Raw genomic sequence first — 72089 nt, 5'->3', positions numbered from 1 at the left:
TGCAGAGGTGGGAGGGACGGTGACTTTCTCCCTGCAGCTCACACTCAGACAGTACAGTGCTGCTGTCTTAGAGTGAGCTGTTCAAAAGGACATCCTTGTGTCCATCCAGGCCCTGCACCAGACGGAGGACAGGGAGTCTGAGAGCTGGACTGTCTGGCCTAAAACTGGACCTCTAGCTACCCTAGGGGCAGGCTGCTGTGGAGGTCACAGTTAAGGGGACGATCTGCTATGGAGGTTTGTGTTAATGGGCAGATTGCTGTAAAGGCCACTGTTAAGGGGGTGGACCCCTGTGGAGGTCACAGTCAAGGGGGTGGTGTGCTATGAAAATCACTGTTAAAGGGGAAGGCTGCTGTAAAGGTCAAAGTTAAGGGGGTGGGCTGCTGTGGAGGTCCAATTTTAAGGGACAGGGCACTGTGGGGTAATGGGTCAGCTCAGCTTTAAAGGGGCAGGGCTCTGTGAATGACACTGTTAAAGGAGCGGAGTGCTGTGGAGGTCACAGTTAAGGGGCAGATTGCTTTAGAGGCCACTGGTAAGGGGGCGGGGTGTTGTGGAAATCACTGTTCAGGAAATAGGGTACTGTGGAGGTCACTAATAAAGGGTCGGCCGCTGTGGAGGTCACTGTTAAGGGGGCGGGCCACTGTGGAGGTCACTGTTAAGGGGGTGGGATGCTGTGGAGGTCACAGTTAAGGGGACGATTCGCTATTAAGGTCAGTGTTAAGGGAAGGGGTGCTGTAGAGGTCACCGTTAAGGGGGAGGGTTATTGTGGAAATCACTGTTAACGAGGCAGAGTTCACTAATAAAGGAGTGGCCACTGTGGAGGTCACTGTTAAAGGGAAGGATGCTATGGATGTTACTGTTAAGGGGGCAGGCCGCTGTGGAGGTCACTGTTAAAAGGGCAGGCACTGTGGAGGTCACTGTTAAGGGAGGAGGGGACTGTGGAGGCCACTATTAAAGGGGCAGTGGGGTACTGTGAGGTCACTGTTAAGAGAGTGGGGTACAGTGGAGGTTACTGTTAAAGGAGCGTGGTACTTAAGCAGTCACGTGCAGTTGAGGAAGGCTGGACGGGCCGAAACACGTCCTGTGATATGGATTATATGATGAAATAAAGCATACCTTGAAAACAGAAATAAGTACGCCTGCTGAGATTTATCTGATTTTGGAACTGGGAACGATCCCTTCCCGTGCAAGCGTTTTCACTAAAGAGTGGTGAGCTGTCTAATTTTGATTGAACTGTTAAAGGGGCAGTCACTGTGGAGGTCTCTGTTAAAGGGGCCAGGAATGGTGGAGATCACAGTTAAGGGGAGTGTAACCTATGGTCAGTGTTAAGGGGCGGGTGCTGTAGAGGTCACTTTTAAGGGGGAGAGCCCCTGTGGAGGTTACTGTCAAGGGGGTGGGGTGCTGTGGAACTCACTGTTAAAGGGGCAGGCTGCTGTCAAGGTCAAAGCTAAGGTGGTGGGCTGCTGTGGATGTCCCATTTTAAGGAGGCGGGGCACTGTAGGGGGGGTCAGTGTTAACGGGTGGGGGGCTGTGTATGTCGTTGTTAAGGGGGTGGGGTACTGTAGATGTCTTTTAATAACACACATAAACATTAAATGAAAAAGATGAAATATACTTGTGCGAAGCCGGGTCCTTCTGCTAGTAATAATAATAACAATAATAATGATAATAATAATAAATGACAATTATGATAATAATATTAAATCCTTCCACATTTATGAAAAAAATTACAATATGTATGCATTTGGTATCACGGGCTCTGACAGCATACCTATGAGATCAGCAGCATGAGCACAGCTACCACACACAGCTGTGATATTCATCAACATGGAGACAAAATGGGACAAGGCTCCCATGGCCGTTAATGCTTTTATAGGACGTACTCGAAGTATGTCCTTGTAGGTGCATGTGGATATTACCAAGGATCAGCAAAATTTGCTGGCATCTATTGCTTATAAAAAATTAAAGTGTCAAATTTTAAGTATCTATACGACTGTTAAAATGTAAAAATGCTAATAATAAATATAAAAAATCAATTAGAATCAAAGAAAATATCTGCAATAACATAAACAATTAAGTAAGTTGTGAACAGGGTGGATATAATTTTCTTGCCTGCAGCACAAAAATTTATAAAGTTGAAAAGTATTCTATACTTAGTCCAAAATGTCAATTATAGAAATTATAACTTGCTCTGCATAAAGACTTCACATAGCTCTGTTGATGTAAAAATTATATTGAGGCCAAAAATAGCTGCATGTTGTCTTCAAGTGACTTTGGAAAAAGTCTTGATTTAAAAAAAATCTAAGCAAGTGTTTCTTTCCACCAATTTTGATAAAAAATACCCCCCCTTGGTGTATTGTATATTGGTACATACTGTGGATAACGCTTAAAAAAATGCTGCACTTTTTTTTTTTACACGTGGTAAAAAGAAGCAGAATGCCCTATCATGGGGCAGAATCAGCGCTGAATCTCCCATTGAAATGAATGGGAAGCATTAAAAACAGCTCCATGTAAGTTCATGAGTTTTTTCGCATGTTTTTTTAGCAATGATTTTTCTAAGCGTGTTTTTTTTAAATCAGTCATGTGAACTGGCCCTTACGCTACTCATATAAAGCAGAATGCCCTTTTGGCCCCTCAAAAACTCCAGTGCAAAATGGCAGCTGCAATCCTTGCACACTTCGCAGTTCTCGTCATATGTTGCATTTTCCAATGCATGCCCATAGGAAATGCATTGAATCACTAAGTTTAAACAGGGTGGTGACCGAATTTCTTAAATTTCTTTGTACAAATTGGTAGATTTGGGTCCAAATAAATTTGACCTGAACTGAAGGTGCCCCATTGCTCTGAAGAGTCGTGTATGATACTCTGAGATCTCCTAGGACTGTATACAACATCTTTCAAGCTCTTTAATGCCAAGACAGCATTAGTAATGGCACATTTTCTTAATTAACAAACTTTCCAAAAATTATCCCTTTTTGGTGTCAGGTGCTTTCTTTTCTGTCTACTGATCTGTAAAATAGTGCTGCCATTGTGAATGATTCAACCTAAGCAAATCACAAAAATGTCAATACTTGTCCTGGTATCGTCAACATTGGGTACACAATGGTTCATTTTTAATAATGTTTAATAGATTGCCTAACAAATTTCTTAAAATTACCTAATTCTTGTTTCCCTAATTTTTTTCCTCAGGTCTGATCTTCTGTGCATTTCCATAGAAGAGTTGATAAACGAGCCTACAAAATGCATTCTCTGTTTTATGTGTCAGCTAAAATAAAACCTGTTTAAATATTCACAAATAATGAGTCGTGTGGTTTTTGTTAGTGACATGTTTAGTGCATGACTGCAGTTCAGTGAACACCACTTTTTTTTATTGTAAATTATAAAAATAATTATATTTGGTTTGGACATGAATTGATTTGAAGAGAGAGACAGAGAGACAGGTACGCCTCTAGTATACGAAGTATATGTGCACAGTATTGTGGGCCAAGCAATGCTCTCTCTCTATATATATATATATATATATAATCACAACAAAATTCGGCTTCATGTGAATCTGAACTTTTTGAGAAATTAGGAACAAATCCCCAACCTGTAGAACCTGGAGCAATCCATTTTTATGGTGGAGAACAGATAAGCAAATCGATTCTAAACTAACAGTATTTGACTTGAATTTTAAAAAAAATCTAATTATGAGCAATTTTCTAATCTCTATTGAATTTTAATAGATAAGCAGATCTATTACGCCTTCTTCTCAAATTGGGGTGAATAAGCTGTGTAATTTAACTGTTATTAGAGTGCCATTAGGGGGTGCCATTAGGCCTTGATTCTCAAATTGGGGTGAATAAGCTATTTTTACTGTTATTGGGGTACTCACCTGGTTTCTTAGATAAGCAATCCCATTAGACCTTGATTCTCAAATTTGGGCGAATAAGCTGTCTAATACTACTGTTATTATGGTGTCCACATTGACATTGAATAACTTATTTTACATATACAGCTACTGTTACTGTGCAGTATGTCCAACAAACAGGTGCCAGGGCCCTCTGTGGAAATGGCAGTGGCAAAAATGTTGCTAGGCCAGCAGAAGTAGCAACAGAAGAAGAGGGCTGGTAGCAGCAGCAGCAGCACCAGGCCACAGCTGCCATTGTCACCCAGTGGTGTTTTGACCAGCAATGTAGCAGTCTTTGAATAGTTCACTCGGTCTTCAACATCATCTCAAGTGACATTAGACACCCACAGCCAGGAGTCAGTAGGTTCCTCTGAAACCACACTTAGTTGGCGTAGCCCAGGAACAAGCTCTGTGACTCACCTGTCCTGAACCTGCCTCTTTCTTTTTCTGTTCCTTCTTCTAGGGAAGTATTGTATGCTGCCGGCTCTGCTTCACATTTCAGCAAGGACAAGCTTATTAAAGACAGTCAGCAGCTACTGCCCAGCCCAGATTGCATGTGGGAGCCAGGTGAAGAGGTGGCTTCATCATCCTCATCAGGGGGTGAGGGTGGCAGCTTGTAAGTAATACAGCGGCAGGGTGGTAGTGTGCAGCTGAGCTAGCAGGGTGCCAGTGTGGCTGAGAGTCAGCAGGGTGGCAGCACTGGCAGAGTAGACCGTCTGCCACTCAGGTGCTACCTATCTGGATACAACTACTGGTGCACGGCTTCATAGAGTCAGTGGTACGCTGTCAGCCATACTCGCTGGTGTGGGCATTTTTTTATTAAGTCGCAGGAGGATGTCAGTGTGGCTACCTTGTCCTCAGGCTCCACTGTAGGCACAGTTTAAAGTGGTCCTCCAGCATACCACCTTAGGCAGAACACAGCGGTGTCAAGCTGCTCTTCACCTGGCAAGCCTGGGTGAACAGAATCACACTGGGGAGGAACTGCTCCTCATCATCAACCAAGAAATCAAATGCTGCCAACTAATGATCGGTACCATGGTCACCAAAAACGGGAAGAACATTCTATCAGTGCTGCGTCAAGGAGGGCTAACCCATGCACCCTGCATGGCACACATCTTTAATCTGGTTGTAACCCAGTTCCTGAAGTCTTACACCTAACTGCAAGATGTCTTAAGAATGGCCAGGAAACTGTGCATGCATTTCAGTCACTCTTCCGTGCACAACATGCCACCCTTGAGCTGCAAAGGTAGAATAGTCTTCCCCAACATCGCCTCATATGCAACATTTCCACACGTTGGAACTCCACCCTCCACATGTTGGACCGACTATATGAGCAGAAAAAGGTTGTGAATGATTTCTTGATGATGCAGGTTGACTGGGGTACTCCCCTGTTTAACTTCGATGTTAGCTAGTGGCAGCTCATGCATGATACCTGCCGTTTGCTCAGGCCCTTTGATAAGGCCACCATATTTGTCAGTTGCCAGGACTACAGAATGAATGATGTCATTCCACTCTTTGACCTCTTGAAGCAGATGCTAATAAATCTGTCTGGCTAGGGGACAGAAGACGTGGCACCTACATATCACAGCCACCTGAGTCCTGAGGGGGCTGAATTGGTGGAGGAGAAGGACAAGGAGAAGGAAGAAATTAGCGCCCAGGAAATGTATACAAAAATAGGTGGTTTATCTGCACAAGTGACAGGAGAGGAGCAGGAGAAGCAGGAGTAGCTGGAGGGCGATGAGGAAGAACAGGCAGATAACCCCAACAGACCGTGGAAGTATGCAATGGAGATGGAAGCAGGGAGTTCCTCTGAGTCCCTTGCACAAATAGGCAGATGCATGCTGAGTTGTTTGTGTAGTGACCAGTGATGAGCAGCAGGGGCAATACTCGAATTCGCAATATTTTGCAAATATTTGGGCAAATATTAATCACATTTGAGAATTTGTTATATTTGTTATGTCCAGTCATTATTTTCTTCATTGTGAAAATCGGCAATCGGAAAATTTGCAATAAAAATTTGCCATATGAAAATTTGCGATCAACACTACTCCTAAAGTCAAAGATATTGCAACCTTCTCATTGGCCCACAAGCAAGAAGCACTGAGGGATCATGGGTACTGATGAAAAAAATCTAGAATATTCGTGATTACAAAGATATACCACTATATTCTAGATATTCGCAAATTCTAAAAGTGCCAATAATTGCGATAAAAATTTGCGATTAGAATATTCGCGATCAACACTAGTAGTGACAGCAGCATTATCACAATTTGGCAGAGGGATGACTGCTGGCTCTCCACAATGTTAGACCCTCACTTCTGGGACAAAATTAGGGCCTTTCTTACATCTGCTGAGAGGTATGATAAACTCAACTACTTTAGAAAAATGAAGCAGAACCTGAACCACTGAACTGGACTACTGGGCACAGTCAAACTTAAATTATGGCTGCAACTGGCTGAGTTTGTCCTGGACAAGCTTTTCTGCCCAGCCACTAGTGTATCATCTGAGTGGGTGTCTAGTGCGGGGAAGGGGGGTGAGGGGCATGGTTACCCTAAAGAGAACTCACCTTTCAACACAAATATTGAGAGCTTAACCTTTGCAAAGATGAATCAGGCATGGATCAACCTGGATTTCCACACACCGGTGCCTGGTGCATCAGACTAGATCATTCTGGCAGTAATGTTCTGACTGCAGTTTTCTGCCACACCAGAACATTGTTAAAAATGGCCCATTACTTCTGGCCACATGCTTTAGCCACTACAGTATCCTGATCCTGCCACCCGCCTGATGCCACACACCTGCTGCCTCTGTTACCATCTTCTCCTGCTGCCACCATCTTGTGCTGTTACTGCTACTGATGTTGCCCCCCACCTCCCCACTCTGTGACTAGGCCACTATGTTGACTCGTCATGCTGTTGCCACATTCATCACTCTGTGACTGGGCCACTGTGTTGACTCCTCGTGCTGTTGCCACCCTCACCAGTCTGTGTCCCTGTTTGGCCTTGCTGACATTACAGTTCATTTTACTCTTCTGATCTGTCATAAGAACCGAAAAATGAAAAACACAACGGATCCTGTCTTTGGAGCATCTATAAGGTCTGTATCACACAGTCAATATTTTTCATCAGGATTTGATTATGATTTGGAAGCCAAAAGCAGGAGTTGGTTCAAAACATAGAAGACATGCAAATATTCCATTCAAGTGTCATCTTTGTTTTGGACCCAATCCTGTTTTTGCCTTACCAATAATGATCAATTACTGACCAAATACTGACCATGTGAAGATGGATACTTGAAAGATAGGATCCCATTTTTTGGGGGGTTGTTCTTCTGACGGATCTTAAGAAGGGAAATTTAAACATTGACATCAACATAAACTTACTGCTGACACCCTCCCCATTATGTCATGGAGCCATTACTTATATCAGTAGTTAGCAGAACAGGTTCTTTAGCAATTTATGTGGAAACAGCGTACAATAAGACAACTTTTTCACTCTATAGTAGAATGAGTGGATGACACAATACCTTATCTATCAATCAATGTGGACACTCCACAAACAGTGAAATGAGACTGTTCTTTCACAATTTAGTAGAATCAGTGGCTAAAAGGTTAAATAGCAATCTATGAGACCACTCTTTCACTCTATAGTAGAATCTTGGGCTACTGCATGGTTAAGTACATTATACCTGACGCTAACATTGACCTGTAAAGCTGAGTTCACACTTCAGTTATTTGTTAAGTTAATTCCAGTCACTGTAATGTGAGCCAAACTCAGGAGCCAATCCTACTCACAGATAATGTATCATGAACAGATCTGCACCTGTTCTTTTTTTTGGACTCGTAGCCAACCAAATAAGTGAAGTGTGAACTGAGCCTAATAGTGACACTCTCCGATGCACTCCTCCATATAGTGCATGTGACCTGCCTGTCATACTGACGCATAGTAACTGTTTCACTAGCAGAAAGGACTAGCTATGCATGTTGCTGCAATGCACAGTGATGTACACCGAGATACATTCTCCCTGCAGGCCTGGATAAAGATGATTTAACGCGTTTCATTATGAATTAATTTGCATCAATTTTTTGGGGGAAAAATTTGGTGAAGCGTCCGAATCTATTTTTTTTTAAACTTTCTTCATCTCTAGTTGTAAGCTCTGGAAATAAGCAGAGTATAATGTGATGGAAAAATCAATTAAGCCAGCTAAGGAGGCAATATGGACAATCACAATACATTAGTAAGTGCCTTGTAATAAATTTGTCTACATGATAAATGACATTTGCTGAAGTGAGACAACCGTTTGTAAGCCAATGACGGGCTGCAGTGGTGATGTGTCCCCTATGTGTCACATGGTGAGCTGCACCCAGCTATTGACAGTGGCTATGTGATCTGCGTCAAACCAGATGTTGATGCGGGTAGACTTGTGATCTGCAGCAATGGCGGTGAAGGGCATAACCTGGAATCCAGCAGTGGGGATCAGGAATTATTTCCTCTGCAGGTCTGGCCATGCAGCAACATCTGCCAGAAAGGCCCATGGGGTGAACAATCCCTTTAAGCTGCTGCTGTTAGTCTACCCTGGCCTCCCCAACAAACTTCCCCAACACAAAAATGACTAAACTCCTAAAAACATCAGCACTGTAGCTATTTACTCCCCCCAACTACTAAGAGTTTGCCCCTGACCCCCAAACCACCCTGCTAGTGTAAGTCAGTCAACTAAGGCTTCTTTCTCAATTGCGATGTTAATTCCGGTATTGAGATCCAGCAGAGGATTGATTTTGCACATCAGGATGCATCCGTTCCGTTAGGATGCAGTTGTGTGAAATAATAACGGGAAAAAAACGGATCCGTCACTAAACACATTGAAAGTCAATGGGTGATGGATCCGTTTTTTTAAGCTCCTAAAAAAACTGATGTTTATTTCCATCTTTATGGCCAGACACAAAACCGCAGCTTGCAGAATATCAATACTAAATACAATACAAATGCAAGAGTGAAAGTACCAGAAACCGCAAATGTTGGAATGGTGGACCAGGACCACCAAGGCCTCACTGGAGGCCTGGGCTAGGCTACAGGAACTTTAGCCATGCAGGTCCTGCCTAACGTTGGTACCCAGATCTGGGCAGCCCATCCCCCATTTGGCCGATTGGGCAAAATGTTCTACATTTTTAAAACCAGGTCCTGGGTAACGTTGGTGCTAAGATCTGGGCGGCCGATCTGGTATTTGGCCATTTGGGCAGATCTTCAGTCCGGGCCTGGTTCAGGTCCAAGTGCTGGTTTGATAAATGTAGAATATATATTTTTTTTTTTGACAACTCCTTTAAGTTTATAGTCATTTTTAACAAGTTGAAAACAAGGAATGCCGGGAACTGTGAGGGTGGAAGTAGATAGCTTCTCCTCCTATTTCATTTGCAGTAGAAAACAGTAAGGAAAGCTGTCCAAAACAAATGTAACAGTTTCATTGATGAGACATAGACTATGAAAAAATCTCTGGAAATATGAATTAAATAGTTAGTAAACATGAAAAAAAGAAAACTGCACCAGGTTCCCAGTTTTGGATATTCTATAACCATGGTATTGTGTTAGGAAAAAAACATTCACTCCCAAAATCATAAATAACTAATAAACTGGGATTATAGGTACGGAAACACGAGGTTGTGCTGCAATTTGCTTTATTCTGTTTGTACCGTCAATCTACTGTACTTGCTATCCTAAGTTATAGACTAACAGCGTGATCATGACCCCTCATTCTATAGAAAATCATTGGAGATCAAAGACTCCCATCATCACAGCACATACCTGCCTGTAGACCTCTTTAGTATTCTAATTCTCATTGCCTTGAGGCTATAAATGCTAGAACTGCGTTTGTACAGCATAATCAGAGATCACCGGGCGTCTGTGGGTCGGCCAGAGCTGCCAGTCCATTATATTCATATTGTATTTACTGTGATATTTTATTGCTTCGGTACTTTAATGTTATGATTTTTGCCAACTTTTAAAGGGGTTGTCAAATAGGCAATAGTCATGTATTGCATGGATTTTATTGGGGACCCAAAAGCTAGTAACATAAATTAAACAATGGAAGAAGATGGGGATTCCTATGCTGGGATGCTGGATCTTTTTCAATTTCAATTCATGTCATGGATTTTGTTCTCATTTATTGAAATCCATGATAGTTATGGAAATCAACAAGCATTCTATAGAAAGTAGATGGTCCTAGATAGATAGTCCCTTTGAAGGGCATCTGTCAGCAGATTTGTACCTATGACTAATGATGGAGGAACATCTGCCGGGACGGTTCGCGAACGCGATCAAATGTTCGCAAACCGCAAGTTTGCGGCGGGTCCCATTCATTTTAATGGCAGGCGAACCTGAAAAACCTTCAGCTCATATTTACAGCCAAAAATAATTACTAGAAGTGCACAAATAGTCCCACAACATGGACAGTTACATACCAGATGTATTATTCGAATTTGCGATCTCCATTCATTATTTTTTTCAATGCAAAATATCGGCAATATAATTTTCACGTACGCGCATGCGCAAATGCACTATACAGTACCCAAATGCACTATAAAGAAAGTATATTGGTATATAACACCCCGCTTCAATCTGTTTTTTTGGGGGGGCGACGAATATATCACACCAGTAGAAATTATTTATTCCAATAACGCTTGTGCCTCTATATACCTGCAGTATCGCAGCAGAACCGCACACAACTGCCGCACAATACAAATGCACTATAATATACTTTCTAACATAGAAAGTATATTATAACATTGTACAAGGAAGGCAATCCATTAGAATATACATAAAGATAAAACGTAACCTTTAATAATGTTACTATGAGGGTCCATTCACACGTCCGTAAGTGTTTTGTGGATCTGCAAAACACAGACACCGGCAATGTGCATTCCGCAATTTGTGGACCGCACATCGCTGGCACTATAATAGAAAATGCCTAATCTTGTCTGCAATTGTGGACAAGAATAGGACATGTTCTTTTTTTTGTGAAAACGAAAGCACGGATGCGTAAGTGCGGATCCGCAAATGCGGATCCGCACAGCACATTCCGGCCCTATTGAAAATGAATAGGTCTGCACCCGTTCTGCAAAATGGCGGAACGGATGCGGACCCATTTTGCAGCTGTGTGAATGGAAAAAATATCCCTCAAAATGAAAATAAATTAAATTATTAAAGTTAAGCAAAAAGCATAGATGTGGTAGGCAATAACAAGTGCTCGGCACTAAATCAGGTGCTCGGCGGCATCAAATCAGGAATCATATGTCCTACCACAATCCGAGGGGTTCCAGTGCACATCCATGAATCCCGGAGGGAAAGCAAAAACCATCTATCCCTGGGCTAGATGATGATGTGGTATTGAAGGACAGGGTGGGCAAAGAACTGTCCCTGATATTACCCTACAGGGGGTGCTATTCTGGCCCTGATAAGAGTGACCCCGTCCAGAACCTTACCCTATATAAAAATGGCCCTAGTAAGCCCCTAGCCCCTAGGCCCCTGACTTCCAGGTGATCACTATATAGATCTATGTGTTTTTGTCTCATTATAAAAGTATTTTATAAGTATATCGCACCCCTTTAGTGTATCACACCTATCGATAGCACACCTATACCAGTCCTTAAAATGACTTTTGTGGCCCTATTAGCTAGCGTTTGGTGTCCCTAACAGCCTGTCCCTGCTCCACACAGCAACCTCTCCCTACACTGGCAAAACACTGAATGTAAAATGGCGGCCAGATCAGGTTTATTTATAAGGTAGGGGGTATGTCCATGTGCTGAAACGTCTCAATTGGCTGTCCTATACCACCAGATGGATGTGTCATAGGTCAAAGTTATTCACAATGTAAAAGAATATCTCCATATGTTCGCATGTTCGGCGAATCGCGAACACGCAAAGTTCGCAGCGAAACGACGGCCGGGCAAACCGCAAGGCCATCTCTACTTATGACACGGTCTGACCTGTTGTATGTGCGCTGGGCAGCTGAAGGCATCTGTGTTGGTCCCATGTTCATATGTGCCCGCATTGCTGAGTGCGGTCTCTGCACTTTGTCAGGGTCAGGTTTGATAACATATTTACTGCCTGGCTCTGTCAATCAAAGTGCAGAGGGTGTGTCAGTTGCATGGAGAGCTGAGTCTCTCGTGTAACGGAAACTCCCCCATTGCTCCTAGAGGCTCATTTGCATTTTTTTTTTTTTTGCAATGCATGCACATATGAACATGGGACTAACACAGGTGCCTTCCGCTGCCAAGCACACATGTAGCAGCTAGTTTCATAGGTACAAAACTGCTGACAGATGCCCTTTAAGTACCAGATTTTGCATATGTAATAGTCTAATTATGAATATCATATTCATTGATCTCCCCTCTCAGTGCATACCAAATTGTTGTTGAGAATTTTAGTCCATTCCTCATTGCTAGCTTTTATGTCTGGTTATTTGACATCTTGCTACAACATCCTTAGTGGGCTCCGGGTAAGACTTTTATATTGTTTTTGCTCAGCCAGAGTTGCATTTGACTTATGTTTTGTTTTATCTTACTATACATTTCAAGATCTGATCATATACTGTACATTGATCACTGGACATTTTTCCTAAATGGCATGCACATTGTGAAGAACTCTGAATGACTGTGGGCTGAATTCCTGGTTGGCGAAGCATCTGGAAATCAGTTATTATAGGACAATGGCACTGGACTTTCTATTTTGATCTACATAGTGGTTTTGCCATTTCTGTAGCTAGCATAGACTGTAATGGCAAGAGCACCATACGTGTCCAAATGAAATAAAGTCTTGAAGTCCCGGAGTACAAAACAACATCAGGCTACTAAAATCATGCTAAATTTTTTGTACCATCGGGCAGATTTACTAGTGAAAATGCACCCGTTTTTGGTGCAATTTGCACCAAAAGCCTGTATTTGCCAGGTTCTTATATACTTTTGTAACCTTTTTCCCACCTTGTCCTACTGGGGCATGACTTAGTAGAGAGAGTCATGACTCCATGGGAAAGAGAACTTGGCTTAAATGAACCTCTGTGCACCAAGAATTGCACCAAAATTTTGGAGTACAAGTAAGCCAACTTGTAGGTGGCGTAAACTTAGACTGGACAGTCTAAAGATGCGACTAATTTATCATCCTGCATCAGCCGCTATGATAAATCTGGTGCAGTTTGAGACTGTCTTGTCTAAAATTACACAGTATTGCTGTTAGACAGTATTAGTTAATCTTCCACAGTGTCATTACTAGGGAATGCAGTAAATACTATATACCAGATATAACTTGACTATTGCTGTTCAAAATATGTTCATTTTCCAACCAACATGTCCATAAAATTGCTGGATCAGGAGTCAAGTTTCGAAGAAAATTTATTAAAATTAAAGAAATGCAATAATTCATCCAACATTTGAGATACTTTTTATAATTAGGAGATTTTACTGTATTGGTCTATGCATTGAAGTGATGTTCAACTTTTCAAATTGAGACAGTCGAATATGCTATTAGTTTACACATGCAGCACAGAAATCCAGCAGGGGATGGCCTGCCAGAGTCCTCTGTATCCAGGCTAGCCAGATAGTGCCATGTGCCGGCCAGATCCCACAGACTATAATGGGATCCAGTTGGTATACAGCCGCTCCCTGGCATAGATGCTAGGACATAAAGCTGGAGAAAAATCAATGCACGCAACAGTTTTTGTCTAGCCCAATCCCTTAATTTATGCCAGGGAGTTGCCAGATCCCAGCGGTTTCCCATAGTCAAAGGTCCCTGGTGGTGAACCTGGAGAACTCGAGCAGGCTGTTCTCTGCCAGTACAACCTGCCAGATTGCTGAGCCACATGTGACACAGTAGGTCACATTCATTGATTCAGGTCATCGGAGGGCCAGTGATTTCTCAAACAGCTGATCAGCAGGGGTCACGGGTGGACCCCCACCAATCAGATACTGATGACCTATTCTGAGGATAGGTCATCAGTATCAAAATCCCAGAAAACCCTTCTAAACTGCCTTTCCTCAGCACTGCCTTCCATTGAGATATATGGGAGGCAGAAAGGACGTGTGCACTGGAGGTTTTTGGGCGAAATTGCAGCCCTTAAGATACGGAAATATGTTTTAGTAAATTATCGGGAACCAACCAAATATCCCCAATAATTGCCTGATTGTCAATGGAGATCAAGCTACCCTTGTGTCCCACTTGTCCCTATAGAAAAGTTTTTTTCCACCTCAGCAGAGCCCAGTTTACACAGCACAATCCGCTGCACAGAAAAGATGATTTTAGGTGCCAGCTGAAGATAGGATCACCCCCATGAACAAGCGTTTATTCATTCATCGGGTCTTCGCCGGCACTTTTTAGACAGTCCAATTGTGGGGAACAAGCGTTTCTACAAGCGATCACCCCTGATTTGCCTGATTGCCGTTCTTTGTAAAAAGACCTTTCCCCATTATGCCAATCTCCGCTATCCCTGGTGCTGAAGTTATTTGTAAGGTTACTACTAGAGATCAGTGAAGTTCTCTAAAATTAGATCCGGCTGCTTCGTCGAATTTTACAAAATTTGGCGAATTACTTCATTACAAAGCGCATTTCTTTGTAAATAGCGGTTGCAATGACAGGGAACGGAGATTGTGCAGCCCCCTGTGCACTGAATGCCCCAGATGCAGCGCTCATTGCTGATTGCGGCATCTGAGATCCACATTAAAGCATTTTAATATTTGCTAATTTAAAAAAATATATAATAATAGTACTTATGTTATCCATTTGATTGCAAAGAGGCCACCGCGGGCATCTTGCTTGAAGATCCAGCACAAAATCTTGACTAAATCTTGCGCGGCACGTGATGGTGTCATCACGTCGGCCATCATGGTGACATAATACAGTACATCACTGCACATGAGATTTCGAGTGGGATCTTCAAGCAAGATGGCTGCGGACTCTTCACACTCAAATGGATGAGGTAAGTATGATTTTTTTAAAATGTAGTCATTACCACAAAGCTCGAGGAAATTCAACTTTGTGCAAATTAAATTTTTCCTGAAATTCGGATCGAAGTCCACTTCATGAACTTTAATTCGCTCATCACAAGTTAACTTACTATCTGATCTATTTTAACTAGCATTTAAATGAATGTTCATAATAAAATGAAATAAAACCAGCTTCTTACATTATAGTTTGGGATCACAGTGAGCATGCATAAAAGTTAAGATTCGGGGAAGCTGTTTTGGCACGGAAAAGACAGAAGCATCTGCTTAGCACTCAGGAGAGAGGAAATGTGTGGAGGTGTAAGACAGATCATAGTAGGAAAATCAAAATCACCTGGATTACTGCACTGCCTCAGGCAATCCAGCGAACATCAAGAAGTTAAGAGGAACACATGTACAGTCAACAAAAAGAGAAATCTATTCCGTGGAGAGATGAGAAGATAAACCATGCTCGCATTGCAGCACTCGGGGATGTTTGTTTTATCATTCAAAGTATTGCCTCATAGAGGAAACAGGTTTTAGTCAATGTTTAATTTAGGGTATAATTTAGGACACTAAATACAGACAAGGAGATTAAACATTGTCATCAGTTGTAAGGTTCAATCCATGTATATATCAAAAAGAGAAACCTCCTTTAGAGCTACTCGCTGCATAAACAGCAATTTCCTAAAATACTGAATATGGAATGCTGTTACTTGACGTGGAGTAGTTTTGAGCAAAGTTATCAATAATTTGATTAGGCTGCTTCACTGAATTTCACAAAGAAATTCGATTCATTACGAATTATTTCATCATGAATCGCATTTCATTGTATGTAGGTGATCGTGCCAACCCCCGTCATTGAACCCCTCAGATGCCGCGTTCATTGCTGATCGTGGCATCTGACATTAAAATTGAGGTCTTTCAGCGGTTACTTAGGGTAAAAGAAAAATACATACCTTATCCATTTGTTTGCAGAGAGGCTGTTGTGGCCATCTTGATTGAAGAAACCGACATCATCACGTCTTCACGCTAGCCTGGCGCGGTGAATGACGTCCCTGTGCCAGGCCAGCGCGGTGATGTCACACACCAATCGTGCATGAGATTTAGACCAGTTTCTTCAAGATGGCCATGACGGCCTCTCCACGAGCAGATGGATGAGGTGAGTATTTTTCTGGAAAAATATATTCTTTACCGAGAACTGCACGGAAATTCATCTTCTTGCGAATCAAATTTTTTCTGAAATTCGGATTGAAGTCAATTCATTTGAATTCAATTTGCTCATCTCTAGTGCAGACCCATAAGTAGAATACAGACTGCCATTTCATGAATAGATAAGACACAAAATCTTGCCCACTGGCAAAAAGAGAAACACAAATTAATCACTATTATGATCTCTAAAGCTGATTCTAATCTGAGAAGTGGATCTGAATGTGTCCAGTCTAAGCAATGCTCTGAGAGTCTCACAGACTGCCATATAAATTAATGTAACACCTGAATACCGTGGTCTGCCTCAGCCTCCTCTCTGATCTGCTTGTCAGGGATTATGATCCTGAATACAGTTTAATATGATCTTCAGTTGAATCTCTGTAGGAATGAAGTTTATAAGGAGACATGAAGTACAGAGAGAAGAGAGTGGGAATGTGGCTAATGAGCAGCAGCACTTGTGTGCAGTCTCTCTTAAAACAGTCTGTCCTGTCTGTCCTCCCTGTACTTCATGTCTCCTCATGAACGCCATTCCTACAGAGATTCAGCAGAAGATCTTATCAGCTGTATTCAGGATCATAATCCCTGACAAGCAGAGCAGAGAGGAGGATGAGGCAGCTCTTTAGCTCAGTGTTGTGAAGTAACATGTCCTGCTGTGTGATTAGGACAGGTTTTGTGTGCACTAATAGGATGGCAAACGTTTTATTTTTCCTCATGATTGCTCCGTAGACAAAATGAGCCATTATAACTAATGAAAGGTATTTGGGAATATATTTATAATACAGTAATATTTAAGTATTTTCTTAATTCCTGTAGAACCCCTTTAACTAAATAGGGGAGTAGATATAAAGCTGCTTATGCCCCCAGTCAGTAACTGTAGTGCTTTTGAGTACATGGGATGTGGTGGATACTATTGGATGAAAGGATCTGAGGAACAATCTTGAATGAAGGGGAATAGACAACCGTTAGATGAGGGGATGTGATAGGTCACCGTAAAAAGTATTTTTTTTTTGGCACACCTAAAACAGTGGGAGTTGCGAATCAAAAGGGTTTTCTATGAGTATACTATTGTGAATAGGTTATCAATATCAGATTTTTGAATGTCTGACTCCCGACACCCCTGCATATCATGTGTTTGAAGAGGCCGCGGAGCTCTAGTGAGTGCTGTGACCTCTTACTTGGCCAGTTGCATCATGACCATCGGCCACACGGCCTATATGCAGCTCAGTCCCATTCAAGTGAATGGGCCTGGACTGCAATACCAAGCTCAGACACTATACAATGTACAGTATTGTGCTTGGTATGCTGTCATGAGGCTGTAGTGCTCATCGGAGAGTCATAGCCTTTTCAAACAGATGATCAGTTGGGGTCGAATGCCCACCGATTAGATATAGATGACCTATCTTCAGAATAGCTCCTTGATAGTCTTCTCTCAGAAAATCCTTATACCCAACTGCTTGGAGAAGTGATTCCAGCGCACTTGTGCACCTTGAGAAAAGTATTGGTGTTGGGAGTGAGTTCTGATTATGGAGGATGCTAGTCATATGTAGAAAGAATGGGAATGGTGATTTGTTGTTAAAACTTAACTTTTAATTATTTAGATAGAATTAAGTCCCTAAATGTTCAGATTAGATACAAAAAAAAAGGTGCATGATAACAAAAGGGATACAAAATAAGTTAGTGCACGGCGGCACCTTAAATTATCCAGTGGTCCTACCGTTTTAGCCAGGATCCTCTGGTTTCCGTAGATGTCCGGTAGAAATAGGTTTTCTGTGAAAAAGAGCAATTAAGGCTGGGCAGGGGTGTTAGTGGGTTGAAGGTACCTAGACAGCCCTAGTATATGGGTGCTATCTCGGCACTAGCATCCTATTCACGGAGCACCCGTTCTAATAAGAACGACCCCGTCCGGAACCTTGCCCTTTTGCTACTTGGCCCTATTGTGCCCTAGTGTAGCTAATCCCTACACGCATGCTTCGTATAAGAACTCATCAGGGGAATTTAGGCACACAGAGGGGCAATATAGTTTAATAACATATAGTGTTGGTATCTTTAGTTGGTGGTCAACACATACAGTTATGCAGAGTTATGATAAACAATAGATGACACAATTGATACCTTAAGGTGGTGACCTTTAGTCCAGGCTCCACTCATGTATCAGGGTGCAGTACTTGCCTAGCGATATGAAGACAATGTTGAGAGGGTAGCCTGGTGATGGTCAGATCTCTCTCATGAAGCGCAGCGATGTGTCCAGAGGCCTAGGATGCTAGTCATAAATTGAGAACCAGATTGCATGAAATAGCAATTGTCATGTTTTTTTCCATATCCTATATACTTTGCTACTCAGTAAAATGAAGAAACATACTGAATGGTGAGTGCTACGTATGTCATTTAGCTAAAAGCCCTTGTATCAGTTTATTTTACTTGATACACTGAGCACCACCTGAAGATCGTATGATTGTGGAGCTCCTAGAGGTGTAGGACTAACATACAGATTAAGGATTGATTGTGAATTCACAGGAACATCCGTATCTAAGTAAATTAAAAGTCAAACCATTATTGGGAACATAAGGACATTCTGAGAAAGAATAATTCAGAGGCCATGATAAAGCCAAGTCCTCATTCATATGAATGTGGAATAGTTTTATGATATGCCAGTTACTAAGCTTCCTTCGTCTTGTGAAGTCAGAGGTGTCAGAAGAACTTATTGATTGAGTCTTGGATCTGAGGACCACAGCAGGTCAGTTCTCACATAGCAACCTTCGTTCTCTCTTTTTCTGCTGCACTAGAATCGCAAGTTCATTCCCAGTCCTCATTATTCAATTCTCTGACTCACTTTTTATTTCTTATGCCCATTTGGGGATTCCTGACAAAACTATTGCAAGCATGGCTCAATTGATTGGATTGCAACATGCCCGGATCTTCTGAGGGATAGAGAGTGGCTCCAATGGATAATTCACAAAGCAGATTGAAAGAAGGCAAATAAATCAATGGTGTAACTCATCAAGAAAATAGACAAACCTGGAAGATTTCATAGAAAAACATGAAAGCAAGACATTCTCTGAGTAATTGGTCCACTATCTGAATATATCATGAAATAAACATTGCTACAAACTACATTTGTGCATTCTTAACAAATTGAACCCGACTGATAGCAAAAATTCAAGCTACAAGCCATTAAATCATCAGCATTCTTCTTTCTGTCAGTCTATACCCTTTCTTGTAGGATGAGAATAAAAATATGAATAAGAAATTCTGCTGTCATAATAAGCATGCCTATAACATAGGTCAGAGAAAAACTTTTAGGGGCAACAAATCAGTCTGGTTTCCCTTATCCTCAATCTAATCCCTGTTTGTTGACTGCCCCTAATAATAGTCTGTCATGCCCTGGTCATGCTATACCCTCTCCTCCATCAGATAAACCAGTTCTGCTGTCAAATACATTTTTTTTAAATTAATCTTGATGCTTAGGTGTTCCAGCCCCCCACACCTAGCAACTGGGCCAAATGGCGACACATATTACCAGCCCCTCAACCTTATTTTTCAAGTTGTGGACAGTGGCCCAAATTTAGTCATGTGTCTGTTCCTAAAGTGGCATAAATTGGTGCAATTTTTTTCCACTTCCTGTCAACAATGACTTGGGGCTTAGCATAAAGGGGCATGGCTTCGATGGAAAGGGACACGGGTCTGAGATGCCCCATTTTGCACCAAAATTGTGCCATGATTCTGGTGTAGAATCCTGTCTCAAAGTAATAGTGCCCATACACATTAGTCTAAAGCTGATCAAAATAGACTATTTCAACTAAAACGAACATTTGCTGAAGTTTAACAACAAACAATAGTTTAAACCGACAGATTATAGACCATTAACATTTGAAAAGAAGTCGGCCGTGTTTAATATTTTCATCTGATAGTTGAAAGATCTGAACTGAGGTCTGAAGTTAAACAAACATCTGGTGGATGCTCCCTTAACAGACAGAGCCATACAACTTTAGTTTATACTGGCCATTACATTTGTTCAAACTGCCTATACGTACATGTTCAATGAAATCAAGCAAGGGATAAAAGATCTTTCTGTTTTTTGTTTTTTAAAGAAAGATTTTTTGTTTATGGACAATCGTTCTTTGAACGAAAGATCTTTCTTGGAAAAAAACATTCAGAAAAAGATCTTTCATCCATCACCCGATTTCATTAGACATGTCTTATTATTTATTATTAAAGCTCCATTCATTCCATAGCGCTGTACATATGAGAAGAGGTATACATACATAATACAGACAATTGCACTAATCATAAACAAGACGAGTTACAAACTGGTACAGAAGGAGAGAGGGCCCTGCCCGTGAGGGCTTACAATCTACATGGTATGGGAGAAGGACACAGTAGGTGTGGGTGAAGTTGGTCATGGCGATATGGAGGCAGCAGGGTCACTGGTTGTAGGCTTGTCTGAAGAGGTGGGTTTTCAGGTTTCTTTTGAAGGATTCCACTGTAGGTGAGAGTCTGATATGTTGGGGTAGCGAGTTCCAGAGTATGGGGGATGCACGGGAGAAATCTTGGAGGCGATTGTGGGAAGAGGCGATAAGAGGAGAGGAGAGAAGGAGGTCTTGTGAGGATCGGAGAGTGCGTGTGGGGGGTGTATCGGGAAAGTAGCTCAGAGATGTAGAGAGAGGACAGGTTATGGACGGCCTTGTATGTATTTGTTAGTAATTTGCAGTGAATTCGCTGGGCAATAGGGAGCCAGTGGAGGGATTGGCAGAGGGGAGAGGCAGAGGATTAATAGGGTGAGAGGTGGATTAGTCGGGCAGCAGAGTTGAGGATATATTGGAGGGGTGCGAGAGTGCTAGATGGGCAATATAATGGCCAATATGGACTAAATGGCACATGGCTCTGGTTATCAAACAAACATTCACCAGATGTTTGTTTTTTCAACTGCTATTGAACCATCAACCAACTTCTATCTAATGTGTATGGCCAGCTTAAGCCAGTCAATAAATGGTATAGCATAAGACAAAAGCGTCTATCCTTGGACCAAATCTATCCAGTCTGAGCCACTGTGATAAATGTGCGTCAGGTCTAGACATCCTGTCCACTGTAAGTTTACGCTATCTACAGGATTAGTAAATCTGCCCCAACATGTATAAATGAGGTATCAATGTGATCACAGGCATGCAGTAGACATTTGTGCTCTTAATATATATGTGTGATCAATAAGCCATCATACTCAAAGGGGTTATCTATTTAGACATATCGGAACATAATAACCTAATTAAGGGGATACCCCTTCATAAGCAGAATCAAACAGATCAGCAATGAAGGACAATGGTCATCATTTAATATAGGCAACTTGTAATGAAGAAAAGTGTTTACATTGTGGCGCTCAACCACTGATCTTGACCATTCTAGCACCATGCACCCTCTCAAACAACGAGCATCAGGAAACAATAGTGTCTGAATACAAGGTAAGGTGAGTACTGTATATTGGCAAACAGTGTACTCACAGTATGTGGATAATTCACTATAGCCCTTGACCCAGTTCTCTGCCATAAGAAAGTCTCTCATTTTGGTACACAATAGTATGGGACAAAATTTAGCAACTTAGGTCTATTTCATACTGTACTCGCTACTTTTCAAAAACTTGGGCAGGGCCAAATCTGATATTTGGATGGGGAGAGAGAGCTGAAGAAAATTAATCCTTTTTTATTTATAAGATGCACCTAGATTTTAGAGGAGGAAAATCAGAATTATTATTTTTTCGTCAGACTTCAGATCAGACGCCCAATCTTCATCAGACCCTCAAATCAGACCCCCCAATCTTTATCAGATTTCAGATCAGACCCCAAATATTTATTAGACCCCCCATTAAAGACCCAAAACTTTATCAGACCTCAGATCAGACCCCCCAATCAGACTCCCAATTTCTATCAAACCCCAAACTTTATCAGACCTCAGTTCATACCACTAATATTTATCACACTTTGAATCAGACCACCAATCTGTACAAGACCCCCAATCAGACCCCCAAACTTTTTCAGACCTCAGATCCGAAACCCCAAATCATACCCCCAATCTGTATCAGACCTCATCACACCTTAAAAAAGACCTAAAATATATATAGAAATTAACTTAACTCTCCTGCTCAGTATGTCACCGCAACTTTGCAGATCGCACGAGCGGGTTCATGCTGCACTCACCGCTCCCTGGTCTTCTGCCAACCCTGCACTGCATTCTGGCCTGACGACACACAGCTACAGGTCATAGTGCAAACCTACATGTACTACATCCTGATGCTATATGCAGTCAGGATGCAGTGCACCATGGTGCCTGAAAGGCCAGGTGGTGAGTTGCAGCCAACGCTAGCAGCACTACACTCACCGCTTACCACACCTCCTGCATACTAATGAGCACTTCCATAATGAAAGCGCTCATTAGTATTCGCTTCATAATACACACTGCCATTTTCCCCCCAGTGTGTATTATAAAAAAGTGTCTAATAAAGTGAAAAATACGGGGTACATCTTTTTTTTTTTTAATGGGAGAAGCAAAAGAAAAATGTGAGTTCGTGGAGACCTCATAGAATTTTCAGGCCAATTGGATCACATTTGATACTGGCAGAATAGATTTGGGCCCAAATTGAATCTATCAACCGATTCAGGAGAATTGAAGGGAGTATGAACTACTACAATAACAATTGTATTCAGCTGAACTTTCATTACCACAGTTGCTGCCCATGCGCAACGTATATATGGACAGTTCACGGGCAGTAGACTAACTCACTCCATTCATCCCTATAGGGTTACGGGCTGTTGCAAGCTTTTGCCTAGAATTGCACATGTTGCTTTGTTTAATACCATTACCCATATGTTAACACAGTTATGAAAATATATTTCCCCTGCGGTGTTAATGATAGAAGACAGATGGCATGTTTAATTCTCAACGTCGTCTGTTGTCTTTCTAAACAGCGAGAAGAATTGTCTGACAGGGGCAAAAATACTACTGAACGGGAGCTGAGGAAATGAAGAGAACATATATTTTCCTATCTCGCCGAAAAACTCCTTCACGTTTTCTACTAATAAGGTCAAGGAGGGAGAACAAAAACTGTTCAATTATTAATTGACAATATCATTATGTGTCATAGCAGTGTGTCTGAAAGAGCCGGGGTAGCTGGTCTGTGCAGTGTAGGCTTCCTCTGCACAATAGCGCAGTTTTGATGAAATATTGATGTACACTAATTGGCTACAGGGTCTGAGGATGGTGCAAGCTTTGTAGGGATCATTTGTATTCCTGCTTTGGAAAAGGAAAAAAAAAAAAAAAAACAGCAATTTCACATTTCAATCACCTACCTGCTCATTTTCCTACCCTCAATCTTTCCCCAATTGCTTTATTCCCTGGTGGGTTCATATTAACATAGCGTTAACCTTGCCGTATTTCCTAAAGCACTCAGAATTCGCTGACATCCCTGTACTATTAGGGAAACCAAGAATAGCTTCCTTTCACATTGAAACGCCACCATGTCTTTGTTAATTGCCCTCCTTCCCCTTTTTAACCCGGCATACTGCCTTTCACACAGAGGATTGGAATGCAAGTCAATTCCACATCAACCATTAAACCAACGATGTAAGTAAACAACTCATGATTAACCAATGTAGGGAACCCGGGACACAGAGTCGATAAGACAAAGGCAGGAGCTGTAAAAGTGCGGTATTGTAGTGCAGGTTGATGTGGCTCATCCCCTTCCAAGATTCCAGGTTAGCACTGATCCAAAATGACAACCATCAATGTAACATTTATCTAGAGACCAACTGTTGGTGTAGGATTTTGCTAAACTTTGGGGAAAATTTATCAAAAATGGTGCAAAACAAATGTTATGGTTTCCCCAGCTTTTGCTGCTTCAGCTCAACAACGTTGTCTGGCTGTCGATTCAGTCGACTCAGAGTTCCAGCCTTCCGTGATGCACTCTGCACCCGGTGATTCATTTTCTTTTTAATTGGATGCCAGTGCCAAAATTTTGACTTCTTAAATATTAAAATGCCATACTAAATGCAGTACTAATGCCTAGGACAAGATTTTTTTCGTGGACATCAAATTTAGGGGAGCAATTTTCAAAGGACATGGGATGGACACATTAAACGGACCTATGATGAGCTAAACCCAGTTCAGTTGTACAACAGGAGGTGCGGAAATTGTAGCCGTAATATAATGCCAAAAACGTGCATGTAATACGGTTGGGTTAAAGAGTATAGAAGGGAGTACTTTGCAAATTTACAATAAGGTGGAAAACATATTTATTTTACTCACTTATCGCACTTTACAGGCACTATCATCTCTTGATGTGCACAGTGGGGCTCAAAATCAAATTTCCCTATCATTAAGTCTTTGGAGTATGGAAGGAAACCCATGCAAACACAGGTCGAACACACAAACTCCATGCCGATGGTGTCCTTGTAGGATTTGAACCTATGACCACCAACACTCTAAGGAACCATTGTTAACCAATAAGCCACCATGAGAAAATAGCACATATTTATCAAAAGGATTTATATATTTGGTTAAGACGGTTAGGGTTTTGGCACCTCATGGTGAAATATACAACGTTGATACACTTGGCACGTTTTACTACTCTTCTTAAGGTCCCCCCCACACATTAGTGTATTGTTGGCTGACAGTCTAATTTGTATGAGGAGCTCCCAGCTCTCCCCCCACAGAAAATGAATGATCATAATGATGATCTTTCATTCCCCATTCATTTCTGTAACAGGCACAAGGGAGATGATAAATTTCCCCCAAAGTCCTGGAAAACATCTTGAATTTTGTCTTCGTCTTTGAAGACTGATAAATAAATAAATAAATGTTATGTTTTGATTTTGTCTTTTTTATTGCATTCATTTACAGGGGTAATGTTTCTGTAACAGAATATATACATTTTTATGTTCTTTCAAGAATGTTGAAATTGAAATTGTATTTATAGTAGTCCGATCTTTATTTTCCTTACAGAGAGCTCCAAATCCCCTGCATAGACATACAGTGAAAGGGGTTTTCTGGTAGGTTAATATTAATGGCCTGTCTTTATGATAGCTCCAACATTCCGCCACCGATCAGCTGTTCTGCAATGGCGGTAGCTCCAATGCCGAAACTACTGTGAGGGATGAGAATCCATATTGTATCAACATGTCCTCCATCTTGTGTATATGGGAGATTTAGGTCAGATCCTAAATGGAGCTTACAGGGTTAAATTGACAGATAATAATAATGTCTAAAAACAAGGTCAAAAAGTCAGTTTATGTGTGTGATAGAACCCACCCCCTCCCCACAGTTTCCTTTCAAGCAGAGGTATAGTCTGAGCCTCGGGAAGTGCGGGGGGGGGGGGGGGGGAGGAGAGAGGTATGGAAACATACGTATGGTCTTATATGGTCTTGTATAGTCTTATGATTTATATCTTGAAACAGAAAATGTCATGTTTGTCATGTGATGTTTTTTTTCTCTTTCAAGCCTGTATTATTGTGAGCTTGTCTTTGAATTAAAGAAAAATTTGATACAACTACATCCAATGTTTGTGTCAGTTTCCCCACCGCTCGAATCCCTTTTAATTTGGATTCCAACAATTATAGGTAAAGGGATATTTCCCAAACACTACGCAACTTCTTAAATTTCTATAATGGACAGAGCCAGTTACTGCAGCGCTGCTCCCACTGAAGTCCCACCAGATCCATCCACTACAGAAATGTGCAGAGCTGTCTAGTTTCAATGCTGTCTTCCAGCATCAGAGCTACAGCAGCTACCGCAGAACAGTTGATTGCAGGGATGCTGGGTGTTGGGATCCCCGACAATCAGATATTGATGGCCTATCCTGAAGATAAGCCATCAATATTAAAGTAACAGAAACTCCCTTTAAATTATAATAAAAATTATTACATTCTAGATGCCTATTGTCACCAGTAGGGGGAGCTTAGGAGCTTATTGCAGGATATTGTATTGCTATGCTTAATTTATTAACAGTATGGAGAAACTCATAAGCTCAAACAACTGGTGGGTGAGGTCAACCAGAATTTTATTATTTGACGCTACAAGTATAAAGGAAATTTGGAGCTCTGCATGACAAAAAAAAGTCACCCAATCAACAATTAAACCTTTCTACATTTAAAAAAATGGGCATCTTTGAATTAAAGAGGTTGGCTCATCTGGGGCATAGATGGCATATTGTTGGGATGTGCCATCAATGTCAAATAGGTACAGGTCCCACCTCTGGCGCCCACTCCTATATCCAGAACAGGGCCCTCAAAGTGAATGGAAAGCAGCCATGCATTTATTTTTATAGCGCTACTGTATTCAGCAGCTCTATACTGACAATAGAATCGAGGTGTCCCCAATGAGGCTCACCATCTGTCCTATCAGTATGTCGGGCGGAAAACGGAGTACCTGGAGGAAACCCACACAAACACGGGGAGAACATATAACACTCCATGCAGATGTTGTCCTTGGTCCAATTCGAACCCAGGACCCCAGCATTGCAAGGCTCCAGTGCTAACCACTGAGCCTCCGTGCTGAATGCTGGCGTGACTATTTCCCACAGTCCCATAGCAGTGGGGTGTCCCATTTCCCAGAGGTAGGACCTTATTTGACATTGAGGCCATATCCTAGCCATATGTCATCAACGTCCCAGATGGGACAAGCCTTTTAAGCTTACTTTTTTTGTTCCTTTGATTGATTTCTAAATACAAAATAAGCAATTTTCTTTATAGTCTTCATTAAAAATGTCATCTGCCTAAGACAACTCTCTCTGCTCTCCCCCTCACCACAGGTCAATTTGCACTGACGATCAGCAAGCAGACCACACTTTGTAAAATCTCATCCACTTTGCTGCCACTTTAACATTGGTGGACAATTTTCAGTTCATTTTCACATTGCAAGTGAAGACACGAGATGGTTGTAACTGAATATGAAATTAGAATTATTTTATTACATTGATATAACATTTTTTTATTAACACAAAGTAAAAGCAGCCAACGGTTCATTCATCAGAGGCCTGTGATTCATAATTCATGCAGGAGTCCCTCCGAGAAAGGACCTCTCTTTCTCTCATTAGACAATTAGGATGACAGCTTGGGCATCAATTAAAATTTGTATCTTTCATATAGATGTGAAGATTTCACTGCGGCACTCTCAAGCTTCTCACCTCACTGGGGCCCTCAGCAAATGAACAGTCTTGGTATGAGTACCATACTCATAATAGCCATTGACACAATTCGTTTTCAATAATTCTTCAAACAGTAGACAGAGTCACCAGTAGACGTCAAGAGGTCCCGGTCAAGTTCTAAATCAGAAGGGTGCTCTGCTGTAAAATGCCTAAACTCTTCAAAAATAGTTGGAGATGTCTAATACTAGAATCGAGCTCATGGATCAGTACTGATGGCATCTTCTGAATGGGGATGGTCCCTTCAACTTGCATGTTTGGCAAATCTACGATTTATCTATGCATCTCATATATATGTCAAATAAATACCTATTGTAATAGCAATATCACTAGACAAACCACCCAAAAATGTTTTCCCTCTTCATATTTTGTTTCTTGGTTTAGAGTTTGTTATTAAAGTCTAGCATTGATTTTATGCTGTTTCTTAGATTTTAGAACAAAATAATTTTTTATTAGAATTTTCTATAAAAATTTCAATATAACATACAGAAAAATTTTATTTTTCACATGTAATATTACTTCATATCACATGAAGTGGGAACACATAATCTACGTTTCAAATATAATTGATTATGCATGTATCAGAATAAATTGCAGTAAAATAAAATAAACATGTACACAAAAGTGCCTTCTTAAATCTTTGTTAACTTTAACATTAAATGAATAAAGAAAAGTGAATCTTTATTACATATACATTGAGAACATATCTTTAATTACATATATCACTAATCTTTTCTGGCAATACTAAATTGGTTTTATGCATTACAATTTAAACACATTCAAATTCATTGTTAAATCAAAATAAAAGATCTATCTATCTATCTATCCATCGATTATCCATGTATGTATCTATCTATCCATCTATCATTATCTATGTAACTATGTATCTATCTATTATGTATATCTATCTATCTTTATCCATCTATCTTCTATTTATCTATCTATCGATTATCTATTTATCATCTCTATCTAGCTTCTATCTATCTATCTATCTATCTATCATATCTATCTATCTATCTATCTACAGCGCTGGGGTCCTAGGTTCGAATCCGACCATGGACAACATCTGCATGGAGTTTGTATGTTCTCCCCATGTTTGCGTGGGTTTCCTCCGGGTTCTCCGGTTTCCTCCCACACTCCAAAGACATACTGATAGGGACCTTAGATTGTGAGCCCTATTGGGGACAGTTGAATGCTAATGTCTGTAAAGTGCTGCGGAATATAGTAGCGCTATATAAGTGCATAAAATAAATAAATAAAATAAATATCTATCTAACTATCTACCTATCATATCTATCTAGTATCTATCAATTTATATCTATCTATAAAAAATATAACTCTGGGCAGCACCGCAATCCAGACAGTAAAGTAGGAGTGCCAGCAGCTGTAGATACGATCCACCAACCAAATATAAAGAAAGAAACTCCACGGCACTTCCAAAAGATAATGTGCGTATGTTATTCCACCAAATGCGACGTTTGGGTCCTCTCAATGGAACCTTTTTCAAGCAAAAAAATCTATCTATCTATCTATCTATCTATCTATCTATCTATCTTCTACATATATCTATATATCTCCTATATATCTATCTATCTCATATCTATCTATCTATCTATCTATCTATCTATCTATCTATCTATCTATCTATCTTTATCTTCTATATCAATCAATCAATCAATAAAGCTTTATTGGCAGGTCTAAAATTATACATTAGTATTGCCAAAGCATGTAGGAAATAGGGGGTTAAGAAATGGGTCAGTGTATAGGAGTCCGTGGTGTATCATGACAGGGGGGAAGGGGTGCGGACACACCCCGGGTCAGGGTATCGGAGTCCATGGCATATCAGGCTCCTCTCAGTCTGTGGCAGGCACTGATATATTGTGCTGCTATGTCCACAGTGTTCTCTTCCTCTCCCAGCAGGATGGGCAGCTTCTCTTCCTCCTCCATGGAGCTGAAGTCGGGGAGTAGATCAGAGAGTCTCCTAAAGTGGATGTCCCTCACTGCTGAGTATTTGGGACAGTATATCAGGAAGTGGGCCTCATCCTCCACCACCTCCAGGTGGCACTGCTGGCACACTCTGCTTTCCCTAGGCATGTAGCTCTGTCGATGCCATCCGGATTCGACGGCCAGGCTGTGGGCGCTCACTTTGTAGCGGCTCAGGATTTTCCGGTCTCTGGGGTTCCCTAGTTTCTCCAGATATGGGGCCAGTTTGTAGTCTCTCTGAAGACTCTGGTACACCGTCAGCTTCTGGGATGCTCTCACCTCCTTCCTCCATTTACTGACGTATTCCTCTTGTCTCTTGTTTACTGTGTTACAGATCCTGGCTTTTGTGAGGTGGTGTGCGGTGATTATCTGGTCGGGCTGGGTTTCAGTAAGTTGATTTTGGGGCTTTGCCTTGCCAGGGATACCTTGGTGTAGCAAGGCTTTATGGTGATGTGAGCCTTCACTACTACTATGTAGATGGCCTCAGAATAATAGCACCCTCTTCTGGACTGTAAAGTGTAGAGGGAATCTTCCCAGCTCCCCTCAACAGGCACTATTAGAGGTGCTCCGATGGACCTGGAGAAGATGTTTACAGAATTCTAGGTGGAATATTTCTGTTGGGCTGGAATCCCATCTTGACCAGTCGGGGTACAAATGAGGGCCCCAGACTTCACTGCCAAACAGGAGGATTGGTGCAATGATGGAGTTAAAGATTTTAAGCCAGAACCTCACTGGTGCTTTGAGGTGGTACAGTCGTCTTCTGATGTTGAAGAAGGTCTTGCATGCTTTGTCTTTCAGCTCCTCAATGGCTGATTTAAAGCTCCTAGTTTGGTCAATTTTCAGGCCCAGGTAGGTGTACCTGTTGGTGGCTGTAAAAGTGTTGTGTAGCGTGAAGGTAGGGGGCCTGGCTGACTTTGTTTTCCTTCTATGGAACACCATAGTGTTGGTCTTTTTTTAAATGATGGGAAGGGCCCATGTGGTGCTGAATTTCTCCAGAATGACTAGCTGGTCTTGGAGACCTTTCTCAGTTGGTGATAGTAGGAGAAGGTCATCCGCATACAGAAGAAAATTCACCTCAGTGTCATGGAGGATGAGACCTGGTGTTGAGGAAGACTCCAGAGCTGCTACCAGCTCGTTGATGTAAATGTTAAAGAGAGTTGGACTGAGGCTGCAGCCCTGTCTGACTCCTCGGCTCTTCTGGAAGTAAGCTGTTCTTTTCCCATTTACCTTCACGCTGCATCGGTTCTCGGTGTAGGAGCTTTTGATGACGTTGTATGTCCTTCCTCCTATTCCACTCTCCAATAGCTTCAGGAACAATCCTGGGTGCCACACCGAGTCAAAGGCCTTTTTGAAGTCCACGAAACAAGCATATATCTTTCCCTGCTTTGTGTTGTGGACATGGCTCTGGATGAGGCGGTGCAGGGTGTAGACGTGGTCTGTGATGCGGTGGTTTGGCATGAACCCTGCTTGGCCTTTACTGAGTAGATTGTGCTGGGTGAGAAAGCAGAGGATTCTCTGGTTCAGGATACTGTTAAATAGTTTCCCCAGATTATCTATCTATCTATCTATCTATCTATCTATCTATCTATTATCTATCTATCATCTCTATCTAGCTTCTATCTATCTATCTATCTATCTATCTATCTATCTATCTATCTATCTATCTATCTATCTAATATCTATATATTATCTTCTATCTATCTATCTATCTATCTATCTATCTATCTATCTAATTATCTATCTTTATCTATCTATCTATCTAGTATCTATCTACATATCTATCTATCTATCTATCTATATATATATATATACAGTTGCAAGAAAAAGTATTTGAACCCTTTGGAATGATATGGATTTCTGCACAAATTGGTCATAAAATGTGATCTGATCTTCATCTAAGTCACAACAATAGACAATCACAGTCTGCTTAAACTAATAACACACAAAGAATTAAATGTTACCATGTTTTTATTGAACACACCATGTAAACATTCACAGTGCAGGTGGAAAAAGTATGTGAATCCCTAGACTAATGACATCTCCAAGAGCTAATTGGAGTGAGGTGTCAGTCAATTGGAGTCCAATCAATGAGATGAGATTGGAGGTATTGGTTACAGCTGCCCTGCCCTATAAAAAACACACACCAGTTCTGGGTTTGCTTTTCACAAGAAGCATTGCCTGATGTGAATGATGCCTCGCACAAAAGAGCTCTCAGAAGACCTACAATTAAGAATTGTTGACTTGCATAAAGCTGGAAAGGGTTATAAAAATATCTCCAAAAGCCTTGCTGTTCATCAGTCCACAGTAAGACAAATTGTCTATAAATGGAGGAAGTTCAGCACTGCTGCCACTATCCCTAGGAGTGGCCGTCCTGTAAAGATGACTGCAAGAGCACAGCGCAGACTGCTCAATGAGGTGAAGAAGAATCCTAGAGTGTCAGCTAAAGACTTACAAAAGTCTCTGGCATATACTAACATTTTAAATCTGGATCTGGATCTCTTGCGCTTTCGATCTGAAGTATAGTTTCTTTGTCCTTTTTCTCCTTGAATCCACGCTCACTCTGTATGCCAGACCCTTTTTAGGGTCTTACGCCCCTTCCTCAGTGATTCAAGGAGAAAAAGGACAAAGAAACTATACTTCAGATCGAAAGCGCAAGAGATCCAGATCCAGATTTAAAATTACCGCCGCAAAGCAGTGACGTCATCTAAGCGTCTGCCCGGAACCCCAGAGCACCAGGTCACGTGGGACGCCACAGACGGCCGTGTTCGGCCACCTGGGAAATCGTGCTGCGGCTAGGCAGCAAGGAGGGGTGAGACCGGGATACCTGAAGCGGCTGGACACTGTAAGTAATCTGGAGGCCAGTGCCTATGCGCTTTACCCGTACGCATCTCTGTACTTACTCTCAAATACCGGACATTGACATACAGTCATTTTCATTGCCTCATCCGATACACCTGTTGGGGCTATCTTCAGGACTTCTTATATTACTACCGCTATTGGTTTACTCTGTGCAGCACCGTATGATTTGGGACACTGTTCGGATGAACTGTTACACATCAAACTCTAATATATTGTACCCATAGTAGTGTCTCACCACTACACCGGCTGCACAGTTGTCAATATATTATATCTGTGGCGTTTTATGTACATGCTATATAGGCTGCTATTGTAGTTATTTGATGTACGTTTTATGTGATTTTAGGGGTTTGTTTTTAGAGTATTAAACATTAAACATCAAATTATTCATCCATCTAGTGTTTCCCTGGTGTGTGTGCCCCCTCGTTCCTTCTATACGTTTTGCATTAATAAAAACAGTTTATTTTAAGTGTACATGATTATAATACAATGAAAACAGATCATATATCAAAAAGTGCTATGTGCCAAAAATACTGACCATAAATACATTCCGTTACAGTGCATAACATCATAAATCAGTATTGCAATTCAGGTGTGCATAATCGTGCTAATTAAAAACAAATAATTCATTTACTATAGAACTCTCACATGTAGCTGGAGACGGCAGAACTCAGTCGGCGTCCGGAATTGAGTAGTGCGCAGGCGTGGGAAGCTCCTCATCCTGCGAGACTATCTAACACATAAGACACATAGCCGCCCACATCCAAGATGGCGACTCAGCACCAAACAGAGACTGGGCATGCTCGTTCCCAAGACAAGGCAGACGCAGTCTGACACACGCAGATCATGTGATGGATCACATGACCACCATTCATAACAGTGGACCGATTATACTACACCATTTCCTTATTAATATCTAAAAAAAAGGGAGTCCAGCGGTGTAAAACAGGCCAATGGCATGCCGCCACTATCACCCTTGTTCATCTATTCCCCAAATTCTTATAATCATGGTTTCCAATGGTCCACAAATCATGGGCTGTCACACTTGGTCTCAAATGGTGTGGCATCTCTGCCGGGAGCGACCCGAGCAGAGGCGGCACACCTGGAGGGGAGCCACAGGCCCAGCCATTACCGTGAAGCGACCCTGTGTCCCGGTCCCCATCATAAGAGAACTATCCATACACATACAGACTGTATCACATCCTAAGCGACCGATGTACACAAATAGGTGGCCTGAAAAACTGGCCAACCATATTGTGTCAAAGGTCCCATAGTCAAGGAAACATGTATAATGCTGAGTCACATCTTGTCTGTGTCATCATGTGTCCAATACATATATAATTTTTTTTTAAAATATTGTCACATATCACTAATCGCCAGTGCGGTCCTGCTGTCTTCTAGCTTCCAAGGAGATGCTTCATAATAGAGCAGATTCGCATGTTCATCTACAGGGTGGGCCATTTATATGGATACACCTTAATAAAATGGGAATGGTTGGTGATATTAACTTCCTGTTTGTGGCACATTAGTATATGTGAGGGGGGAAACTTTTCAAGATGGGTGGTGACCATGGCGGCCATTTTGAAGTCGGCCATTTTGAATCCAGCAGGAGAAATGCTAGCAAAGGCTTCCAGTATCCGTAGTTTCAGGTGCTGCACATCTCGTATCTTCACAGCATAGATGATTGCCTTCAGATGATACGAGATGTGCAGCACCTGAAACTACGGATACTAGAAGCCTGTGCTAGCATTTCTCCTGCGGTGTTGCTATCAGTGTGTGAAGAGCGGGAGAAGAGGGTTGCATTGACAATCCAACACAATGGGCAGCACATTGAACACATTTTATAAGTGGTCAGAAACTTATAAATAACTCATGAAAGAATAAAGTTACATTAAAACCAAGCACACCATTGTTTTTCTTGTGAAATTCCCAATAAGTTTGATGTGTCACATGACCCTCTTCCTATTGAAAAAACAAAAGTTGGATTCAAAATGGCCAACTTCAAAATGGCCGCCATGGTCACCACCCATCTTGAAAAGTTTCCCCCCTCACATATACTAATGGGCCACAAACAGGAAGTTAATATCACCAACCATTCCCATTTTATTAAGGTGTATCCATATAAATGGCCCACCCTGTATATAAAAAAATACATAAAGCAAACTATCAGTTATTGGATTGAATACAAAACTTGCACATATATAAAACCTTACGAGAGAGGTGAGCAGAGTTCATCAGAATCACCAATCAGAATAAAATTAAAATTAAACAGGAAAAGGGGGGAAAAAGGAAAGGGAACAGAGGGAAGGAAGGGAAAAGCAAAAAAATAAATAAAAACAAAAGCATGAGAAACACAAACAAGTGAGAGATATTCACATAACCCTAAAGTCAACATTGAGCCCTCTCGGTTTGAGGGTTTGTAACTCAAAAATCCAATAGAGTTCTCTTCTTTTTAAACGTATCGTCCTATCCCCACCCCTTCTGGACAAAGGCACTTGCTCAAGTATTCTGAATTTCAAATCACGTTCACAGTGTCCTGCTTCCTTAACCACCTCCGGACCGCTGTACGCAGATTCGCGTTCCGGAGGTGGCAGCCCTGCGCTCAGCGACGCATATACGCGTCATCTCGCGTGAGCCGGGATTTCCTGTGAACGCGCGCACACAGGCGCGCGAGCTCACAGGAACGGAAGGTAAGAGAGTTGATCTCCAGCCTGCCAGCGGCGATCGTTCGCTGGCAGGCTGGAGATGTGTTTTTTTTAACCCCTAACAGGTATATTAGACGCTGTTTTGATAACAGCGTCTAATATACCTGCTACCTGGTCCTCTGGTGGTCCCCTTTGTTTGGATCGACCACCAGAGGACACAGGTAGCTCAGTAAAGTCCCACCAAGCACCACTACACTACACTACACCCCCCCCCCGTCACTTATTAACCCCTTATTAGCCCCTGATCACGCCTGATCACCCCATATAGAGTCCCTGATCACCCCCCTGTCATTGATTACACCCCTGTCATTGATCAACCCCCTGTAAAGCTCCATTCAGATGTCCGCATGATTTTTACGGATGCACTGATAGATGGATCGGATCCGCAAAACGCATCCGGACGTCTGAATGAAGCCTTACAGGGGCGTGATCAATGACTGTGGTTATCACCCCATATAGACTCCCTGATCACACCCCTGTCATTGATCAACCCCCTGTAAAGCTCCATTCAGATGTCCGCATGATTTTTACGGATGCACTGATAGATGGATCGGATCCGCAAAACGCATCCGGACGTCTGAATGAAGCCTTACAGGGGCATGATCAATGACTGTGGTTATCACCCCATATAGACTCCCTGATCACCCCCCTGTCATTGATCACCCCCCCTGTCATTGATTACCCCCCTGTAAAGCTCCATTCAGATGTCCGCATGATTTTTACGGATCCACTGATAGATGGATCGGATCCGCAAAACGCATCCGGACGTCTGAATGAAGCCTTACAGGGGCGTGATCAATGACTGTGGTGATCACCCCATATAGACTCCCTGATCACCCCCCTGTCATTGATTACCCCCCTGTAAAGCTCCATTCAGATGTCCGCATGATTTTTACGGATGCACTGATAGATGGATCGGATCCGCAAAACGCATCCGGACGTCTGAATGAAGCCTTACAGGGGCATGATCAATGACTGTGGTGATCACCCCATATAGACTCCCTGATCACCCCCCTGTCATTGATCACCCCCCCTGTCATTGATTACCCCCCTGTAAAGCTCCATTCAGATGTCCGCATGATTTTTACGGATCCACTGATAGATGGATCGGATCCGCAAAACGCATCCGGACGTCTGAATGAAGCCTTACAGGGGCATGATCAATGACTGTGGTGATCACCCCATATAGACTCCCTGATCACCCCCCTGTCATTGATCACCCCCCTGTAAAGCTCCATTCAGATGTCCGCATGATTTTTACGGATGCACTGATAGATGGATCGGATCCGCAAAACGCATCCGGACGTCTGAATGAAGCCTTACAGGGGCATGATCAATGACTGTGGTTATCACCCCATATAGACTCCCTGATCACCCCCCTGTCATTGATCACCCCCCCTGTCATTGATTACCCCCCTGTAAAGCTCCATTCAGATGTCCGCATGATTTTTACGGATCCACTGATAGATGGATCGGATCCGCAAAACGCATCCGGACGTCTGAATGAAGCCTTACAGGGGCGTGATCAATGACTGTGGTTATCACCCCATATAGACTCCCTGATCACACCCCTGTCATTGATCAACCCCCTGTAAAGCTCCATTCAGATGTCCGCATGATTTTTACGGATGCACTGATAGATGGATCGGATCCGCAAAACGCATCCGGACGTCTGAATGAAGCCTTACAGGGGCATGATCAATGACTGTGGTTATCACCCCATATAGACTCCCTGATCACCCCCCTGTCATTGATCACCCCCCTGTCATTGATCACCCCCCCTGTCATTGATTACCCCCCTGTAAAGCTCCATTCAGACGTCCGCATGATTTTTACGGATGCACTGATAGATGGATCGGATCCGCAAAACGCATACGGACGTCTGAATGAAGCCTTACAGGGGCATGATCAATGACTGTGGTTATCACCCCATATAGACTCCCTGATCACCCCCCTGTCATTGATCACCCCCCCTGTCATTGATCACCCCCCCTGTCATTGATCACCCTCCCTGTCATTGATCACCCCCCTGTCATTGATCACCCCTCTGTAAGGCTCCATTCAGACATTTTTTTGGCCCAAGTTAGCGGAATTTTATTATTTTTTTCTTACAAAGTCTCATATTCCACTAACTTGTGTCAAAAAATAAAATCTCACATGAACTCACCATACCCCTCACGGAATCCAAATGCGTAAAATTTTTTAGACATTTATATTCCAGACTTCTTCTCACGCTTTAGGGCCCCTAGAATGCCAGGGCAGTATAACTACCCCACAAGTGACCCCATTTTGGAAAGAAGAGACCCCAAGGTATTCGCTGATGGGCATAGTGAGTTCATGGAAGTTTTTATTTTTTGTCACAAATTTGTGGAATAGGAGACTTTGTATGAAAAAAAAATAAAATAAAAAAAATCATCATTTTCCACTAACTTGTGACAAAAAATAAAAAATTCTAGGAACTTGCCATGCCCCTCACGGAATACCTTGGGGTGTCTTCTTTCCAAAATGGGGTCACTTGTGGGGTAGTTATACTGCCCTGGCATTTTCCAGGGGCCCTAATGTGTGGTAAGTAGGTAAATGACCTGTGAAATCCGAAAGGTGCTCTTTGGAATATGGGCCCCTTTGCCCACCTAGGCTGCAAAAAAGTGTCACACATGTGGTATCTCCGTACTCGGGAGAAGTTGGGGAATGTGTTTTGGGGTGTCATTTTACATATACCCATGCTGGGTGAGATAAATATCTTGGTCAAATGCCAACTTTGTATAAAAAAATGGGAAAAGTTGTCTTTTGCCAAGATATTTCTCTCACCCAGCATGGGTATATGTAAAAAGACACCCCAAAACACATTCCTCAACTTCTCCTGAGTACGGGGATACCAGATGTGTGACACTTTTTTGCAGCCTAGGTGGGCAAAGGGGCCCATATTCCAAAGAGCACCTTTTGGATTTCACAGGTCATTTTTTACAGAATTTGATTTCAAACTCCTTACCACACATTTGGGCCCCTAGAATGCCAGGGCAGTTTCATGGAAGTTTTTATTTTTTGTCACAAGTTAGTGGAATATGAGACTTTGTATGAAAAAAATAAAAAAATAAAAAATCTGCATTTTCCACTAACTTGTGACAAAAAATAAGAAATTCTAGGAACTCGCCATGCCCCTCACGGAATACCTTGGGGTGTCTTCTTTCCAAAATGGGGGCACTTGTGGGGTAGTTATACTGCCCTGGCATTTTCCAGGGGCCCTAATGTGTGGTAAGTAGGTAAATGACCTGTGAAATCCTAAAGGTGCTCTTTGGAATGTGGGCCCCTTTGCCCACCTAGGCTGCAAAAAAGTGTCACACATCTGGTATCTCCATACTCAGGAGAAGGTGGGGAATGTGTTTTGGGGTGTCATTTTACATATACCCATGCTGGGTGAGAGAAATATCTTGGCAAAAGACAACTTTTCCCATTTTTTTTATACAAAGTTGGCATTTGACCAAGATATTTCTCTCACCCAGCATGGGTATATGTAAAATGACACCCCAAAACACATTCCCCAACTTCTCCTGAGTACGGAGATACCAGATGTGTGACACTTTTTTGCAGCCTAGGTGGGCAAAGGGGCCCATATTCCAAAGAGCACCTTTCGGATTTCACAGGTCATTTTTTACAGAATTTGATTTCAAACTCCTTACCACACATTTGGGCCCCTAGAATGCCAGGGCAGTATAACTACCCCACAAATGACCCCATTTTGGAAAGAAGACACCCCAAGGTATTCGCTGAAGGGCATATTGAGTCCATGAAAGATTGAAATTTTTGTCCCAAGTTAGCGGAAAGGGAGACTTTGTGAGAACAAAATCAAAAAAATCTATTTCCGCTAACTTGTGCCAAATTTTTTTTTTTCAATGAACTCGCCATGCCCCTCATTGAATACCTTGGGGTGTCTTCTTTCCAAAATGGGGTCACATGTGGGGTATTTATACTGCCCTGGCATTTTAGGGGCCCCAAAGCGTGAGAAGAAGTCTGGTATCCAAATGTCTAAAAATGCCCTCCTAAAAGGAATTTGGGCACCTTTGCCCACCTAGGCTGCAAAAAAGTGTCACACATGTGGTATCTCCGTATTCAGCAGAAGTTGGGGAATATGTTTTGGGGTGTCATTTTACATATACCCATGCTGGGTGAGATAAATATCTTGGTCAAATGCCAACTTTGTATAAAAAAAATGGGAAAAGTTGTCTTTTGCCAAGATATTTCTCTCACCCAGCATGGGTATATGTAAAATGACACCCCAAAACACATTCCCCACCTTCTCCTGAGTACGGAGATACCAGATGTGTGACACTTTTTTGCAGCCTAGGTGGGCAAAGGGGCCCACATTCCAAAGAGCACCTTTCGGATTTCACAGGTCATTTACCTACTTACCAGACATTAGGGCCCCTGGAAAATGCCAGGGCAGTATAACTACCCCACAAGTGACCCCATTTTGGAAAGAAGACACCCCAAGGTATTCCGTGAGGGGCATGGCAAGTTCCTAGAATTTTTTATTTTTTGTCACAAGTTAGTGGAAAATGATAATTTTTTTTTTTTTTTCATACAAAGTCTCATATTCCACTAACTTGTGACAAAAAATAAAAATTTCCATGAACTCACTATGCCCATCAGCGAATACCTTGGGGTCTCTTCTTTCCAAAATGGGGTCACTTGTGGGGTAGTTATACTGCCCTGGCATTCTAGGGGCCCAAATGTGTGGTAAGGAGTTTGAAATCAAATTCTGAAAAAAATGACCTGTCAAATCCTAAAGGTGCTCTTTGGAATATGGGCCCCTTTGCCCACCTAGGCTGCAAAAAAGTGTCACACATCTGGTATCTCCGTACTCAGGAGAAGGTGGGGAATGTGTTTTGGGGTGTCATTTTATATATACCAATGCTGGGTGAGATAAATATCTTGGTCAAATGCCAACTTTGTATAAAAAAATGGGAAAAGTTGTCTTTTGCCAAGATATTTCTCTTACCCAGCATGGGTATATATAAAATGACACCCCAAAACACATTCCCCACCTTCTCCTGAGTACGGAGATACCAGATGTGTGACACTTTTTTGCAGCCTAGGTGGGCAAAGGGGCCCATATTCCAAAGAGCACCTTTCGGATTTGACAGGTCATTTTTTTCAGAATTTGATTTCAAACTCCTTACCACACATTTGGGCCCCTAGAATGCCAGGGCAGTATAACTAGCCCACAAGTGACCCCATTTTGGAAAGAAGAGACCCCAAGGTATTTCGTGATGGGCATAGTGAGTTCATAGAAGTTTTTATTTTTTGTCACAAGTTAGTGGAATATGAGACTTTGTAAGAAAAAAAAAAAAAAAAAAATCATCATTTTCCGCTAACTTGTGACAAAAAATAAAAAGTTCTATGAACTCACTATGCCCATCAGCGAATACCTTAGGGTGTGTACTTTCCGAAATGGGGTCATTTGTGGGGTGTTTGTACTGTCTGGTCATTGTAGAACCTCAGGAAACATGACAGGTGCTCAGAAAGTCAGAGCTGCTTCAAAAAGCGGAAATTCACATTTTTGTACCATAGTTTGTAAACGCTATAACTTTTACCCAAACCATTTTTTTTTTACCCAAACATTTTTTTTTTATCAAAGACATGTAGAACTATAAATTTAGAGCAAAATTTCTATATGGATCTCGTTTTTTTTGCAAAATTTTACAACTGAAAGTGAAAAATGTCATTTTTTTGCAAAAAAATCGTTAAATTTCGATTAATAACAAAAAAAGTAAAAATGTCAGCAGCAATGAAATACCACCAAATGAAAGCTCTATTAGTGAGAAGAAAATGAGGTAAAATTCATTTGGGTGGTAGGTTGCATGACCGAGCAATAAACGGTGAAAGTAGTGTAGGTCAGAAGTGTAAAAAGTGGCCTGGTCTTTCAGGGTGTTTAAGAACTGGGGGCTGAGGTGGTTAAAGTGTTTGGGCACAGGTAAATCCAGCCTCTGTTTTCTTATGGTATATCTATGTTGGTTTAGGCGTGTTTTAACGTCCCAAGTTGTTTCACCAACATACCACAGTTTGCACGGACATGATAATAAATAAATTGAGTATGTGGAATCACACGTAAGGTATTGTTGAATTCTGATTGTTTTACCAGCGGCTGGATTTACAAAGGAATCACCTCTAATTATATAGGGGCATATCTTTATCTATCTATCTATCTTCTTTATCTATTTATTTATCTATCTATCTCCTATCTATCTATCTATCTATCTATCTATCTATCTATCTCCTATCTATTTATCTATCTAGTATCTGTCTGTCTATCTATCTATCTTTATCTTCTATATCTATCTATCTATCTATCTATCTATCTATCTGTATCTATCTATGTATCTATCTATCTAGTATCTATATCTATCTATCTATTTATCTATCTATCTAATATCTATCAAATAAAATAAAATAAGCTTTATTGGCAGGACTAAATACATTTTAGCATTCCCAAAACAAGTGGGAAATAATTGGGTAGGGTTGGGGGATGGGGACATATACAGGGTGGGGGTATATCAGGCTCCTCTATCTATTATCTCATATCTATCTATCTATCTATCTATCTATCTATCTATCTATCTAAACCAAAAAAGTCCACGGCACTTCCTTAGGTAAAAGAGTGTAAATTTATTCACCAGTAGCAACATTTCGGTCCATACACTGGAACCTTTCTCAGGCAGTGATACTAAGGAAGTGTCGTGGACTTTTCTGGTTTATGTACTTTGGGAGAAAGGATCGCTCAAACAGCCTCTGGCACCCGATTTCAATATATTCTGCTGTGCTGTTCACATTTTTTTGGACTTCTTTCTATCTATCTATCAAATCAAATCAAATAAGCTTTATTGGCCGGACTAAATACATTTTAGCATTGCCAAAGCAAGTGGGAAATAATTGGGTAGGGTTGGGGAATGGGGACACCTCCAGGGTGGGGGTATAGGGTAAGTTTGGGGCATGGGGACACATCCAGGGTGGGGTGTCCATAGTATATCAGGCTCCTCTCAGTCTATTGCAGGCAGTAATGTATTATGCTGCTATGGCTGCTGTGTTCTCCTCTTCCCCAGAAGTCTGGAGAGTCTCTCTACCTCCTCCATGGAGGTGAAGTCTGGGCAGAGATCAGACAGTCTACTGAAGTGAGAATCCCTCACTGCTGAGTATTTGGGGCACCGCAGCAGGAAATGAGCCTCATCCTCCATGGCCTCCTGTTCGCACTGCTGGCACAGTTTGCTCTCTCTTGGCTTGTACCTCTGTCGGTGACGCCAGGATTCAATGAGCAGGCTGTGGGTGCTCAGTTTGTAGTGGCTCAGGATCTGTCGGTCTCTTGGATTAGGGAGTTTCTCCAAATTTCACCTTGGTGTCATGGAGGGTGAGACCAGGTGCTGAGGAGGACTCCAGAGCCGCCGCCAGCTCATTGATATAGATGTTAAAGAGGGTTGAACTGAGGCTACAGCCCTGTCTCACTTCTTGGCTCTGCCGGAAATAAGCCGTTCTCCTCCCATTTACCTTCATGCTGCATCTGTTCTCGGTGTAGGAACTTCTGATGACATCATATGTTTTTCCTCCTATTCCGCTTTCAAGAAGTTTCAGAAATAGGCCTGGGTGCCACACTGAGTTAAAGGCCTTCTTAAAGTCCACAAAGCAGGCATAGATCTTTCCATGCTTTGTATTGTGGACATGGCTCTTGATGCAGGGTGTAGATGTGGTCCGTGGTGCGTTGGTTTGGCATGAAGCCTGCTTGGCTTCTGCTGAGGATGTTGTGCTGGGTGAGGAAGCTGAGGATCCTCTTATTCAGGATACTGCTGAAGGGTTTCCCCAGGTTGCTGCTGAAACATATCCCTCGATAGTTGGCTTCGTCGTACCTATCTCCGCTCTTGTGTACGGAAGTGATGATGCCCTGGTTCCAGCTCTGGGGGAAGTAGCCGGCACAACATTGTAGAGTTTTACTAATGCGGCCTGAATACCTGGCAGGCTGTATTTGATCATTTCTGGAAGGATCCCATCTGGGACACTAGCTTTTTTACTCTTTATCACTGAAATCATCTCTGTTATCTCTTGCAGTGTGATCGTGTGTCTAGAGAGTTTTGGAAATCTTACTTTTTTTTCATCCATATCCTCCAACTTTTTTGTGATTTATTTTTGTTCTGGGCTTTGGTCCACTCTCGAGATGTCTGTAAAGATCCTTGAAGTACTGGAGTCAGATGTTGCCGTTTTGGATGTGGAGGTTTTGTCCATGTGCTTCCATAGTTCCCATAGCTTGGTTGAGATGTTGCGTTGCTTTTTCTTTCTGAGGATGTTTTTGTATTGCCTTTGTATGTTGTTGTAGGCTTCCCTCAGACTGGTGTTGTTCGGATCTTGGTGTTTCCTATTTGAGGCCATTCTTAGCACCTTCCTTATATCTTTACACTCCCGGTCGAACCAATTGCTAGGTTGTTGCTTTTTTGGCCTTTTGTTGCATCTTTTGAGGTCAGACTTTTCCAACACGGTGTAAAGTATATTATTAAAGTCCCGCAAGATTTACTCCTTCTGGGTTCAGCTCATACACTTTACTATGGAAGTTATGGAGCATCTCATGGATGTCTGTGCTGTTTATGGTCTCCATATACTTTGGGGCTGACATCTTGGACCATTTAAAATATGGAGGTAGGCTAGGTCTGTAGTGATGTTTGTGCCGGTGGTTTACTTGTGGATTTAATGTATAGGAGCAGTTGGTTGAGGTCTGACAGGTGTGTCTGTGGGGTGACTATGAAGCCACCAACATTTGTGGGGTCCATATCTGTGATGGCATAGTCTACCACACTGTTGAATACATGGGAGTTTAGGGTATGTCTACCAAGAGAGTCTCCCTTGGTGCTGCCATTGAGAATATGAAGTCTGAGGCTTCGACATAAAATTAGCAATTTTCTGCCGCTTTTATTTACTATGCTGTCATAGCTGTTCCTCTCTGTGTGCACTGATCTGTCACAGTCAGTGTCTGCTCCGAATATATAGACATTTCCATCAGTGGTCAGGTAGTTTCTCTCCCTCCCTGTTCTTCCATTGAAATCTCCAAAGATGAGAACATTACCCAGGGCCTGGAAATGGGCGGCTTCCCTCTGTAGGATCTCAAAGCAGTCGGGATTGAAGTATGGAGACTCTGGTGGAGCTAGGTATCCTGCACAGAGGTAGACGTCAGCCCAAGAGGTGAGGATGGAGCGGCCTATTCTTACCCAGATGTGGCTGTCTCCTCTCTTTACTGGTCTGATCTGCTCATGGAGCTCCTCTTTACCAGACTAATATTCCTCCTGAGCTCCGGCCCAGCTTGACACTTTTGTTTTTCAGAGCAGGGACAGAGATCTCCCTGTATCCGGTGGGCACCAGGGATTTATTCTCTGTCTAAGTCCATGTTTCTAGGAGGATCTGTATGTCAATGTTTTTTAGTCTTTGGGTAAAGTCTCGATCATGTGTCTTACATCCAAAGGCCCAGCTGCTGACAATAAGAGATGTCATTGTATGTCCGTATACCTTGTAATGAGCTGCCCCGCATAAGACTGGTGGCCATGTTGTAGCAGTTTGGTCCAGTCAGTGTTTGCACAGAGTCCTGTGTTAATGCTCTGGATGATAGAAACATATAAACATATAAACATAGAATGTGTCGGCAGATAAGAACCATTTGGCCCATCTAGTCTGCCCAATATACTGAATACTATTAATAGCCGCTGGCCCTATCTTATATGAAAGATGGCCTTATGCCTATCCCATGCATGCTTATACTCCTTCACTGTATTTGCAGCTACCACTTCTGCACGAAGGCTATTTTATACGTCCACTACTCTCTCAGTAAAGTAATACTTCATGATATTACTTTTAAACCTTTGCCCCTCTAATTTAAAACTATGTCCTCTTGTAGCAATTTTTCTTCTTTTAAATATTCTCTCCCCTTTTACCTTGTTGATTCCCTTTATGTATTTAAAAGTTTCTATCATATCCCCTCTGTCTTGTCTTTCTTCCAAGCTATAGATGTTAAGGTCCTTTAATCTTTCCTGGTGTGTTCAGGGATGTCCTTTCTTGGGAGCAGAGATGACAGGATGATTTTACAGCTGGGGAACTTCTGTTGTGTGGTCTCTGCTAGCTGGCTCAGTTGTCCTGCTATCTGCTGTTGCTGGTCCTGGAGGTTATTGGTGCCTGTATGTATGATAATGTGGTTGGGTTTGGTGAAATATAGATTATTGATGATGGCTGCTGCTTGTTCGATAGTAGAGCAGCGGATTTTACCGAATCTTTTTCCTGGGAAAAGTCGCTTTGTGTTCAAGTATTTACCATTGGAGTCTATAATAAGAACAGTATTAGGGCACGGTGGCTTACTGCTCATGTTTGTGTCCTGCCTGCTGCTCGGGCTTCTTGTAGAAAGCTGCTGTGTTGGGGTTCTGGTAATGGTTGGCTCTGTTGTTGGGGTCTGTTGGGGTTGTCAGCCCTGGACCCTTTTTTATTACTCTGCTGTTCTGTTCTTTTCTTTGCCCTTTTTTTCTGTTATTTCCATTTGGCAGTTAGTTGATATATTGGTGTGATGACTGCTAGTTTTCATTTGATTCTCACACCGTTCTTTCCCTGGGTTCCTCTTCTTGATTGGGGGATACATCTGGGATTTGAGTTTTTTTTTCTATTTCTCATCTCAGTTCTGTGTTCTCTTGCTGCAGTTCTTGTAATTTAGCTCTTATTTCCTGCAGGGTTGAGGCCTGTTCACACTTTAGTCTGGTTATCTCTTCAGCTACTTGGTCATTTGCATTTTTGTCACCAGAATTTATTTGAAGCTTCTCTTTAAAGTGTATAAAGTCTCTTTCTAGCTGAGATAAGCAATCTCTGAGGGCATCCAGGGAGGGGTGTGAGGAATTAGGATATGGGGCTGAAGGGGGGTCTCTAGTGGTTTTCTCTGTAGGGGTAAGGAGGTCTCTGATGGGTTTCTCTGTAGGGGTAAGGGGGGTCTCAGGTGATTGTCTCTGTAGATTTAGGATCATCATTGTTTTTAGTCAGTTCTTTGTAGGTTTGGGCCTAGACTTTAATTTAAGGGACGATATCTTCAAACTGGCCGAGGTTGTCCTCAGTGCCCTGCATGACTATGGTGCCATTATTGTACATGTTGATGGTGAGTGTGATGTCATTGTCATTTTGTGGGTCTTTTACCCTGATCTGTCGGCCCTTGTTGATGCCACACCTGGTCATATTATTATAATGCCTGCACAGGCTGTGTGCCAGGCGGTGGGCTGCTCGCTATAGAAAAGCACATTTGTTTTTCTCTTTTCTTCTTCCTTTAAGGCAAAATCACTGAAAAGGGTTTCTGGTCTTTCTCTAATTTTGGCATGTTTTATGGCTCTTCTCGCTTGATTGCTTCTCTGGCCTTCACAGTATGTGATATCCTGGGTGTCTGACCCCCTGCTGTCTGAGACTACTGTCCCCAGCTCTATCCTATGGTCAGTTACACTCTTGGAGCTTTCTTTTCCTAAATTATCATTTTCTAAATTGTAGTTTTCCATTTTCTGGAAGCTCTCCATATTCTTTACTTCTATGGGGTGTGCTCTCTAGAAGGACTATTACACAGGTGATGGAGCCAGGTGCTCTTACCTTTAGATGTTTTCAGATGCTAAGCTCTGTCTGATGCTCCTTGTTGCTTGTAGTCTGTGTTATAGGTAGAGTTCTTATCTGATCAATAAAATCCAGATTTTATATTTCTTTGTCCTTATTTTCAGAGATATTTAGTCCTCCTTGTTTCTGTCATCCATGGAGTCAGTATTATCCAGGTTTTGTCTTACAGGTTGCAAATTACAAGGAATAAATTGGAGAAAACTGGTGGATCTATCTATCTATCTATCTATCTATCTATCTATCTATCTATCTATCTATCTATCTATCTATCTATCTATCTCTACCAATCTATCTGTCAGCTATCCATCATCACACACAGATTTTATAGACTTCGTCCTGGCACCTGGGGTGAGGGTGAATCACACTTCCAGGGCTTGTAACTGACTCTTAATGACATATCATTATTATCCCCAAATGGAGGAGAAGCAGAAAAATCTTGTTATAAAAGCAAAAGGCAGATTGTGGTTTATAATCCCTTGCGAACAATATGAATAAAAGCAAATTCGGATAAGAAGGATTTTCCTCTCCTTATTGCTGGAGAAGAAACTCATTCTCATAATCAATGTGACAGGTGTGCAATGAGTGAAAAGTTAGAATAGCGGGAGGGGGGTCCGGGGCATGCGTGTATAGAGCGACTGAGAAAGGCTCTTCCTTGGCTGAGCTGTCAAGTCCACCCAAATCTCTGATTAGACATGACAAGCACACCTGCTGTCTCCAAAGCTCTGCAATTAAAGCCTCTTTGAGGTCCCAGGAAGTGACCGCATTAGATAGGCCCCTTGCAGGCAGCTCCTTAGCATATTTCCAGTGTCATTAGCAGAGCGGCTAAGGAAAAGCAGATCATCTGAGGGCCCTGACATGACCCTGCTCTCCTCACACTCAGGGATGCGATGCTATATGGTTTTTAAAGAAATCTTCTTGCTCCTGGAAGATGTCTGTCTTCTGCTGGGCACAAGAGGGGCTCAAGAGCTTTAATATTCATTAAGATTCAAAAGGAACATATCAGTAATTGAGTGACTGGGTACAGAGAATTGCAGATTTTGTCCATTCTTTCACACAGTTAAATCCTTCCCATTAAACACTTACTAAATTCAGTGCATAAAGGCATTTTACGTTAGAATGAGCAGCAAATTGAATAAAATTTCAATAGGCAACAACTGTTTTATTTGTTAAGTGATATTGAGATCTTAGAACTGGAAAACCAAAAATAATATATGCTACATTATATAACTACAGCGTGAAAATGTTTAAAAAAACCTATCCCTGGTTTTTAATGTAGTAAAAGTCATGCGCCCTACTAGAGGTGGATTACGCCACCTTTGGTTTGAAGGATCTTTTTATTCGGAACCATTCTCATAACCGTTCACTATAGGAGAGAGGTAGTTTGACCCTTGAATTGGTTCCCGCAAAGGGCTATGGGACTCTTGAAGAGAGGGGGCAAAGCTCTTGTTAGTCTTATCACTAGAGATGAGCAAATTTCTTGCATTTCCTTTTTGCTCCAATTCACATGAATGGATAGTGCCTGGATTACCCCAAAAAAGTCATTTAGGATACTCTGAAGTATCTAGCTATACTCTAGGGATGTATCCAACCTCTTTCAAGCTCTTTGACATTACTAATGCAAAGAAAGCATTAGTAATGTCAAAGTAACAGTGACATATATAACAATAGGTAAACGGATGGTCGCCGCTGGTAACAAACTGACTGTTCAATACCACCCTGCACTAGAGGTTTTCTTTTAATTAAAAAAATGACCTAAAATGTATCCCTTTTTGGTGGCAGATACCTTTCTGGCCACTATTTTGAGAATCCCAATTGAAAAAAAAAATGAGTTTGATTAATTAAAAATCATTTCACTCAACCCTTCACTCAACCTATGAGAAACGCTCATTGGAAGGACCATAATGCAGGATGCACGAAGTGAGTGAAGGGAGGCTTACTGCAAAAAATATATATACATACACAAATCACTGCAAAAAATGCACCAAAACGATACCCAACTAATAATACTAGCTAATTCCTCAAGCCGATGTTAAAAGCTGAGAACTTTGCCAATATGTTCCAGTCAGGAACATATCGGAGCCCCTCATGCACCACGTCACGGTGTCTCAGCACGCATGGGGTCCTACCACTGAACTGCTCGTGTTGTGTGAACAGGGTCTGAACAGTACTTGAAACCAACTCACAGCCAGGTTAGTTGCGTATCGTTTTGGTGCATTTTTTGCAGTGATTTGTGTATCTATATTTTTTCATCTGCACAATGTATCATTTTGTACGCATTTTTTGCTGGGGATTGCCGTCGTCTGCGGACCGCATGTGGAGGAATTGCTCCCCCAGTTATAGACACGCTACAGTGTCTGGGTTTGGAGCATTTCCACCTGTTTAGGCAACTTTTTTCAGTGAGTTTTTTGTCTTTATGTGTATGGAATGTGCCACTTTTGTCTGGTAACGTTCTTTTGCACCTGGTAGCTTCTGTGTCACATGGTCTGTTGTGGGTGCGGCTCACAGCTTTATTCTACCTCGCAGTGCATTGGTGATACCACTATGGAGGCATGTGAGAGCCTGGCTGTGAGTTAGTTTCTAGCACTGTTCAGACCCTGTTCACACACCATGGGCAGTTGAGTGGTAGGACCCCATGCGTGCTGAGACACCGTGACGTGATGCTTGAGGGGCTCCGATATGTTTCTGACTGGAAGATATTGGTAAAGTTCTCAGCTTTTAATATCAGCTTGAGAAATTAGCTAGTATTGTTAGTTGCGTATCGTTTTGGTGCATTTTTTGCAGTGATTTGTGTAGGTATATATTTTTTCATCTGTAAAATGTATCATTTTGTGTAAGATGTCCTTGTGGTGCATGTGGTCCACCCCGGCATCCTCCACTGTACGCATTTTTTGCTGGGGATTGCCATTATCTGCGGACCACATGCGGAGGAATTGCTCCCCCGGTTATAGACACGCTAAAGTGTCTGGGTTTTCCACCCGTTTAGGCCACCCGTTTTAGTGAGTTTTTTGAAGGGAGGCTTATCTCAATAGTGCTCAAGGCACAACACTTTGCAGGGCAGGAGGAAAGTAAATTTCCCATGGGCTTTCTGCGCGTCTGGTCAATCACCGTATGGGTGGACTCATAACTTGAACACCAGAGAAAGAAGAAGAAAAAGGTTAGCGCGCTGCTTGTTGTAGGAAGTATGATAAGCATAGATGTAACCATTAATTAGGATGCCAGATAATGCGTTTCAGGACCAGATAGGCTCTTTCTTCAGATCACATCCAATTATATGTGATCAGAAAAAGAGTGTACAGCAGATGACTGCTGGTGTTTAAACATACAAGGAGATATCGGAAGAAGCAGAGGCTTGTCCAGGACAAGCGATCCAAAAAAGGACAATTGGACCTCCCCTGGTTGCGACCAAACTGTACACTGCTATTGTCACACTAAAATACACTAAATTGCGCACTTATATACAGTAGAAAAATTGCAACAACACATTCAGGCCCAATTAAACGTCCCCTAGCTGCAACCATGCTGTACACTGTTATTGATGCTCACTTATAAAATGTAGAAAAATTGCAACATGTTTTTGAAAAAAAAAGGTGCACTTGCTTAGCAGCAAAATATATGGTGCTGGGGATGCTGGGAAATATGCCTATAAAACACTTATGAACTGTAGAATCTTTGTAACAGGTCTTTGGACAAAACAGGCTGTCTCATGGACAGAAAAGGGTACTTTCTATTTAGACAGCTTGTCTTGTGCAGTTCAACACATGAAGTTATGAACAGTTATGAACTGTAAAGCACACAGTACACTTACTGCCCTAATGATAAAACCGGACTTCTCTAGATGATGAGCAAACAAGTAGAGATTTGTTTCAGGTTCAGTTTGCAAAATATTTGAAATTGGTCCAATTGCCCTGAAAGGTTGTATATAGCCCCTCTAGCCTCTTAGGAAAACTTTAGGAAAACGTGTTATCTCTTTTTGTTTATTTTTTATTAACTACCCCCTCTGAATGACCGCAATAGTAAATGATGTCTGACATTTGACTGCATTAACGCACATTTGACTGCATTAACATACAGTATATTTAAAAGCACACTGCGCCAGCATAAGTGTTATGCTTTTTCATATTTCAAAGCTTCCAAAAATTGTCCATTATCAGGGCAGATATGTTTAAAGACACAAAGTTTTATGGGATTAAAAAATAAATAAATAAAAAAGTGGTTTGGGGGACTAAGGATCCCAAGTAGCCGAGTTTTAATTACATTTTACAAGTCTCAAAAAAATGAATTTTCAACCATGTGTAGAAATAAATGGATGTTAATGGATGAATAAGAGACAGGACTGACTTTCACGTTAATACTTACAGGTAGATTTCTGCCTTACCCTGTGTCTTATAGTAATCACATCTATATGCTGGTTTAAATAAATCTAACAATTGAAAAAAACTTAAATTCCATCCGCGTGGAAACTGAATGAACATAAAGGGACGATTGAGGCTTGACACTCAATTTCACGTTAACACTCACAGGTAGATTGCTGCTATACCTTGTGCATTTATCACATATACACTCACCTAAAGAATTATTAGGAACACCATACTAATACGGTGTTGGACCCCCTTTTGCCTTCAGAACTGCCTTAATTCAACGTGGCATTGATTCAACAAGGTGCTGATAGCATTCTTTAGAAATGTTGGCCCATATTGATAGAATAGCATCTTGCAGTTGATGGAGATTTGAGGGATGCACATCCAGGGCACGAAGCTCCCGTTCCACCACATCCCAAAGATGCTCTATTGGGTTGAGATCTGGTGACTGTGGGGGCCATTTTAGTACAGTGAACTCATTGTCATGTTAAAGAAACCAATTTGAAATGATTCGAGCTTTGTGACATGGTGCATTATCCTGCTGGAAGTAGCCATCAGAGGATGGATACATGTTCTCATTCTGTTTACGCCAAATTCGGACTATACCATTTGAATGTCTCAACAGAAATTGAGACTCATCAGACCAGGCAACATTTTTCCAGTCTTCAACAGTCCAATTTTGGTGAGCTCGTGCAAATTGTAGCCTCTTTTTCCTATTTGTAGTGGAGATGAGTGGTAACCGGTGGGGTCTTCTGCTGTTGTAGCCCATCCGCCTCAAGGTTGTGCGTGTTGTGGCTTCACAAATGCTTTGCTGCATACCTCGGTTGTAACGAGTGGTTATTTCAGTCAACGTTGCTCTTCTATCAGCTTGAATCAGTCGGCCCATTCTCCTCTGACCTCTAGCATCCACAAGGCATTTTTGCGCACAGGACTGCCGCATACTGGATGTTTTTCCCTTTTCACACCATTCTTTGTAAACCCTAGAAATGGTTGTGCGTGAAAAACCCAGTAACTGAGCAGATTGTGAAATACTCAGACCGGCCCGTCTGGCACCAACAACCATGCCACGCTCAAAATTGCTTAAATCACCTTTCTTTCCCATTCTGACATTCAGTTTGGAGTTCAGGAGATTGTCTTGAACAGGACAACACACCTAAATGCATTGAAGCAACTGCCATGTGATTGGTTGACTAGATAATTGCATTAATGAGAAATAGAACAGGTGTTCCTAATAATTCTTTAGGTGAGTGTATATGCTGCCTAATTAAACTGAACCCCACAAAAAAGGATTTATGGGAAAATGAGCGGCATTTCCTTTTAAGTCTACACTGCACTGACTGCAGCAGCTGCAGTTCTGCTAGGAGACATAGCCATCCACAGCTCCTGTCTTCTCTCTCCCTGGCTGTCAGCTTCCCTTCTTGTTCGTATTCTACAAACACAATTCTTTTTCTTTTTTGTAATCCTAGCTTTTCCCTTTACTGTCCCTGGCAATAGAATACAATCTTGTTTTATTCTGACTGTTTCTAAGTGTCCCTAATTGATTGTCCCTGACCTCCTGTGATCATTTTTCTGAAAGACACCTTAACACCCAACCATAGGGATGAGCGAACACCTGGAAGTTCGGGTTCGCCGAACTCAAAGTTTGGGTTCGGGACCCGAACTTGACCCCCGAACCGGAACCCCATTGAAGTCAATAGGGACCCGAACTTTGGGGCACTAAAATGCCTGTAAAATAGACATAGCAAGGGCTAGAGGGCTGCAAAAGGAAGCAAAATGGGGGTAAAAGCAGTACAATTGCCCTTCAAACAAATGTGGATAAGGAAATTACCTAAAATAACATAGAATAGAAAAAAATAAAAAACAATAATCTTTAACTAGGAGGCAGAGGTCAAAGTGGAGTAGCAGGTTGAGGAGGCGGTGGACGTGGTGGTGTAGATGTAAGTGGCAGTGGAGGAGGAGGAGGTAGTAAACACAGTTTTGTTTTTTTTTCATTATATTTTTTCTTTCTTTATTTAATTTTTTTAATAAAATATTTTTTTTTTGTAAATTTGGGAAGACCCCAAAACATTGGGAAACAGAAAAGAGAATGCGAAGAGAAAGTGCGCTGGAGTTTAACAATGGCTGGGTGCAGACGGTATACTTGTCTACTCAGCACAATGTATGGACAAGTCCTGTGGGATCCATGCCTGGCCTGGCTCATTTTAATGAACGAGAGCTTGTCCACAATGGCTGTTGACAGGCGGCTGCGCTTGTCTATAATCACCCCCCTGCCGTGCTAAACACACGTACGGAAAATACACTGGCCACAGGGCAGGCCAGCACCTACAAGACGTAAAGGGCAAGCTCAGGCCATGTGCCCAATTTGGAGACCCAGAAGTTGAATGGGGCAGACCCATCAGTCAGTACGTGTAGGCGTGTGCACATGTACTGTTCCACCATGTTGCTGAAATGCTGCCTCCTGCTAAGACGCTCCATATCAGCTGGTGGTTCTGGTTGTTGTGGCGTGCTGACAAAGCTTTTCCACATTTTGGCCATGCTAACCATGCTTCTCAGGTGCTGGTGGTGCCCCAGCTGCGTTGGTGACTTCTTCCTCCTCCTCTGCCTTCGCATTGTGCATCCACTGAGCCCCCGCTGTCAGGTGGGAATGCCATCAGCAGCGCATCTACCAGCGGAATTAAGGATGGCATGTTGTCCTTGTAGCGGGGATCCAGCAGGGTGGCCACCCAGTAATCAGCACTGGTTAGAATGTGGGCAACTCAGTGATCGTTGCGCATGCACTGCAGCATGTAGTCACTCATGTGTGCCAGGGTGCCCAGAGGCAACGACAAGCTGTCCTCTGTGGGAGGTGTATTGTCTGTGTCTTCTGTATCCCCCCAGCCACACTCCAGTGATGCCCATGAGCTGTTTTGGATGCCACCCTGCTCTGAACACGGTTACTCCTCCTCATCATCCTCCTCCTCCACATCATCCAGAACTGTGCCCTGGCTGGACAGTTGTGTATCTGGCCTCTGTTGGTGCAGGAACCCACCCTCCGAGCCACTTTTGAATGACTGGCCTGATAACAGTCGAAAAGATCCCTCTTCATCCTCCTCTTCCTCCTGTGCCACATCCTCTTCCATCATCGCCCAAAGTGTTTTTTCAAGGAGGCATAGAAGTGGGATAGTAACGCTGAGGATGGCGTCATCGGCACTGGCCATGTTGGTGGATTACTCAAAACATCGCAACACGGCACACACGTCCCGCATGGAGGCCCACTCGTTGGTGGTGAAGTGGTGCTGTTCCTCAGAGTGACTCACCCGTACGTGCTGCAGCTGAAACTCCACTATCGCCTACTGCTGCTTGCACAGTCTCTCCAGCATGTGCAAGGTGGAGTTCGCCAAAAGCGCGCAGAGATGGCTCGCACTTTATTCAGCAGCTCTGACATATCGGGGTAATTTTTCAGGAACCTCTGCACCACCGAATTCAGCACATGCGCTAGGCAAGGGATGTGCATCAAACTGGCTAGGCCCAGAGCTGCTATGAGATTTCGCCTATTATCGCACACCACCAGGCCGGACTTGAGGCTCAGAGGCACCAATCACTCATCGGTCTGTTGTTCCATGCCCGTCCACAGCTCCTGCGCGGTGTGGGGTTTTCCCCCAAACAGATGAGTTTTAAAACTGCCTGCTGTCGTTTCCCCCTGGCTGTGCTGAAGTTGGTGGTGAAGGTATTACGCTGACCGGATGAGGAGGTGGTAGAGGAGGAAGTGGAGTAGGAGGAGGAGGCAACAGGAGGCAAAGAGAAAAGTCCTGCAATCCTTGGTGACGGAAGGACATGCGCCAAACTGCTATCCGCCTCAGGCCCAGCTGCCACTGCATTTACCCAGTGTGAAGTTAGGGAGATATAACGTCCCTGACCATGCTTACTGGTCCACGTATCGGTGGTTATGTGGACCTTGCCACAGATGGCATTGCGCAGTGCACACCTAATTCTGTCTGCCACTTGTTTATGCAGGGCAGGGATGGCTCGCCTGGAAAAGTAGTGGTGACTGGGAACCACGTAATGTGGGACAGCCACCGCCATAAGGAGTCTCCGTCTCCACCAGACCGAATGACAGCATTTCAAGCGCCAGGAATTTTGAAATGCTGGCATTCAGGGCCAGGGATTGCGGGTGGGTAGGGGGGTACTTTCTCTTTCTCTCCAGTGTTTGGGAGATGGACATCTGAACGCTTCCATGGGACAGTGTGTAGATGCTTGGTGATGGTGACGGAGGTGGTGGCGTTGCTGCCACATCATCTGTTTGCTGGGTGGCAGGTGCCACTGTTACTCCAGAGGGGGAGGAAAAGGTCGAGACTGCAGCAGAAGAGGGAGCAGGAGGAGCCTGAGATCTTTCATGGTTTTTGAGGTGTTTACTCCACTGCAGCTCGTGCTTTGCATTTAGATGCCTGGTCATGCAGGTGGTGCTTAGGTTTAGAACATTTATGCCTTGCTTCAGGCTCTGATTGCACAGAGTTCAAACCACTCGTGTCTTGTCATCAGCACATTGTCTGAAGACATGCCATGCCAGGGAACTCCTTGGAGCTGGTTTTGGTGTGCTCAGTACCTGGATGTGGTGGGCAGTAGAAGGCGTACTGGCTAGGGGATGGCCACTCTGCTTTTGAACCTTGTTCCCTCTTTTGCTGTGCGGCTGGCGCTGTGTGACCACCACCTCTTCCTCCGAACTGCACACGTTACTCGAATGATTTTGATTCCATGTGGGGTCTAGGACCTCATCATCCTCCACATCATCTTCCACCCACTCTTCACCCCTGCCCTCCTTGCCGGTCTGCACACTGCAGAAAGCAGCAGCAGTTGGCAGGGCACCTGTGTTTCGTCATCATCAGAGACGTGCTGATGTCCACATCCTGAAACATAAGTGGTTGGGCATCGGTGCACTCAATCTCTTCCATTTCTGGGGCAGGGCTAGGTGGATGGCCCACGGAAACCCCACCAGCAGAGTCATAAAAAAGCATAAGAGACTGAGTGCTGCATGACTTGGGGCTGATTTGCTAGGGTGTGAGGTGAAAGACAGATGTCCATGGGCTGCAGGTGCCAACCCTGCGCTTTCAGCAGGGGACCGGGTGGGAGACAATGTGAAGGAACTGGAGGCACTGTCAGCCACCCAATCTACTACTGCCTCTAATTGTTCTGGCCTCACCATTCGTACACTGGTATTCGGGCCTACAAAATAATGCTGAAGTTTTTGTCATCTACGTGCACCTGAGGAAGTTGTACAATTTGGGCTTGTAGCTGGCACAGATCGACCACGTCCTCTCCCTTCAACAGGAGCTCCATCAACACCAGAAGCATCACGACCGGTTCCACGTCCCTTATTTGATGCTCTCCTCATTCTTTGAGGTCACCCACAGAAGTAACAGATGGATTAACTATATTAATTTCCCTGTCACGTATGCAATGCAGGTGTACTTCACACAAAAATTGGGTATATTTCACCCACCGAACTAACAGATAAATTAACTCTATCAATTTCACTGTCACGTATGCAATGCAGGTGTACCTCACACAAAATATGTGAATATGTCACCCACCGAACTAACAGACAGATTAACTATTATATTTTTGTGTCAGGGGTACAAAGATGGTGGATTGCACCCACAAAAGATCGCTATAGGTCACCCACAGAATTAACAGTTATCACCAAATTCGATCCCAAATATTTTTGTGCAAATCACACCGGAACACTCAAGATATAAATATCTCCTCCAATAAATACAAGCAAAAAATGTTCCTTAATTATCTATGAATATTTATTAATGGGTCATAATTATAACATATAAATAGATACAAAATAGTAGAGAATACAATACATTAATGCCACTTAAAGATGCTTTATTATTCCATATTATAAGATGATTAATCAGAACCTAAAATCCACACCACTATGACACTATTAATATAATGATAACAGCGGGCATCGGGGAATTGTGAGTGTCAGAATGCAATTAACATGAGGTGATCATATAAACCTTTTAGATAGTGCTGGACATATCATATGCCTAAGCCTAGCTGCTTGTAACTGGGTAACCCCTTTTTCAACAGTGTCTGAGATAAAACCGCAAGGATGAGGTTACTGAAATATGTTAAAAAACATACCTAAAGTGCTGTAGTGCTGGTGGCAATATTCCTCAACGAGCGTTTCGCATCCTAAGCTTCGTCAGGAGGAGTGGTCTAATTGGGGATTCACCAATCATTTAAAAGGAGCCTGAGCCAATCAAATGTTCGCTATCAAGACATGTGACTAATTACTGAGGATCGCCATATAGCGACGCATGATGGAATCTCCCCTCACCTGGAATAAAACTCTTCCGCCCTTCCCTCCGAGGCCCTCACTCGGGAGGAGAATCAAGTGTCAAATGACGCTAACTCCCGTCACCAGCGAGCCGTCTCCATGGAGAACAGAGGAAGCTTCCCGACAGTAAGACCGTCATGCGTACTGGCAATATACAAATGATATGTATTGCGAACAGTTGGCTGACTTATTGAACAGGTGTATATATACTGTATAAAGTGGATCTGTGAACTAACATTAATATTAATAGTGTCTAAGCTACAGTGCTGCCCATAATTATTCATACCCCTGGCAAATTTTGACTTAAAGTTACTTTTATTCAACCAGCATGTTATTTTTTGACGGGAAATGACATAGGTGTCTCCAAAAAGATAATAAGACGATGTACAAGAGGCATTATTGTGTGAAAAAAAAAAACATTTCTCAGCTTTTATTTACATTTGAGCAAAAAGTGTCCAGTCCAAAATTATTCATACCCTTCACAAACTGTCACAGTCTGTGGGAAAATCAAAAGTTCTATACCATTCCAAATAGTCTGTCATGGGAAGGTAGAAGGAAGTGCACCCCCTAGACTGCCACCCTTAACCCTGTCCCTGCCTACTTGCACCACCCGCCCTAGGTGACGGGGCGCAACTGGGCGACGGTCCCTAACCTCCGTAAGTGCTGGGTAGGGGAGGAAAGAACAGAGAGGGTACCGGACAGCTAGGCAGAGAACGGTACGCGAGATGCAGGCAGACAAATGGACAAGGAAGTGGACAAGAGAGAGGGACCCTGTGAAGGAGAAGTCAAAGTCAGGTCAGCTAGCTGAGGTCAATCGGGAGGTCACGTCAATACAAAGGGAAGAGGCAGGTGGCAAATCGGAGAACGAGCCGAGGTCAGAATCCGAGATGTAGCGTCAAAACCAAGGGAGCAGGCAAAGGGAGGTCAGGAAACGGTCAAGGTCAAATTTCAGAGGTCAATCAATAGCTAACAATACACACAGCCTAAGAGACTAAAATCACAGGCAACCTGTAGCCAGCAGGCCGCCTGTGTTTATAGTGGGGAGTGAGGGTCATGTGACATGGCCAGCGTAACATGACCGACAGACAGGCAAGTCGAGCACCGAGTGATTAGCTCGGCGCTCAAGGCAGACCTAGGAGCAGCGAGCCTCCCAGCTAGCAAAGCCGCCCTGGGAACGAGGCAAAACACAGATCCTCGCTCCCGAAGCTAAGCAGCAGGTCTGCGGCTGATGGGAGACCGAGTGTGCCTTCGGTGCCCCGTTACATATTCCAAGCTGTTCTAAAGCATCCTAATTACCCTGATTAATTGGGAACAGCTGTTTTAATCAACTCAACAGGTGAAAAACAGCAGCTCTCTGCAGATAGGTTTGCGGACAGTCATGGCTAAGACAAAGGAGCTCAGTGAGGACCTGCGGCTGTGCATTGTGGCTGCTCACAAGTCAGGAAAGGGCTACAAGGCCATTTCTAAATGTTTTGAAGTTCCAGTGGCTACAGTGCAAAATATTATTATAAAATACAAGATGTTCCGCACTGTGGAAAATCTAAGAGGACATGGTGGGAAGCCAAGAGTGACACCTGTGCTGGCCAGGAGGGTAGTTAGAGAGGTGAAAAAGAATCCAAGGATCACCACCAAGGCCATCCTGGTGAATCTGGGCTCTCTTGGTGGCAATGTCTCAAGGCAGACAATGCAACGGACACTGCACACTGCTGGGTTCCATGGATGCAGACCAAAGAGGATGCCACTTCTCCAGATAAGCCACACAAAAGCTTGCTTGGCCTGTGCAAAAGCTCATCTGGACAAAGAAGAAGACTTCTGGTCTTCTGTGTTATGGTCAGATGAAACAAAAATTGAATTGTTTGGTCACAATGATGTTTCCTTCATTTGGCATAAAAAAAAAGAAGCCTTCAACCCAAAGAACACCATCCCCACTGTCAAACATGGTGGTGGGAACCTAATGCTTTGGGGGGGGGGGGGTTCAGCCAATGGACCAGGGAACCTAATCACAGTAAATGGCACCATGAAAAAAGAGCAATACATGAGGATTCTCAACGACAACATCAGGCAGTCTGCAAAGAAACTTGGCCTTGGGCACCAGTGGACATTTCAGCATGACAATGACCCAAAACACACAACAAAAGTGGTGAAGAAATGGTTAGCAGACAACAACATTAACGTTTTGGAGAGTCCAGACTTGAATCCAATTGAGAATCTGTGGAGGGAGCTAAAGATCAGGGTGATGGCAAGAAGACCCTCCAACCTGAAAGATTTGGAGCTCATTGCTAAAGATGAATGGGCAAAAATACCTGTGGAGACCTGCAAAAAGCTGGTCTGCAATTATAGGGAGCGTTTGATTGCTGTAATAGCCAATAAAGGCTTTTCTATTGATTATTGAGAAGGGTATGAATAATTTTGGACTGGACACTTTTTGCTCAAATGTAAATAAAAGCTGAGAAATGTATTTTTTTCCACAGTAATGCTTCTTGTACATCATCTTATTATCTTTTGGGAGACACCTACGTCATTGCCCGTCAAAAAATTACTTGCTGGTTGAATAAAAGTAACTTTAAGTCAAAATTTGCCAGGGGTATGAATAATTATGGGCAGCACTGTAGGAGACAATGAATCTAATATTATGACAATAAAGTACAATTAATTATTCCAAATAATCTATCTAACATGATAAAATGAAAGTGCCTAGTGCATAACAAAAAAATCGCCAACCTTGATATGTGCCCTAATTTAACATTAAGTTAATACAAAATATTCAATGGTGATACTCAAACTAATAGGGTGCATTATGCTTAAATAAATTATTGATTAAAATATCTTCAATTCATAATGAAAAATTATACCAAATTATATTAAACATATGAATGTGTAATAAAAAAGAGGGCTCTTAGTGACGGTGAGCTTACAAAGTAAAAAAAAAAAAAAGTATTAATCCGTCATTAGGATGGATAATCACGTGTATCTCATAACATTGTCGCCGAGTCTCCGCAATAGTCCATAACCATCGCACTGAATTCTCCTCTTAAACACATGTCAATTCTTTTTTAACTTGTTCTTTAAATTGTTCTGACTCCAAACAGATTCTTTATGATGCTCCAATATGCTATATAGAAAAGCAAAAAGATAAAAAAATAATTTAAAACATCATAGTTATCTGAACGATAACAGTTCCCCAAAGAATGATACTACAGAAAAGCACTGAAACCCAAATTTTCATCTAACCCTTTGGGTGCTAGAGTATCCAACCTAAAGATCCACCTACTTTCCATTTGAGCCAGTCTCTCCTCTTTATCTCCTCCTCTTGCTCCTAAATGGACTATGTTGATGCCCTTGAAACGTAAAAGATTTGGATTACTTTTGTGAAATTTTTTAAAATGTCTGGGAATTGTTTTCAAGTTATCCCAATCATTTTCTTCCTTCGCTTTTTCGATGTCTCTGACATGTTCTCTCACCCTTTTCCTTAGTCCTCTTGTTGTAAGACCGATATATACCTTATCACAAGGGCAAGTCGCATAATATATTACTCCTGTGGATGAGCACGAGATATATTTTCTTATTTCATAAGTTCTTTTTTTATCCATATCCATGAAATTATTGTATCTATCCATGTTTCTACTGGTCTTGCATGAGCCACATGGATATGAGCCAATTTTTTGTGTCCCTTCTTTATTTTCCTCATCAGGTATATAGTGTCTGTAAACCAGAATGTCTTTTAAATTTCTAGATCTTTTTGCCATCATTAGCGGTCTCTCCGAGATCAATGACTTCAATTTGCTATCAGTTTTCAGTTTTGTAAGGATTTCATTTATCTGCGCCCATTGTTTTAATGTAATCTGTGATAAACCTAGTCTCATTTCCACTTATCTTTTGTTCTTTTTCATTTGGACACTGTAACCTTACTCTAGATCTCTTCTTTGCCAATTTAATCCCGTTGTTGATCTGTCGGTTACTGCCTCTTTAGCGCTATTGCACATTCTTGGTATTGTTTTTCATTTGAGCATATCCTTTTTAGTCTTAAAAACTGACCTGTCGGAATTCCATTCATGGTGGATCTGGGATGGGCCGAGTCTGCATGCAATAATGCATTTACGGCAATTTGTTTTCTATGGATGTCCGTCTCCAAATTGTCATTTGTGTCAACTTTGATCTTTAGATCTAGAAAGTCCACCTCCTTGGCAGCCTGAAAGGTAAGTTTTATGTTCAGGTTATTGTTGTTAAGGGTTTTCATGAATAGATCAAGATCTTCAGTAGTTCCCTCCCACAAGAACAGTATGTCATCTATATAGCGCATCCAATTATGCACCTTTTCAATGCCCTGGATGTCATCGCTGTGGAAGATTGCCCTTTCCCATGCCCCTAAAAATAGGTTAGCATAAGATGGTGCACAGGTGGCCCCCATGGCCACTCCCTGGGTTAGTAAATAATATTTGTCCATAAAAATAAAACAAATTGTGTTTCAACACAAAATCTAATAATTCTAGGATCAAATTGTTATTGATAGTTGTTACCTTTTAAGAATTCAGCCACCGCTCTAAGTCCATCTTTGTGTCTTATGCTCGTGTATAAGGATTCAACATCCGCTGTAACAATTACGATTTCTTTACCAATTTGGATGTCTTGTAATCTGTTAAGTGCCGCCATTGTATCCTGTATGAAGGAAGGGAGATTTGCCACTAGTGGTTTCGAATGAAAATCAATGAATCGACAGACGTTCTCACATAGGCCCTTATTACCTTCCACAATCGGTCATTCTGGAGGATCCTCACTATTTTTGTGGATTTTTGGAATAATTTAAAATGTTGGAATCCTAGGATGTGATACAGACAACATTCCTTTCACTTTTTTTGTAATGACATTTTCCTCTTGTTTGCGATGTAATATATTAAGTTATTTTTCACAAAATGGAAGTGAGTTATTTTGCAAGTTATGATAGCAGATTTTATCCTTCAACAATTTATACACTTGCGTTTCATACATTTCAGACAGCCAAATTATCACATTTCCTCCCTTAACAGCCTGTTTGATCACTATACCCTTCAATTGTTTCAAGTCCTCTAAGGCTTTCCACTCAGCTTTACTAAGATTGTTTCTGTGTTGTCCTTTGACCAATTTTTCAACATCTTCACTGACCAGTTTAACAAAAACATCGATGGCTGGACATAAATTAAATGGAGGGAATGATTGTGACTTTTTCATGATTTCTTTTGGTATTTATCTTGTCTTGTCATTGGTCAGATCTTGTAGTATTTTCAATGCTTCTTTTTCCTCCTTTGTGTTAAATATTTCTTCCCCACAATTAGACTAATGTAATCTTCTTAAAAGTAACTTTCTTGCGAAAAGATGGACCTCTTTTGTTACTGTAAAAGATCCATATTAGTGGTGGGGAAAAACGTAATCCCCTCTCTCTAGCACCCCAATCTGGTCTTTCGTTAATTCTACAGTGGATAAATTAATTACCTGTGGGATGTCTTCCTTTCCTTTCTTCATCCTATTTTCCATTTTATTTTCCATTTTACTTTTGCCACCAGATTTAGTATTATATTTCTGTGTCAGGGATGCAAATCTGGTGTATTGCACCCACAAAAAAATCTTTATACTGTAGGTCACCCACAAAACAAATAGCCAGATTCCGAGCTCTCTCCCTCAGTTCAGCTGCCTGCTTCTGTCCATGCAATACTCAGAGCTGATGGGCGGTGCTACACGTGATACAACTTTTATAGAAGCTGGGTCACATGATGCACCGGCCAATCACAGCTATGCCATTAGTAGGCATGGCTGTGATGGCTTCTAACTGCCTACAGCTTAAAAGCTTGTTGATTGGCTGCCCTGCAGCCTTTCAACAAGCTTTATTAAATGCCCGAACACCGAACTCGAACCCGAACTTTTCCGGCAAAGTTCGGGTTCGGGTCCGAGTACCCGAACCCACAAAGTTCGCTACGGACCTGAACTTTACAGTTCGGGTAAGCTCAACACTACCCAACCACCCTCTTTCACAGTCCAGCACAGAATGGCATTCTTTAATTTTGCTAGGGTACCTCCCTACCTGCTGCAGCATTGATTAGCTCATCCAGCCTGGGAGCCAATCAGGGCAAGCCCTCCCCCCCACTTCCTCTCAGGGTCATGTGAGATCCCTTCTTCTTCCTCCCTAGTGGTTTTTTCCCACACAAATATGCACTAAAATCCACTTGGCACAATTTTAGTGGACTCTTTTAGTGGACTGGGTTTGTCTGCAGTTCAAAAAATAGCAATGTTTGGACCAAACCCAGTTCACTCATCATTATTACCTAGTTATTCAAACAAGCTAATTAAGCTTATGTCTTCTTCACAATCCCTTCACTGCGAATGTAAGACCCTATAATGGCTGCCTTATGTCTCTAATTGGTGTCTGTCAGAGATCTACTAGACATATCCTATTACATCAGTGGCTGAGCTCACAGTGGCATCTATGCTTCACAGCTAGCATAGAGCCTGATAGACCAGCCAATATCCTGACCCTGATTGACTGTCAGGGTGGCTGCAAAGTATTGTAGGCAAGCCCGACGAGGGGGGCCAGCCTGAGGTCATGTGATCCTCTCTCTGCAAAGCAATTTGCCAAAACTTCAGATTCATTTGGAAGTTGAATCCAATTCTTTTAGAATGCTGAATCCAATTGTTTTAGAATTGATTTTGTTCTTCTCTAGTCAAGAACATTTGTAGGACTTCCATTCAATGCATTTATAGCAAACTAGTGGTAGAAATTTTGCTCAAATTTAACTCAAGCAGTACCTTTCCTCAGCTACTCACCCATGCTTTAACTGAACCTAGCTCCAATTCACTCCTAAGGAACAAATTTCCTATACATACTGTATATGTTTACTAAGGCCCCTTTCACACGGGTGAGTATTCCGCGGGGGTGCAATGCGTGAGTTGAATGCATTGCACCCGCACTGAATCCTGACCCATTCATTTCTATGGGGCTGTGCACACGAGCGGTGTCACTTGTGCGTTGCGTGAAAATCGCAGCATGCTCCTCTTTGTGCGTTTTTCACGTTACGCAGGCCCCATAGAAATGAATGGGGTTGCGTGGAAATCGCAAGCATCCGCAAGCAAGTGCGGATGCGGTGCGATTTTCACGCACGGTTGCTAGGTGACGATCGGGATAGGGACCCGATCATTATTATTTCCCCTTATAACATGGTTATAAGGGAAAATAATAGCATTCTGAATACAGAATGCATAGTAAAATAGGGCTGGAGGGGTTAAAAAATAAACAAAAATTATTTAACTCGCCTTAATCCACTTGTTCGCGCAGCCGGCATCTCTTCTGTCTTCATCTGTGAGCAATAGGACCTTTGATGACGTCACTACGCTCATCACATGATCCATCACCATGGTGATGGATCATGTGATGGACCATGTGATGAACGCAGTGACGTCATCAAAGGTCCTATTGCTCACAGATGAAGACAGAAGAGATGCCGGCTGCGCGAACAAGTAGATTAAGGTGAGTTCAATTATTTTTTTTAAAAAAATAACCCCTCCAGCCCTATTGTACTATGCATTCTGTATTCAGAATGCTATTATTTTCCCTTATAGCCATGTTATAAGGGGAAATAATACAATCTACACTACAACTAACCCAAACCTGAACTTCTATGAAGAAGTTCGGGTCTGGGTACCACAGTCGGTTTTTTATCACGCGCGTGCAAAACACATTGCACCCGCGCAATAAAAACTGAACATCGGAGCGCAATCGCGGTCAAACCTGACTGCAATTGCGTACCTACTCGCGCGGGTTTGCCGCAATGCACCGGGACGCATCCGGACCTAATCCGGACACGCTCGTCTGCAAGGGGCCTAAGGCTTTGCTCATATCTGCATTGTGGCTACCACTCAAAATGGGGTCCAATGGAGCCCATTAGGGTTCCGTCATGCTGTCCTACAGGAAGAATAGCTCTACATACAGCGCTATCTGTATTGTCAAATCTGACAGAATTTGTGACGGAGGTTCTGATGCAAATGTGAACAGGGCTTAAAACACGCCTATACCAATGTGGGCAATTAATCTACTACCAACCTCCAATAGGCAGTCTAGTGAAGCTGCAGTCAGGCCTTGTTCCTTGCTCCCTCTCTTTCTTCGTCTGGTGTGTTGTCTCCCTCAAACACACGGGCGTGACAGCTTGAAGCAGTAGAGGCCACACAAAGAGACTGACTTACAGTAAATACAGTTAAATTTATATCTCTTATCTGAAGCAATAATGTAGGGTATCATGAAAGGGAAGGTAAAAGTGCTAACAATGAAACAATAAGCATAAAAACAGCCTCACAACAACCCTATTCTACTTTTATGATTTTGTTGCTCCCGTTTTTAAGATTATGATGCCCCAAATCACCATTCTTGGGTAGACAAGTATCGGCCATCTCTCTCTGTGATGAAATCAGACTAACACACTAACAATCCAATTTTCCTGATATTCCTATTCATCTATGGAGAGCAAAGGCATATGCTCCTCTATCCCTCCAAAAGAGAACAAGTCTCTCAGCAACGGTAGAGGTCTCAGAGGTTAGAACCCCACCCAATTTAATTGTATGACCTCTCTCATTGTTGGGTCAGAAAATTAGACATGAGTTTGTAATAAAATGTACAATACAGCAGAGGTTCTCGGAAATGTCCACTTGTAGATGAAGACCGAACTGCCTATTTGCCTTACACGACTGAGACCATGTCCACTAGTGTCCAATGGTCATAGAATTTTGTGGGTATATTGTGCAGCCATTGGTCACCAAGGGTGGGCTGAGTTCATGCGATTTTACATAGTATTTCATTTCTGTGCAGCAAAAATAACATTAACTTTATTATCTGGCCTGGAGTGATAATCTATATATATCGTATTACTTTTGCACAATAAATACATTCAAATTTCTATTGCAGTATTCTGAGAGACATTTTTTACTGGGTGAGGGCTTGTTTTTTGAGAGACAAGTTCTAGTTCCAGTGGTACCATTTGTGAGTATGTAAGACTTTTTAATCACTTTTTATTCCAGATTTTTGTGTGGTGGGATGAGCAAAAACAATTTTGGCATAGTTTTTTAATTTTTTTTATTCTTTACTGTGTTCATTGTTTGGGTTAAACAATATGATAACTTTATAGTTAGCATTGTTATAGAGGTAGTAATACCAGCTTATGTTTTATTTTTGTTTTTCCATAATAAAGTATTTTTATTTTTTCACTTTTTTACTGATAGCAACCATTGGCACTCCATGATTGGTAACTCTCCAGTTGAAAATGACTGCAGCATCTATGGGTTTAAAGGGGCTATGCAGTGTCCTACTGGTAAAGCAATGGTTCACTGCAAGAGGGTTTTAAAATCTGGTTTACTATATGTGCATAGAGTCACGCTGCAAAGGAGCAGCCAATTTTTTGGTGGGGCTGTGCTACCCTCCTCATAGGAAAGAGAAATTAGATCAGAACAGTCAGTCTCAGTCTGCAGCTGGACAGTGGAGTGGACAGATGCAGAAGGACACCTACCAGAGACAAAAAACAGACAGAGAGAAGCCAAAATGTAGAGAAAAGAGAAACAGAAGCAAGAGGATTTGAGGAGCATTTCAGTGTTGAGAGAAGGTGTGTGTCTAGCAGGTCTGTGACACTACCTGTGCACATGTGCAACTTGTCTAGGAGAAATAAGTCTTATGTGTCTGGACATACATCAGAGACAGAATGGCCATCTGTATGAAGAAACTTTTGCTACTATCACTCCTATCCTCTCCTCTCCTGGGCTCACTGCAGCTGTCCCATGAAAATCATTCTACATTTTTCAAACCACACCTGAATCTAAATAACTTTGTAATTAAATATAATTTAAAGTTTAATATAGCCACTGTGTTATTCAAAAACGTTTATCTGTACAGCGCCACCTGCTGTTTGTTATTTCACCTATTTCTCTGTCCACCTCAGTAACATTGCTGAGGTGGATGCACATGTTCAGTTCCATCCTTCAACTGCCACCAACCAGATCTATTGTTAGAAACTGTGACAGTTACAAGGAGAGAACTGCAGGAGAAAGGACAAGTCTCTTGAGAAAGAACACACCCCTTGAGGAGCTGTTATAGGAAGAGAGAGATGGAGCAGAAAGAATATGCCCGTGAGCTGAAGCAGAAAGGATACATCCCTGGAGCGGACAGAGTGAAATAATCTAACAGAGCAATTTGAGCAATTAATGTGGAGATCTCTGGATCCATGTGAGGTACAGGACTGGTTCTAGCTTTGTGAGAAAGATATTGTCATGTAATATATGATGTCTGATTTTCATTTTTTAAATAAATCATGTAGAGGCAGGTCTGTAAGTGTGGTCCCATCTGCAGAAGCCACCTAGCCGTTGGTAGATGGGCCCAACACAATTTTTATTAAAAATGTATAGTAAGTATAGCAGTAATGTAATTCAGATCAACCCACATTTCCAGTGTTTGCATGTATCTTAGTGCATGGAGCATTGTGCTGCAGCATTTGCTTTTGCATGTCAACAATGGTAGTGCACACCTGTACTTTATTTCAGATTGTTTGGGGCTGCTGGTCTGACTTTGTTTTTTCATTATATACATTATGGGGCAACCCCTTCAATGACTTGTTAGTGCTTCAGTACTGGTCTGAAGTCTTGACTGTGACTATTGCTGGCTACTTACTGCACGGTCAAAGGGATTTTCAGCACCATTGGGTAGTCATTAGGTGAAGGAGCCACCATATTTACATAGTGGCTTGTAGTTACCAGCCAACAACCACAATGTATAGAGAATTGATTCAGGAGGTATTCCCATCTCAGAATGTCCTCCACCAACCCTTGCATGTGGTTACCAGAGGTGATCATCAGCTTTTCTTATTTGGTTCTGCCATACATTTTTGAAATGGAAGTACTCCTTTAAAATAGTGGCATAAAAATATTTTAATTTCTTTGATCTATTAGGTCTCATGCAGACAACCGTATTTCTTGTCTGCATTTTTTGCGGATTGCATGCGGACCCATTCACTAATTTCCTGTAATGCTTTCCACATTTGATCCGCAATTTTGGGTATTAGATGCCGACCCATTTACTTCTATGGGACCCCAAAAGTGTTCTGTCCGCATACTTTCTTCCGTTCCATGGCCTCACAAAACGCATAAAACATGTCCTATAACTTGTCAGTAAAAATCAGAACGTGGCTCAATTAAAGTCCACGGGTCCGCAAAATTGCGGAATGCAATACGCTTTTTTGCAGACATGCTGAACTGTCCTCAAAAATAACGGATCCGCATTTTTGCGGACAGCAAAAAACATGGCTATCTGTATGAGCCCTAATTTATATTGCGGACAAGAATAGGCATTTTTACAATAGTGCAGGACCTGCAGAACGGGAAAGTGTGGGGCACACATGGCCGGATTCCATTTTTAGTGAATCCATGGTTTGTGGATTGCAAAAAAGATATGGTCATATGCATGAAGCCTAAATCATAGAAATAATATGTCCCAATAATGCAGCATCCCATCTCCTAAGCATTTCTGTACACCGTTTACATTGTAGCATCCAAAAATGAATTAGAATTTTGTATGCTTTGGTATTTACTTAGGTAGTTTAGCAATCTCTGAAGCAGATGAGAAAATGTTGGTACTAATTGTGTAGAACAAAGCTTTTTGCTATCTTTGTGTCGATTGAGTTGAGAGACATTGGGTACAAGCAGGGGCCATGCATAATAAAACTGCAATAAATGAAAACACATGAAAACGTTCTCAAATGAACATAAAAGCAGCATCAACGCTCGCTTCGCCTTCCATTAGATGCTCCTGATTTTACACTGGTAATGGAAGAAACCCACTTTACTGGATATATTATGTATATAAAACATTTTATATAGTGCTGCTAATGTACCTACCAAATGCCTTTACTTTTGCTTTCACTTTTTAATTGACCTTAGAATTCATGAGTTTGGGGTTTTGAGTTAAAGCCTTGCATCACGCTATTCCGCAATAGACTGGACATCCTGTTTTCTGTAATATTTTTCTAAAATGTTTTTAAGAGAAAATGATAATTAAACCAAAAGGAGATGAAAGGAAATGATCATTAAAAAAATAGATCTTAAATAAAATATAACACTTTACAACCTCTGAAAAAAGCATAATTTGGAGAAGGTACGGAGGAATGGACATTTAGTACGGCGCAACTTCTCCAAAAGACCACCTCTTTGTGAAGACAATACCTGACCCATACCAGATTTTTTTAATGAGTTTTTCAACTTCTTTATATCTTATCAGGGTTGGGACTGGCTCACCAAAACATCAAGAGATACAATACTCTAAAGTCACAGTTCCTAACCATGGCAGCCCTAATACAACAGGTCCCAAAGGCCAGGCAAAAGACAACCCCATTTGGAGCTGACATTGGAGTCAATTACTTGCTACTTTGGTCTATTTTATATGAATTAGCTCACAAATGATCTGTCAGCATACTTGTACCTATGGAACTGACTGACCTGCTGCATGTACACTGGCAGCTGAAGGCCATGTTCCCATGTGCCCACATTGCTGGGAAAAATTATGTTTTAATATATGCAAATGAGCCTTTAAGAGAAATGGGGCCGTTGCTGTTACACCTAAAGACTCAGCTCTCTTTCTAACTGCCACGTCCTCTGCACTTAGACATGGGTGACCAAGTCTACTGTAAAAAGAGCCACTATAAGAGTGCTTTTACACAGAGGTGTTTTGCTGTTCTTTTATACACTTTTAGGTATTTTGGTGGTGTTTTTTTCCACCTGCCTTTTTGCAGTAAACATGTCAGCTCCAGGAATTTAGCTGAAGGTTTCTGGAAAACAAGAAAAGTTATCTTTTTTTTGTTTGAATTATTTGGTACTGATGTTCAGTAGGTGATGTATTTGTCTTTCTTGCTTCTTTTCAAAAACACAGTATGCTGGAGCCTCTGGCATTGGTTTCAGGTGTTTTGACATCTCCTTCTCTATAGTGGAAAACATGCTAGTGGGCAAACCTGCTGTTTGTAGAAAATGCCCGAAAAACTGACACGAAAAAGGCAAAAAACGTATTCATGTGTGTTGGACCCATAAAGAGGTTGTTCGGGTTCAGAGCTGAACCCGGACATACCTCCATTTTCACCCCAGCAGCCCCCCTGACTTGAGCATCGGAGCAGTTCATGCTCCGATGCTCTACTTTGACCTGTGCTAAATCGTGCAGGGCAAAGGCATTTTTTGGATATCCAGTGACGTACCGGGGCTCTCCATGGGGCTGCCAGGAAGCCCGGTGACTTCACTGATGGGCGGGATTTAGTGCTGTCCTAGCCAGTAAAACAGCTAGGGCAGCGCTAAAGCCTGCCCATCAGAGCCGGTGATATCACTGAACCCACTGCCGGGCGGAAGCAGGGCAAGGGAGTGCATCGGAGCATGAGATGCCCCGATACTAGCCTCAGGGGGGCTTCCTGGGTGAAAATAAGGGTATGTCCGGGTTCAGCTCTGAACCCGGACAACCCTTTTAAAGCAAACCTGTCAACTGCACTATGCTGCCTTCAATTGTTTCAGTGGTCTTACACTTTTGAGCTGGTAGTCAGTACCAGAGTCCATTCTCTCCAGATCTTCTTCACCAAGGCCAACATGTTCCTTTATGACAACAAAAGTAAAATCTACACTTGGTGTTTTTTTCTTTTTTGTGCCTTTTTTTAGCCTAATGTAAAACCAATGGATCAGGACATTACAGTAGTCTCATACATTTTTGAGAGGTCGTCAATAGATTCTTATAGGAAGTCTGTCATTTGAAGTATTCTCATCCTCACCAACTTATTGTTTTAATATATTGCATCTGCAAATAAAGGGGCTATCTGGGTCTGGCTATATTGATAGCCTATCTTCAGGATAGGTGGCATGGAAAAGGAAACAGGCTGCGCGAATGTGAAGATTAGTGTTGAGCGAGCATGCTCGTCCGAATACCCCAGTTCGGCTCGAGCATCACTATGCTGGGCACATGGTGGTACTCGAATATCGAGTCTCCTCCCCGCACGTTTCGAGGCTGCTAAGCAGCCAATAAACATGCAGGTAAGTACTGCCCTCACTGTAATGCCAGTCAGTGCAGTTTCTAGGTAAAATTTCTCTCGGGGCCACGCTCCGCAATTGCGGATGCAGACAGCACACTGTGTGCTGTCCGCATCCATTTCGTCCCCATAGAGAATGAATGGGTCCGCACCCGTTCCGCAAAATTGCGGAACGGATGCGGACCCATTTTGCGGACGTGTGAATGGAGCCTAACCCCTACACAGTGTAGAGGTATACTGTATATTGTGTGGCACAGTGTATGCTATGTGTGTATAACATAAACATATTTCACATGAAAACTTACAATTACTTGGCTTGGCCCTTGGGGATCTCGGACACCACTTCAACACTTTGGCTGGGGGCTCTGCGGAGCTGATGTTGTGTTTTATCCTAATGAGAAAGATTTCATAATAAGGATTAAGGGGCAGAGGGATAGCAGAGCAGGGAGAGGCTGGTGCTGCTACTAGGGGGTCATACCATGGGGGAGTAATAAAGCCCACCATAATGCCCCCCCAGTAGTAATAATTCTCCTTATAATGTGCAAAACATACCCCCTTGTAATGCCCCCAGTTGAGCTAATGTTACCATAATGTGCCAATATAAAATACCCCTTCTCAGTGCCCCCGTAGATGACCCCATAGTGCTCCTCTCCCCCCTTCCCCATAGTACCCACCATAATGTGTCCCAGTATAAAATGCCCCTATACAGAGACCCCATATAAAATACCCCTTCTTTTTAGCCTCTGTAGATAGTGTCCCTATAGTGCCACCCAATAATATGCCAGTGAGATGTGCCCCCATAGATGCCATCCAATCATGTGCCAGTAATAAAAGCCCCCCACCATCATGTGCCATTAGGCTGAGTGACTCCCTATCATGTGCCAGTAGCCTCCCTATCATGTGCCAGTAGCCCCCCTATCAAGTG

This window comes from Bufo bufo, chromosome 8 (assembly GCF_905171765.1).
Source record: "Bufo bufo chromosome 8, aBufBuf1.1, whole genome shotgun sequence".
NCBI classification, from domain to species: domain Eukaryota; kingdom Metazoa; phylum Chordata; class Amphibia; order Anura; family Bufonidae; genus Bufo; species Bufo bufo.
Note: the sequence above shows the minus strand (reverse complement) of the source record.